The following is a 72,089-nucleotide window of genomic DNA, read 5'->3' as shown; positions in this document are numbered from 1 at the left end:
TCGGTTCCGAATATTCATAGATGGAGTATTTAATGCCATTAAATACTTGATCCGTTTACGTACTATTTGTGTGACCCTACGGGTTCAGTCAAGAGTAAGCTGTGGATTAATATCATTAATTCCACTTGAACTGAAGCGGCCTCTAGCTAGGCATTCAGCTCACTTGATCTCACTGAATTATTAACTTGTTAATTAATACTGAACCGCATTTATTAGACTTAACACAGAATGCATACTTGGACCAAGGGCATTATTTCCTTCACGGGGATGGATTTTAGCTTACACCCGTTGGGGCGGGGATGGGGATGAATTTTGTACCCGCCATGGGTGATGGGGCGGGGATGGGGATGAAAATTTTAGGTGGGGATGGGGATGGAGGGACCTACATCCGCATCCGCCCCACCCCATTGACATCCCTACCATAGACTCACCACAACAACGGCCTGCAAGGTTTCACCCAGCTACCTCTGAATTTCTGAAACATCACCACAAAACTCCACGGAGACGCCGACTAGTATGAAGAGAAGTTCCGGAGACTCGCCACCTTACGCGTCGACGCTCACGGGGAAGAAGTTCAGCCGTTCAACCTTAGGGGTATATACATTTCTTCCAAATTGAATTTTAATTTCTTATCCATGATTGATTATCTACGTGCTTTGAATCTTTAATTGCTTGTTAATTGATGAATTTCCTGTTTATAAATCACGATTTGGTGATACTGTATGTCTATATTAGCTTGACATTTCTTGTCTCGCACCAAATTATGATTAAGCTTCATTTGATCCGGAGTAATTATGCAAGTGGTTTATGTTGAAGATAATGCTATGTCATACTTTGTGTGGATGAGTTTGAGATTGAGCTGTGCAGATACTCGATGAAGTGCTAAATCTGACATAAAAGCATTGGCATATTGAGTTGTCTGTAATATTTACCTGTACAAATGAAAATAAGCTCATGCCACAGGCAACCCAATCAAACAGGATATGACCCATGTATAATGAATTCTTCTTGCAAGATTATCTAACACTATTTTTACCAATTGCCTTTGACAATAACCAATTGCAGAAATCAAACAGCTTCAGATTCCACTTAGAAAAATAGGTATTTGCTTGTTTATAGGAACTACTCTAGCACGTTGCAAATTCTATTTGGCCTTCTCTGATTCTGACTAGTATAGCTGGAAGATGTAGCTCGAGAGTGTGCAATAACAGTAGCTCCAATAAATAAAAATACAAGCAGAAGATCAAAGATAAGATCTTGAAAAGCAAGTAAAAAACCATAAGATTGAGATCCAAAGGAAGGAGTGTTTTATTGGCTAGGTATAAGGCTAATTTTCTTTTTGTGTACTGTAAAAATCATAGTATTTGTGGCATTTTATAAGGTTAGTTTTGTTCTTTTGTGGAACACTTATTTACATCCTTAAATTCCTAGGTCTATTAGTACTTTCCAGTCCTACGTCAGATTTCCTAGAGCTTATCTTGATTCCTGATTGAGTTTAGGTTTCATGTTACTTCATTTTTCTACAACTTTTTTTGTTCTAAAATAAAAATTTCTCAGTTTTCAACATTTAAATCGGCTAACCCTAGTTCTGAACGCAGTCTTCTGATGCCTTCAACTTTTCGGTGATTCAATCTATTTTCTTTATCAATTTCTCTCATCTTCAATTTCAATTTTCTGTATTTTCTTGTTGCAGTTTAAGTTGCTTTTTCATGTCATGCTTTCTTAGTCATTTTTAGTACTTCAATTAACATGGAGGCTGTGTCCCTTGCTTCTTTTAGGATTGGGTTATTGGATTGATATCCTTCTTTCGTGATTAAGAAAACTGAGTTGGGGAGGTAGGCTCAGTAATTTAAGCACAAAGCTAGGATTTCCAATCGACTACAGTCAAATTTGTTTAGTTAAAACCAATTTATAATAACTTAAGTTGATACTAGCTTAATTGAATATTATTAGTAGGTGATGGATTATTCATTGGATCAACAACCTGATTATATTGTTATCTAAAGTTGTGATTTATGATGCTTTAATGTCGTATAATTGAATGAGATTAGCCCAAAATTTTGAGTTATTTGATGTTTTATGCATTCCTTGTTGGATTAGGTATCATTTTGTATAAATTGAGGGTTTTTGCTATCAATTGCATAGTATTGGCTAAATGGGCGTAAATTTAAGAATTCTTGCACCCAAATACTCTGTTGGTCTCTGCAGACATTCGCAAGCCCCGTAGAGATATCATTTGCAAAGAGAGGCATCCACAAAAATATTCAAGGACAAAGAGGGGGTGTGTGTTTGTACTTTGTAGCATGAGTCCAGATGGGACTCTACCATTTCATCTGTTGTTGCATTACCTTAAGATTTAGATCTTTGACTTGATTTGCAAACTACTTCAAAAAGAAGAGACTTATCTTTAACCTGCATGAGAGAAAATTTGTGCTTCTGTAGACAGTACGGGTAACTTTTCTGTTCTTTTCTTTAGCTAAATTTCCAATTATGTGCACTAAGCTTTGAAAATCGAGTAAAGATTCTTGTTTTCTTCATAACTTCTGTGTGGCCTTGTGTTTAAGGTATAAGCCAAGAAATACAGGGTCATGCACTCAAGCAGAAGCAACAGAACTATTAAGCTTCTGATATTTTGTTAAAATTTTGAAGCTTTATAGTTTAATGAAGCTGCCGGAATATCTTATGTTGGTTATTTTTTAAGAATTAGTTTTTTAGGGCTAATTGCAGTATATTATTGATGGCAAGGAATAAAACATTGGAATTCATTGATCCTTGGATTGCTTCTGTTAATATCTCACATTTGTTATTACTTAATGATGAATAATTGATACCAGATCCTAAATTGGCAGGGGAACTGTGAGCATTTAGTTCAATCTGACATCTTATTTTTATAGTCTCACCTGATGGAGATTACTGATTTTCTAAATGATTATTTTCTATATTGGTACTATTGAAAATCTGACATCTCGTCCTCTAGATAGTAGTAACACTATTTGATTATTATAATTTTTCCTTCAGCCTTGAGATTTCTTCTCTCTTTAGTCTGGGTTGGCTCTGAATCACCCCTTCTAGCAGTAGCAACAGCTTTAATCTGAATTTTCCTGTCTACTAGACTGCTATGCTGTAGAACTCTTTCAGCATAATTTCACCTTATACTTTCACGTGACATATTGGACTATAACTTCTCCATACACAGAGAGATTAGTTATTTTGCTTATGGATGGAGTATTTTTTATCTTCTGATTCTATTGTCAACCTCTTTCCTGTTCTTTCATGGAGTGAAAGTGATGTTTTTTTTGGGTATTACTTCAGATGTCATTGAAGATGCAACAAATGAGAAATGTTGTGTGCAAGTGCTACAGTATCTGATAGCTAAAGCAGATGCTGAAATTCACGATCTTGAAGATGAACTGGCTATGCTCCGGTGTCAACTGAAGTGGGCTGAATAAGATGAGCAGAAGGATCCCTACGAAGTCTGCTGTGCCACTTTCCAGTAGAAGATAGATTTGTTGACTAAATCAGTTAACAACGTGAGAAATAGAAATATATTAAACGAGCATGACATCACCACAACAAAAATTCGAGCCCCAGCTGAGAGAATCTATAACATCATTAGTGCTTTAATTGAGCAGAACTTTTCAGCGCCTAATGAACAGGTTGGAGTATTTGTTGTCTTTTTTTCAAATTAAGTCCTTGTTAGTGCCAATATGTCTTTCATATCCACAATTCTCTTACATTTTTTCGTTGAGTATGACAGTGTTCCACTAGTTGAAGTTTTTTATCAGTAAGTTGGAAACACAATTTTTTTTGGAAATAAGTAAATGACAAGTACAAATGCAATTAACTATTTCAGTGATGAAGCCAATAGAATGAAATAAATCTATGTCAGTGAATAACTATACTTATGAAGCCCAGAGATTGAAGCAAACATAGTCCGGTTGTGTGGATGACATCAGATGCGATTGTTTCCTAAAAACTCGGTCTATAACTCCTAATTTCCATAATTTTGTGACATAAAATCCTATAAACTATAACTTACATGGGTCATTACATTATAATAATGTTCCTCTTGGGCTGAGACAGATACCTTTAACATCTCACTTGGGTGTTTGTGCGGAAGTGTTGGGATGGGTTGCTAGATAAGCCACCCTCCCTTATTTTTTGCACTCTTCTGGTCCTTTAAGTATATAGTTGGTCTATTCCACATCAAGTCCGCAGGCTACAGCCATTTTGTCTCTTTGTCTCAGTCGGCCTGAAAGCACACTAACCAGTTTTTTCTTTGTAATGATAGGTGGAAGACATTTTTGATGAAATGAATTTGCTTGTGTATTCTGGCTTAGTAGACATCAGGATGGAGAAAGAAACAACTCCGGAATCATTTGCTGAGTCCAAGGAACTGTTGGAAGACATTGAAAAGCAGAAGAGCTGTCGGAAGATATTGAAAAGCAGTACAAGGTGCTTTAACTTTCTCTATTTCAACAGAGTGTCTATCACATTGTGCATTTATACATGATCCTGATTCTTGACTGTATGTTGAAATGATTGCTAATTTCTACCCCTATATTCAACAGCTCCAAATTATTTTGATTAAATGTTGATATCTGCATGATTCATTGTTTTCTTTGGATGCAGCCTGCAGCCACTGTTTCTGAAGAATCTTGTTCAGACACTGCCAGATATGTAATAAAGGACTCCATTGAGGCTAGAGATATCGACAAGACTGATGTTGAAGCGATATATATATATATATATATATATATATATATATATATATATATATATATATATATATATATAAAAGTCCCTATCCTTTTATCTCCGATATATATATATGATGGAAATTGTGACTCCCTATCTATAGATAACTACTCGCCAACTATCCTTTTATCGCCTGTTTTCTCTCCTATGGAATGTATAACTCTCTTGATAATAATTTTCTTAAAACTACAGGCTTTGGATATTACTGATTTAGGCGCTCTGAATCAAGCAACAAAGATCTTTATTCCAGGTATGGTTCCCCTCCTTTCTTTTCAAAACAGAATGGGGAATAACTAATAAGGTAGCCAAATCATTTTATTAATACATGTCAGACATGCAACTGTTGCTTAATGTTGTTTTGCTGGTTCACAGCTTCCTGATTTGTTTGATGACTTGTTTTAGATTGTTCTTTAGCTTTTGTCTGGGTTGTTAACAAACTATAGTTTCTGTTAGTTAATTTATGATGCTCCTTCTATAACGCGTAAAGAAAACACAATGTTAAATGTCAATCCAAGACAGCAGCGACTCCGACTTACTCTCCTGATAAAACCTCATTCGAACTATGACCATGAGTGAGAGATAAGTCTGAAATCAACTACTATAAAAAGTTTTAGTTGCGCATAGAAATTGCTCATAGTATAAGCTTGTTTTCTGTTTGATTGACTTCTATAGTCTGTTTCATTTTCGGTCTTTTCACTCATAGTACTCATTTTTGGTCTATTTTTGGTCTGTTCAAAGTGTTTTGGAGGATATTTGAGAAGCTTTTCACAGATTTCCGTGACTGTTTGAAAAATTTCGAGTACTATGACCTGTAGGCGAGCGCTAAGTCCAGATTTCAGCCAGTAGGAAGTGCCTTATTAAACAAAATAGTATATAGAGAAAGTCCTTCAACATAGCTTAAATTGACCCTTCAGAGACAAAGACTTCCCAATATATCAATGAATAGGGCACAGCTTAACCAATTCCAATTAGCCAACTTTCAAGGACTTACAGAACCACTTGCAATCTGCTTGGCTTTCTAAACCACTGGTGGTGAAGAGAGTTACTCACCTTATATGCTACAAGTTTGAAGGTTAGGAATCACAATTTCACTCTCCCTTCCTCCATCAGTAAATCATGTTCTGGTCAATGGAGTCTATTCTGCAATTGTTATATGATGTTTGCATGATGATGATGTTGATTACTCCGTACTTCTTCTTTTTTTCACTCGCAGGTAGCTTGTGCATTGCATGTGATGTTCTGTCAAATATGTTATTAGAATAAAAGCTTTTTGTTCATGAATTTTTGTCTTTTTATGTTCTACTTTCCTTTGGTGTAGAAACTTACGTGTCTTGAGATTTTGTGTTCTATGATGGTATGTGGAACATACTAGTCTACAAAACATTTGGTGTTCCTTGTGAAATTTTGAGAATTATCTTTAGGCTGGTAGGATATGACGATATGTACACAAGTAAGTGGCCGTCAGACTCCTATATCAGTTGTCACAAATTACATACAAAGTACTCGTCTTATAGTACTTTTTATTTTGGGGTGCACTTCCTGGTCTTTTCAGATTTAACAAACTCAGTTTGTTCCACATTTTAAGGCACAAATTCTTTAGCTATTGTACTTGTAAGCATCACTTTCTTTGCTTCTCTTCACGCCTGAATATAAGAGTAGACATTTTGAAAATTTGAACTTTATTTACATCTTCTTTTCTGATCTTTGATATGGAAGTAAAACCATCTTTTTGCTAACATGGTATACAACGTATACCCATATCTGAAATCTGATTGGCTGAACAAGTTCAAGATGACAATAATTTAATGAATACTATATCAAAGGAAAAAAGAAAGTTCTTGAGGTCTTAATCTAAATCTATAACTGACAAGAGGAACTAAACTCGAAAGATTAAGAATCTACAGCTTTGATAACATGAGAAGTAGTTGAATCTGCTGCTACTGCTGAGTCCTGCTGTTGTAGCTGTTGCTACTGCTGAGTCCTGGTGTTGCATAGTTTTGCAGGTTTGCAGTCAGTCAGGCATACTGTTCTGCTCAGACTGGCTTGCTGTTGTGCAGTTTCTTTTTCAGCTTGTTGTTGTGCAGTTCTTTTGTGCAAGCGTTGTGCTGTTCAGTCTGGTTCTGCTGTGTAGCTTGTTTGGCTGGTGTCTTGTTTTTTTTTTTGGTTTTCAAATGGGCAAGCATGCTAGTTAAAGAAAGTCACAGTTTAAGCAGCAAGTTAATGAACATCAGAGGCTAAGGATAAGAAAGCCATTATGACTAAGGTAAGACTATATACCTTTTTCCTTCCTAACTTGTCGCCTAACCACCCAAAGAAGAGTTTCCCAGCAAAGGTACCACACAAGGCCACATTCATGGGTATAAACCCTGGGCTAGTTGGATTTGGCTCAGTGTAATAGAGACGACCTAAGATTTTGGTCACCACGGATATGGAGAAAAGATCATAGACATTAGTAAAGAAGCCCACAGCAACAATCATGAAAACTTTCAAGTGGTACCATTGTGTCTTTTCTACGTCAAGTACACTTAGCAATTTTAACTTTTGTCTCTTCGCCATTGATTAGGAAGTAGGAACTAACCTTTAATTCATACAGGGAAAAAACAAGGCAAAAATCAAATGTTAATGTTTACTTATTATAAAAGCATTGCAAATTTGTCAAAAATGACCTTTTATAACTCAAATTTTGCGAGTTTGGCTGGTGTCTTTGTAGAATGTTTTAGTGTTTTTTGTTTTTGCTTGGGTGCGGGCTGTGCTCCCTTAGCTTTTGTTTCCCTTGTTGTTTTGTGTTGGTTGTTGTTTGGGTTTCTATCTTTGGTAATTAAGTTAACTAATTTACCAATATATATATATATATATATATATATATATATATATATATATATATATATATATATATATATATACATATTCATTGTTCATGTCTATATTTCTAATAGTCATGCATTTTTCCCTTGATTAATAGTTGGTATTATTTTGAGAAGACCACTAGTAGTTAGGATCAAGCTGGTTAGGATTACTGTTAATTTTCCCTTGACTTTATGGAATGTTCATCATACTTCATATATATTTGACATTAAATTTTCTTTGCAGATTATTGATGATTCAAGTGGTAATAGTAAAATTTAGATCAAGAGATGAACAAGTTATCTTAAAGCTAAGCTAGCATAAGGATAGGTTTACTTGGTAATTAGTTTGTTCGTAGCCAGGAAGTTGTTTTTATTTAGTTTTGGACTATCTTGTAAAAAAAATGATAATGCTAGTTAGAAAGTTATTTTTGTTTTAAAATATCGCTTTTATTTCAGTTTGACTAGACTCTGCGAATTAATTTAATGTATAGATGATTTTTATCACTTTTTCTAAATTAACTACTTAAGTATATATGAATCATAGCATGACGTTGCTTTAAGATAGTGTACGTACGTAGTAAGTTAATACTTGTATTTGATTAATTATGATTAATTATCTATGGTCGATATATATTTTTATAGATAATTCATGATTTTAGAATAATATATATATATATATATATATATATATATATATATATATATATATATATATATATATATATATATATATATATATATATGATGCAAATTGTGACGCTCCAAAGTGTCAAAATTATTATGTATATATGAAAAATAATATGATGTAAATTGTGACGCTCCAAAGGGTCTAAATTATTTTGGAGGGAATGAGGAGAACTTGCACGAAAGTAAACATACAGAGACACTAATAAGAGTCTATATATTTCGGGTGTCTAAAGCGTCTCTATATGGTTTATAGTGGCGGAGAAATGTGTCTATACGCGTGCAAATAGTGACGTTTTATACAGTCTACATATTGCGACTCCCTATAGAGTCCCTATATCCCAAATAGCGACGAAGAAATACATCGATATTTTGCAAATTGTGACGCTCTAAAGCGTCGGTAAATAGCGGCAATGAAAATAGCGAACCTCTCCCAAAGCGTCGCTATGTGAAATAACGACACTCTATACCATCGCAATTTGTCCCAAAAAGCGTCACAATGTGCCACGTTTTTTGTAGTGAAATCATTCTTCTAATCGAACGTCATTTCTAGCATACAGGAACTAAATCCTATGTGCTGCGGAAAATTTATGCCGCTCCCACAACTCGAAGGGGAAAAACCCCCAAATATGACCTCCCAATATAACATTTTTTGGTAAATACTCCTATGCATTATGGCACGAATATGACGGATAAACGAAGGCTTAACGTCCAAACTCTCTACTACAGTGAGAATTTCAAGTGAGGGGAAATTATACTAATTAATTGACGGATGATCGTCAATTAAATACAGCTTCACTTGAAATTATTAGACCGACACGTTACTCAGTCTGCCCCACGCCCAAGTTCAGCGGCAATCATACTGATTGATTGACTTGCGTCAATCAATCATCGAAAATAAACTTGGGCATGGGAGTCATCCTTAATGACTTGAAAAGCCTCCTCTGGGGAAAAGAGTGGACGGCTATTGGCAACAAAAGCATGCAGATACAAAAAAGGCATTTAAAGTCCTGAAAAGTGAAGTAAACAAAGCGCCCAAAATGCGCCATAATTAAAACTAAAGGTGCCGAAGCACCACTTGTCTCCACCAAACCGGCGCAAAATTCAACAAAAAATAAAAATTATCTTTTACAAACTCCCCCGACGTTATAACAACCAGCACATGAAGGTGCATTAATTAAAAATTATTCATTACAAGCTCTTGCAGCGCTATAAAAACTGGTCTCTTGAAGAAAGGGGGTAGGAGCTAGGGCTGAGTAGCGACAGAGTTGGCAGAGGCTGTCACGTCCACACCATCTGGACCGTCATCGGCAGCAGGATTTGGCGTTGGCTGAGAAGATGTCTCTCCCTCCTAGACTGGTGAGTTTACTTCCTCACTTTCAGCATCAGAGTCCTCAAAGACGGGAGGGGGAAGGCCTAGTCGCTCAGCGGCAATAATGGCACCCTGCTTTTCTATCTTCCGTTCGAACTAGGCAAATAAAAACTCGCCCATGCAAGCATCCCAGGCACGACGGGTCTTCTCCCTTGTTTCAGCTACGGCTTGCTTAGCCTCAGCTTTGGCGTTGGATACCTCGGTCTGAGCGGCAGAAACAAGCTCCTCAGGTTGAGCCATCTGCTGCCTCGGAGATGCCGCCTCCTTGATCTTGGCCTCGACTGCTTGGAGGTAGGATTGGGTAGAGAGGGATTCAACATTCAGAGTTTCAATAATAAGTATTTGCTCATTAATTTTGGTCAAATACTTCTTATTGTCACTCCGCATGATGGCAAGCTCCTTACTCTGAGCTTCAATGGTCTCCTGCATCTCCAGCCGAACCTTCTCCACCGTCACCATTGCATAGTCTCCGACACTGGTCACCTTGTGCAGCTTCCTCTAGAGCTCGCTGGTAATGTCAGCCTCCCAACGCTTGAATCCCTCGGCCTTGATCAACAACTACAAACATGAATGGAAAAATTAGAAATAATAATAAGTTTCAAAATAGGATAGGCATAAATCAATCTACTTATATCCAAGAGAGTCGCCTGCATGGCCCCAAACTGAGCATCTGCCGTGGGAGGAAACTGCTCCACATACTCTTTGGGCACGACCTTGATCACACTCGAAATGATCTTGGCCTAGTCCCTCAAGGAAAAGTTCCTTGAAGGAGGTATGTTGTGAATCACCTCGTCAACCATTGTCTGCCGATCAGGAGCTGAATCAAAAAGTAGGGACCGTAAATTAATTAGACCTGAACAGTGAAATAATACTATAAAACGTAACGGAAGCTTACCGCTGTTCGCATTGGCCCGCTGATGAGACGGCTCCGGAGCCTGAGCCTTGGGCGGTTCGTCCTCTCCATCGAGAATCTCAATGGAAGAAGGCGAAGGGACCCCCTTCTTAGGAGCGGCCTCCCGCCTAGCATCCTCTCTCCTCACCGAACCTTCCGGTGGAGGATGTTGTCTTAAGGGAGTCACCACCATCGGAATCACCTCAACCGAAGATTCAGCTGGCCCCTCAGCATCGTCCTCCTTTTTGGAGCGTTTAATCCCAGCCTTGACTCTGGGACGCTTCCACGCCGTAGGAGCAGGCTTATTGTCGGCCTTGCGTTTAGGGCCGGCCTGACCCTTCTCACCTTTCTACAAACAAAAAAGAAAGAGTGAAAACTAAGGAAATCCACCAACTACTCAAAAAGATTCATAAGGAGAAAGACTCACTTTCGATGGTGGACCTACGACGATCCCCTTCAGCTTCTTCTCTACCATTTGAGTCAGCCATTCCTTAGTGCCGGCTTGACCTTTTTCAGCGGATGGAAGCTTGGACATGGCAATGACTACACAAAAATGGACGATTAGTAGGAATAAAATAAATCATGTTGATTAAGAAAAACTGCCCCAGATACCTTGGTCTAACCCATGGTCTGAGGCCGCTAGGAACACCGAATCTTTGAACTGAGAGCAGGACGAAAGCCAAGAATGTGGAATATTGAGAGTTTTTCCCCTAAAGGCCAATGTCTCAGCTTGGAATGGACCGCAATCTGGTCCCACTCCTGCTTGGTCAGAGCAGACAACTCCTCATTTCCCCTTGTGAAGCGAGGCTCCAGTTGCGATCGGCTAAATTTCAGCTTCATCTCCTGGTCTTCTGTCCACATCACCACCCATCTTAATCTCCAGAGGTTATGTTTGGACGGCTTGTAAAAAGTGGTTGCATGCTCGCCCCTATTCGCCAACTAGAACCACCCTTTGTCTCCTTTATCCTTTTGAAGACGAACCAGCCTGAGGAAAGCGTTGAAAGAAGGCTTCAGACCCATCAACTCGCACGTACTTGGCCACACACCCCAATACGCTCGACCAAGAGTTAGGAGTCATCTGGCATAAGCCGAGGCCAAATCCATCTAAAACCTCCTCCACAAAAGGGTGGACGGGAAAGCGCAGACCACTCCTTAGTGCTCCATTATACACAGGGAACTCGTCGGGGACCACATCATAGATAGTTGAGGCCTCACTAGCTGGCAACCTCATCTCATATTCCGGACCAGTATTCATGCAATCGGTATATCCTTCTCCATGCTTCTCCAACCACTTCATCCATTTGGGATCCACACGGATCTGGTTAGCTAGGATTTCACAATTCTCCCCTCTTATCTCAGTGGCGACCACTTGAGGCTCTTCAGCAGCCTCAAAATCAACCCTACCTTAGGTCTCCTCTGGCTCCGATTCCTCAAGCGAATCGGCAAGGCGAGTAGACGAATCGACACCCTCCGTCTCTTCCATCCAAAACTCGTCAAAATAGGTATTTGCATGACGAGAGCTTTGAGCTTATACTGGAGGAGTATGGCTTAAATCTCCAGCCGACACTCTGATGGATCTCCCTCTTGAGAAATAAGGGTCCATCTGTTGTCCCCTTAGCCGTAAATCAGCTATGTTAACCGTCTTTTTCGTCCTTGCCATCCTATCCTGCATAAGAGGCATCATGGGAGGCCGAACTTAACGACGGGCTAAAAAATGAGGGATATTGGTGCGGCGCAGATCAGACCAGAAGTTCCAACCTTACGGCCCGAGAACCGAAGTACCGTGAATATAACTGACGGCACCAAGTTGATAAAAAAAATGCAAAATGTCGACTAAAGGCTGACAAGAAAAGCATAAATTAAGAAGTAAGTTAAAACATGAGACATAAGGGTTTACCTTGAAAAATGCTGGAGCAGATGACTACAAAACCGGGCGGCAGAAAAATAAACCGAGCGGTAGTGAAAAGGGTCCTCGTCTTCTTTCTTGACTGCGAATTAGGGGAAGTACAAACTTCTCTCTAGAACTCTCTCTCTAGGCAGGGGAGTGAAAACTTATAAAAGAAAAAAAAACGAATTTTACTCTCCCCCACTCTATAAATAAGGGAGGATGAATTGAGAAAGCCGCCACGTGGTATTCCATATCTAGTTCCAGAAAACCATGCATAAAACATCGAACAATCAAGAATGGGTACTAGAAAGACGATTTTACTCTATTACTGTAATACCCCGAAATTTTTAAACTCGATTTATTAAAATTAATAATATTTTATTAACGTAATTTCGTTTTAATTATTAGAAATAATTTAAAAATTTCGTTATTTTAAACGTTTTTACGATTTATTTTAAACGATAAATTTATAAACGAAAATTTATTTATTTTTCGTTAACGATATTTTTATAAAGAATTATTTTAGCTTAACATTTCTATTTTTAGTAGTTTCCAAAAATGGCAACCCAATTTCTGAATTTATTCCAACTGTGTAAAATTACAAAAATGCCCTTAGAAAATCAAAAATTCCATTTTTCCTCTTCTCTTTGCTTTCCACGTACATTGCAAGAATGAAGAAAATTCTTCATTCCTCTCCTTCCCTCAATTCAGTCTTGATTCATGCCTTGCTCCTCAAGGATTTCAGCTTCTCTTTCACTCTTCTTGACTATACAAATCAGTCTTAATTCCAATTGGAATTCAACATCAGAAAATCAAAACCAAGAACCAGTAAACAAAATTGGAAATCACCACCCATAACCAACACCATTGTCGCCTTATTTCTCTTCTTTGTTGCACCCCCTCGCTGCACCACCTTCAGACCACCACCACTGCATCCACCCAGAACCACCGCACCCCACCGTATCTCCCCTCCCTGCTCTTCCCCCTCACGCACACCTCTGCCTCCCTCTTTCTTCGCCTCTGCCGCACCACCCAGCCATGAAACCACCACACCCCGGCCACCGCACCACCTTCTATACTCACCTTCGCCTCACAAAACTCGGCGAGCTGCTGCTGCGCCGCCCAGGCTTGACCAGAAACGCCCCTCCCCTGTTTTTCCCCTGTTTTGTCGACCACCCCTTCCTTTCCTTGCTGTTCCGCCACCACTCAAACACCACCACAGTCGCATCTACGGCTCGTTTCCGTGCAGCGGCGCCGTCCAAACCTTCAGCCACCACCACCCCCCCCCTCTGTCCTCTTCGTTCTCCCCTGTCCCTCGTTGATCCCCTGCGCGCTGCGCTTTCAATTCCAGGAACCAAGTTTCAATTGAAACTTTGGTTTCCAAATTCATTTAAGCTGGCCCAATTTTTATTTGGGCTTCGGGGTAAGTGGCATATGATTTTTATGTTCATATATTTTCACATAATTAATCATACTCATGTTTTTAAATAAATAAAGTTTGATAAATTTAATTATGTACTAATAAATTATTTTATTATTTTTTTTAAGAAGGAAAATTGCATTTAAGTTATTAGCCTTGCCTAATAATAAAAAGAAAAAATAGAATTTAAAATAACATTTCATGGATTTTTGAAATAGAAATATATATACAAATATATTATTTCGAAAGTATCGATTTTTAAATTGTTTATCATTTAATATTAATTCGACTATATAATCCTTTGAAAGAATTTGGACTCGGAGCTCAGGAAGAACGGCCCATCGAACAAGAAGTATAAACTACGGTTGAGGTAACATCTATTGCTAACACCCACAATCCCCTTATGAACTGTGTTTTATGAATTTATGAAATATGTTTATAATGATATGTTTTAATGGATTGTGGGATATGAATTGTGTTTACAAAGTGTGTTTTATGCATGATGATATTCAAATGTGTTTATGAATGATTTTATAAGAATGATGAGTTACGAATAAGATACGAAACATGATAAATAAAAGTGTAACCGGTTCTGGCAGTTAGTGGGGTTACTATTTCTAGGTCGTGCACGTACCGCCGTACCGCGGGACACCCAACAAGGGAGAGTGCTCCTTGAGGGTTACCGCAAGCTAAAAAAAAAAAAAAACTAATTAGGTACGGGCGTATGTCCAACAAGGGAGAGTGCTCCTTGAGGACTATCGCAAGGTGGGAGACGTCCCGCAAGGCTAACTTGTCAGTTACCAAGTAAAAAGAAGGTTTTAAGAAAGATAATGGGAACTATCAAAGTTTCAAGTTATAAATGATGTTTTATTGCATTTATGAAAATGTTTTACTATGTTCTATTCTCCCTGATTGCAAAGTAAATAAAATGAATTGAAATGAGTTTACGCTGTTAGGGTAGTATGTTACTGGGCCTCGGCTCACGATGTTGCTTTTGTTTTAGGTACGAAGAAGATCATGGGATGCCTTAGAGTGAGGTTGCAACCATCAAATTCACGATCGATGTTTAGTAGAGACAATTATGTCATTAGTAATAAAGGGATGTATTAATTAAACTCTAAGTTTGATCTCATGATTTGAGTTAGATTTTAATACTAATATTAACCAAATGCTAGAAGTATTTATTATTAAAGTTTATTTAGTAATTTAAAAAGGTTATGTCGCCTTGTATTTTCCACGAGGGAAATACGGCAAGTGACGCTCCGACTAAATTAGGGTTTCCGCTGCTAATTAAAGATAATTAACCTAATTAATGGTGTTTAGAAGTTGGGGCGTTACAGTTTGGTATTCAGAGCCAAGGTTCTGGATCATAAGTGCTAAACCTTACAGGTTTTGCACGTAATAGAATTCAATAGGCTTTAAGCAAAGAGTTTTAAGGAATAAGTTAAAAAGAATATGTTAAATTCAAGTCAAGCTAAAATGGAATGAGTGTGAGTGTAGGAACGGGATTAAAGGGATTTATTCTTCTGTTATTTATGTTTTCTTGATTGAATATGTTATGCGAAATATCGACTATCGAGGTTACTAACGATGCCATGAACGAAGCTCACAACAAGCGCAACATTCACGATGGCGCCAAGATTGGTATTATTTTATTTTATCTCTCTCGCTTTGGATCCGAACTTCCCATGTTTTCATGTTTATCATGTTATGAGTTTCCTACCCTAGACAGACTAGGCAAAGTTTAAGCATTACTGTTTTCTTGAAAAAAGTTAAGTTAAAGCACGGTGCGAACACAAAGATTTTGTGGATATGAATTGTTTTGAGGAATTTTTATGGTTATGGAATCTTTAAGGATAGTATAAATGTTTAAGTATCAAACGAGCATAAGGTTGTATTTCACGAGTGGTGGATCACTAATTAAGTTAAGGTTATTATAGGTTTATAGTGTTTAAATTATGAATGAAATTGATTCTAGGGTTACCTTCCCGTGTTATCCATGATAAATATTTTGGTGTATAAGTACAAAAGTCTAGTATCTAAAAGATGATTGATATGCCTCTATTAAGGTAGCTAAGAAGTTATACATAAACGTTATGAACCACATGAGTTAGGGTAGAAGACCCGTTTTAGTTGACATATGAATAAGATTTTGAGGATGTTATGAAAAGGAGTTATCAGGAATTAGTATATCAAAAGATTGAATGATAGAGTATCGAAAGAACATGAGTTTGTATTTCGTAAGTGGCGAATCAACAATTAAATCGAGGTTAAAGCATTGAAGTTATGATTGAAATCGATTCTTAGATTACCATTCCGCATAATTTATAAGGATTGTTTTTATGTATTTATCTGAAAGGATGCTTGATAATCTCCATAAAGAAAGCTAAGTGAGATAATTTAAGGTTTGCAAAATGTTATGGGAAAACATGTTTTGTGGTGATCGAAAAGACGAAATTGAGTTTGCATATAAAGTTTTGAGGATTCTACCAAAATGAGTTATCAAGAATTAGTATGTGTATCAGGTTGATGATATCAATGAATGTTATGAAATTCGAAATGAGTTATGAATGATTGAGGAATGCAATGAAATTGAGAATAGGAAATCGACAAAACGACATGTCTATAAAACCAGGTAGTCCGAACTAAGTTTTCTGGAAGATAGATTGTTTCTGATAAAGGCACATTTGATGACTTAGCATTATCCACGAAATACGAGGGTTGTCTACCTGAAATACTAAGAATAAGTAACGATCGAAGTCGTATGTCCAACGATGTATTTTCTATCACGTGATTGACTCGAACCCCTGCAACGAACGTAGTCAACGAAGTTATTCAACGTAGAAGAAAAGATAGGAGATCGAAATCAAAACGAATCGAATAAAGAAAGTCAACGAAAAGATTCCTGCAGCAAAGAAGCTCAAGAACAAACGAAAACGCAATATCTCCAAATAGTCGCCTAAGAATGATATAATGTACGAAACGCGATGTTTTATGTAAACGTGTTATGAATCAACCATGCTTGTGTGTCAGATCAAATGATTATAATATGAATGTTATGCTTATAGTGAAATTTCAATTTTTGAATTATGATATACTTTATGGATTATGTTTATGATGTCATGATTGCATTGGTAATAACTAATCTTTTTACATGGAAGCCGCCTTCGATGGAAGTTCTCCTGAGCTCAGAGTACGAGATTGTTATAATAAATTTTGGCTATTAAAATTGTTAGATAAATATTTATTTTCATTATATATCTTCAAAATTATAATTTTGCATTAAAAATTACTATTTTTAGTGGAAGATATTTTCAAACGGGATCTCACAAAGAAAAATGGGAGCCTAGTCTATGCTAACAATTTTGCCCCTTTTTATGTTCTTTGCTCCTTGATCCTATTTTATGAAGTAAAGTAGAGATACAAAAGACGGCGGCGGAATATAATTGACCTTAATGACGATTAAGATCAACATATAATTTTGCCCCTTTTGTATTCTTTACTCTTCGATTCTAGGTCTCGAGTTGAAGCGGAGTCATTAAAGAAGATGGCGGAATAAAGGCTAGACATTGTCGGAATTGGAATGAAATTGTGAGATCTTGGTTTTTAAATAAAATATCGTACTTTTATTCAAATATTTTCGACTTTCAACAATCAATTCAAGTTTCGAGGACGAAACTTTTTCTAAGGGGGTAAGGATGTAATACCCCGAAATTTTTAAACTCGATTTATTAAAATTAATAATATTTTATTAACGTAATTTCGTTTTAATTATTAGAAATAATTTAAAAATTTCGTTATTTTAAACGTTTTTACGATTTATTTTAAACGATAAATTTATAAACGAAAATTTATTTATTTTTCGTTAACGATATTTTTATAAAGAATTATTTTAGCTTAACATTTCTATTTTTAGTAGTTTCCAAAAATGGCAACCCAATTTCTGAATTTATTCCAACTGTGTAAAATTACAAAAATGCCCTTAGAAAATCAAAAATTCCATTTTTCCTCTTCTCTTTGCTTTCCACGTACATTGCAAGAATGAAGAAAATTCTTCATTCCTCTCCTTCCCTCAATTCAGTCTTGATTCATGCCTTGCTCCTCAAGGATTTCAGCTTCTCTTTCACTCTTCTTGACTATACAAATCAGTCTTAATTCCAATTGGAATTCAACATCAGAAAATCAAAACCAAGAACCAGTAAACAAAATTGGAAATCACCACCCATAACCAACACCATTGTCGCCTTATTTCTCTTCTTTGTTGCACCCCCTCGCTGCACCACCTTCAGACCACCACCACTGCATCCACCCAGAACCACCGCACCCCACCGTATCTCCCATCCCTGCTCTTCCCCCTCACGCACACCTCTGCCTCCCTCTTTCTTCGCCTCTGCCGCACCACCCAGCCATGAAACCACCACACCCCGGCCACCGCACCACCTTCTATACTCACCTTCGCCTCACAAAACTCGGCGAGCTGCTGCTGCGCCGCCCAGGCTTGACCAGAAACGCCCCTCCCCTGTTTTTCCCCTGTTTTGTCGACCACCCCTTCCTTTCCTTGCTGTTCCGCCACCACTCAAACACCACCACAGTCGCATCTACGGCTCGTTTCCGTGCAGCGGCGCCGTCCAAACCTTCAGCCACCACCACCCCCCCCCCTCTGTCCTCTTCGTTCTCCCCTGTCCCTCGTTGATCCCCTGCGCGCTGCGCTTTCAATTCCAGGAACCAAGTTTCAATTGAAACTTTGGTTTCCAAATTCATTTAAGCTGGCCCAATTTTTATTTGGGCTTCGGGGTAAGTGGCATATGATTTTTATGTTCATATATTTTCACATAATTAATCATACTCATGTTTTTAAATAAATAAAGTTTGATAAATTTAATTATGTACTAATAAATTATTTTATTATTTTTTTTAAGAAGAAAAATTGCATTTAAGTTATTAGCCTTGCCTAATAATAAAAAGAAAAAATAGAATTTAAAATAACATTTCATGGATTTTTGAAATAGAAATATATATACAAATATATTATTTCGAAAGTATCGATTTTTAAATTGTTTATCATTTAATATTAATTCGACTATATAATCCTTTGAAAGAATTTGGACTCGGAGCTCAGGAAGAACGGCCCATCGAACAAGAAGTATAAACTACGGTTGAGGTAACATCTATTGCTAACACCCACAATCCCCTTATGAACTGTGTTTTATGAATTTATGAAATATGTTTATAATGATATGTTTTAATGGATTGTGGGATATGAATTGTGTTTACAAAGTGTGTTTTATGCATGATGATATTCAAATGTGTTTATGAATGATTTTATAAGAATGATGAGTTACGAATAAGATACGAAACATGATAAATAAAAGTGTAACCGGTTCTGGCAGTTAGTGGGGTTACTATTTCTAGGTCGTGCACGTACCGCCGTACCGCGGGACACCCAACAAGGGAGAGTGCTCCTTGAGGGTTACCGCAAGCTAAAAAAAAAAAAAAACTAATTAGGTACGGGCGTATGTCCAACAAGGGAGAGTGCTCCTTGAGGACTATCGCAAGGTGGGAGACGTCCCGCAAGGCTAACTTGTCAGTTACCAAGTAAAAAGAAGGTTTTAAGAAAGATAATGGGAACTATCAAAGTTTCAAGTTATAAATGATGTTTTATTGCATTTATGAAAATGTTTTACTATGTTCTATTCTCCCTGATTGCAAAGTAAATAAAATGAATTGAAATGAGTTTACGCTGTTAGGGTAGTATGTTACTGGGCCTCGGCTCACGATGTTGCTTTTGTTTTAGGTACGAAGAAGATCATGGGATGCCTTAGAGTGAGGTTGCAACCATCAAATTCACGATCGATGTTTAGTAGAGACAATTATGTCATTAGTAATAAAGGGATGTATTAATTAAACTCTAAGTTTGATCTCATGATTTGAGTTAGATTTTAATACTAATATTAACCAAATGCTAGAAGTATTTATTATTAAAGTTTATTTAGTAATTTAAAAAGGTTATGTCGCCTTGTATTTTCCACGAGGGAAATACGGCAAGTGACGCTCCGACTAAATTAGGGTTTCCGCTGCTAATTAAAGATAATTAACCTAATTAATGGTGTTTAGAAGTTGGGGCGTTACAATTACCCTTCTGGGGGGCAAATGATGTGGGTAAAAATACCCGGCCTTTATGGCCCAATCAAGACATGCCATGTGGCACTGCTCAGCCACGTAATTAATCCAGATGGTCTGTGTAACTTTCTTTTAATGGCTCATATTTTAGGTAAATGTGTTCTTAATTCTTTCTGGCCCATGATCCAAGAAAGAGATGACTTGACAAGGACACATGTCCTCCCATTATTAATACACCAATCAGGTATTCCTCTTAGGGTTTCCCCTAAAGAGGAATGTAGTATAAATACCCTCAATTCCCAAGAAAAAGGGGCATAAGTTTCTAGACATTGAATACATCACTATTCATGACTTTGATGGCTCTCTCTTCTCTCTCTACATTAAGCATTCCTTCTCTCTCTTGAAACCCTAATCTTACTTAAGCATCGAAGGGAATATTCCTACGAGAATATTCTTGTTTTGCAGGTGACGTTACCAGTTGGAACTCGGACTAGGCGCCACGTGGAACTGGATACCTCCTCGTCATCATCTATTGGAAAAACTCCCACAACAATAAATATGAAAAACTTAAACTAACGTCTAGCAGCGCCTATACTTATTTTTTCTCTCAATATTTATCTTCTCTACATCATCTCAAAAATTAGCAAGCTAGATTTATTCTCTATATATGTACTCTCTACATCAGCAAATAAAATATCGGATTTATGATTATTTCCTAAATAACAATGAAGGAAGACGAGAAGAAAAAGTAAATAATGAGCCCCTTCTCATATGGCATATCACGAGAAAATTTTAATTAAATGGCACATGAGATATATATATGGTAAAGTCAATCCCAAAATTTCGATCCGACGTTTATAATTTAGGAAAAATTAGTGGAAAACTTGTCAGGGAGTTGAAAGGTCATGCTTCAATATAAATCAACACCAGATTTAGAAGGTCATTGACAAGCACACTTAAACAAGGATGTCATAGAGTTTTGATGGCATTGCAGCATGTCTCATTTTCTTGGATAGGACTAAGTGGAGAAACGGTTATCCTGCATGGTATTACCTACACCAGAGTTGTGAAGGTTGTATTTCCATACGTGTGCATGTACTGGCCCTTTCCTACGCCCTTATCACTACCAAAGAACACAAAAGTCGTGTCCTTGGAAAGTGGTAGCGTTGTGATTCAACTAGAGTGAAAAATCCATTCAAGTTTAACGAATAGACGCATATATACCAGGGGATTGAATGATCATGAATCCTCAAATTATATACTCATGCCAATGTGAATCTCCATCCTACCTCACATCACCATTTTGACGCTTTATTCTCCTAAATATACTCTTTATGCTATCACATAAATAATTACTATCCTAGACAGTTTGAAAACCCTGATTGTGTGACTGCAAGTGTCATATTAAGTACAACAAAAATTTTTTTTTGTACTTATTTTCTTATTTGGAAAATTTATCAAATACAACCAAGAAAACTTTACTCTTTACAGGCTACAACCTCAAACTTTCAGTTTTCTCAATTACAACCTTAAACTTTATATCCCACTTTAAATTACAATCTTAAACTTTATATCCCACTTTAAATTACAACACTGACTCACTTTCGGGCGAAAACTATCGAAAAGTGATGTCATTATTACATTTTTCAACAATTTTAATTAATTTCTTAAAATTAAATTAACAATAAAAAAATTAATAAGAAAGTTGACTTTATTTTCCGGCCCAAATCTAATCCCCAACCATTACACCCTAATCGCATAAGCCTCTTCCCATACTTTATTCCATCAAATGTTATTCATTAATGTAACAACGGTGATTCTCTCCTCTGTTTAATTATTTTGCCAAAAAATGTTGTGTTATCTCTCCTCTACGTAATTCCTCTCATCTATAATATTTGTGCAATTCTCAATCCATCATGAATGGAGCTTCAACAAACGACAATCAAAGAGCTTTAATTTGCAAAATCCCAAATCAAAGAACCCCCAATTTGAAGAAAAACCTTATCGAAGAACCCTAATTTTTTAAAATAAAAACCTCAATTTTACAACAATTCGACGTCAATTTTTAATTTTGACACCAAATTCAACGACGACAAGGGAAAAAAATGGAAACTGAGACAAGGATGACCATTCATCGTTGAATCTTCGAACCTTGGACCTTCAATGAAGCTTCCAACCTTGACCGATCGAGATAGCAGAGTGAAAGAGATTGAGGGAGAAGTTGACGATGGAAGAACAATTTATCTATGGGAGTAATTGATGATGGAATTTGGTAGTTCAGAAGGAGCAATGAAAGTTGGGAATCGACAGAGATGTTGGGAAAAGATCTAATTATTAAGAGTAACTAGTTTATTGGCCCGTACGATGTACGGGCTATGCATAACATAAGGTAACGTAAGGCACCAATGAATGATTAAAATGTAATTTTTGATAATTTATTTTATACTTCGTATATATTAGCGGTAGCAATGGTATACAATACGTACATACATTGGCAACCTTTTTATTTTCTAACTTTTCTATCCGCCAAATAGTATTGTACCAAAAGACATTGCTACACATTATAAGTAACACGTTACGTACAATACATTAAATTATGAATATAGGTCACGTGGTTTGTTAAGGGATTAATCGATTTTCGCGTTGAAGTTTAGAGTACAAAATTATCAAATTATGTTTTGCTAAAATCCAAAAGTAATATCGCCCGTTTTAGTCGTGTGTAGCCGCTGCAAGTACTGCATTCCAAATTTATTAAATTTCACAATTCACATGTTTTGCATGTTAACGCAACAATGTCGTAATTTGTCATATTTAAAACAATGCATCTAGATAGTGAACTGAACCACGGAAAAATAGGAAATTAGGAGATCCTTAACAGCATATTAATATGCTTTCTCGCATATTCCCAAATCTTGCAATTTCTACAGCAACATACAATTCTTTGCTAAGACTTCTCAATTGAGTCAAATTCATGTATTGTCAATTTGGCAAAATCCTTTATTATGTAAACAAAGCCAAAGTTTTCCTATAATTAACGGTATTACATTAAAATTAAAACATTGAAATCTTCCCTCAAAAACTAAAGCAACGAACTCAAATATCAAATAAGCAAAAAAATCAAAATGAGAAGTACAAAATTTTAACAATTGACATTGATATTTAGGAAATTAGAAGAGGAATTTTATCACAAGATTGCTAATCCTTTGTTCTAGATATTGGAGTATGATTAAAAAAAAGTAAAAATCTAATGAAATAGGGAAAAAATTCTTTCATTTACATGACCAACAAATAAAAAATAATTTATACCTAGTGGATGACGTGCATAGCTACAATATAGAAATGCTAATAGTTGGGATAATATCTACAAAAAGGATGGGAGTTGAGTAATTCGATGTCAGTTTCTTCCATTTTTTGAATTTTGAAAGTAAACTTTCTTTTTAAATTTTTTTTATTGTTGATTTATATTTTGGAAATTAATTAAAATTGTTGGAAAATGTAATAATGACATCATTCTTCGATAGTTTTCGCCGAAAAGTGAGTCGAGGTTGTAATTTAAAATGACATATAAAGTTTAAGTTTGTAATTGAGAAAATTGAAAATTTAAGGTTGTAACCCGCAAATTATATAGTTTTTTTGGTTGTATTTGGCAAATTTTCCTTCTTATTTCACTACAAGAATTTGTATCTTTAACGACAACCTAATTACGATGGGTCAAAAATTCCGTCACAAAAGCCTTTTGTGACGGGGCTAACAACCAAACAATGACGGGAATAACCGTCGCAAATGTCTTTTACGACGGGTTTACGACGAATTTACGACGGGATTTCTATTAACGACGGCCCCCTTTTATGACGAGTTCGCGACAGGAAATCCCGTCATTAATCAACGATTATTGACCTTTTACGACGGGATTTCCCGTCGTTAATGGTACAATTTCTTGTAGTGTTTGGATGCTCCAAATGAGCAAATGCGCAAAAAAAAAAAAAAAAAAATTAAAGCCTGCGTGCACCTTGAAATGTATAAACAATTGTAACTTTTTATCAAACTCTAAATTCATCATCATGTTTCGATGTTTTGAATTTTCTTTTTATCAATCGTATTTTCTATTACACATACAAATAGGATCAATATTATAAGGAATAAAAAACTAGTTTACTTATTTTATTAAAAAAATATGAACTACCAAATAACAAAAATATATTAAAAGGGTAGTACTAAAACTTTCTAGTGCCCCTCATATTGGAATTTGATAGATTATGGAGAAATATATTTTATCTCGTTATTATTGATAGACAAATGCATGTATTTAGAGCATTGTTGTTAGAATCACGATCCGGATCGTAGGATCGTACGATCCTATGATCAATTTTTTGCAAAACGATCCAAATCGCAAGCGGAATCGCAGGGATGGTGGGATCGTAGCAGGATCGGTCAGGATCGTAGCAGGATCGGTCAGGATCGTAGCATGATCAGTAGGATTGTATATGATCGGAATAGGATCGCAAGATCATACTTTTCACTTATATTGGTGTAGGATCGATCAGGATCGTACAGGATCGGAGCAGGATCGTATAGGATCGTGCAGGATCGTACAGGATCGGTCAATCCTACCTTTTTACTTATTATAATGATCTCTAAAGAAACTAACTTCCTCTTCTTTATGTCTAAAAATTGATAACCCAACTTCGTAAACGAAAATATTTCACTTCTCTAATCTATATAACTATTACGAAGCCATATTGCCTTTAAAGTATCAATATTATGTGAGAAAAAAAAATGTATTTAGCATCCATATTTTTTGAATGATATGTAAATAATTTATTCATTTAGCATCATTTTTCTTACTCCTTTTTACAATTTTGTAGGATCTTATGATCCCACAATCCGATTTTATCGATTCGATCCTACCCCACTCGCTGATCCAAGATGGGATCCCGATCCTAACAACCTTGATTAAAGTACAAAATGTATAACCCACGTAGAACATGTTTTCTAAATCTTATAAACTTTTATATCTATGTATCAACGAAAGAGGATATGTTTATAATGACATTATCCTTAATAAAATTTAACATCAAATTGACATTGCATGAGTCATGAATTACTTGGACCAATCATGCATCTTTACCCAAACAGGCGCCTTACCCTCACACCGACGGTAGAATCCATCTTCTCTAATTTCCCAAAAACAAACATGACCGCTTTTCCGATCAATGCGCTCCGAAAAAAGATCAAAAGTTATTTGGTACGTCGTCCAATAGAAATGGCAAAAAATCAGTTTTTTAAGAAAAAGTTCAGTCTCAAAATTAAAACCAAAGGTTTGTCTTTGTTGAAGAACTTTGGTACCATAATCGAAACCCTTTTCTTGGCAACGAAACGTAACAGGTTGTGCCCCGGGTTTGAGTTCATTGGTGATGTAAATTTCAAAATTTTTACCGCCGGCTACTAACGGCATAAAATTAATTTGTAGCATAACTTGCGTACATATTAAAAATGTAATCAATCGGTTGATAAAACGACCCATTGTTTCTTTTTCTTTTGATGTTGGGAAAGATAGGTAAATTGAGAAAGATAAATTGAGAAAGGCCTAGTTTTTTTTAGTACCTATGATTTAAAGAATCATGTGCCGTGAGAGGATTTTTTGGAGATGAACATAGGATAATAAACTTATTTTATATTTTTCGTGTGGTACTCTATACTATTTTCTTGCCGAAAGAGTATTGTTAGTCAAGTTTAAAATTAGTCATGAACACCTAAAATTAGTGTTTTAATTTAATATTATATTTTTTATTTGGTTCATTACTTTGAGACCTGATTCCCAACTGGCATGAATTGACGGTTATAATCCCACATTACCATGATCTCAGAGTGGTTCTTCAGTATATGCTCATTTAGTTATTTGGGAAAAAGAATTTGTTATTATGCTTTAGATTTGTTTTTGTTCTTATTTAGGAATTTTTTTTGATTTTTGATTTTTGATTGTAGATGTCGTATGTCTTTATTTTAATGAAATTTGCCACGAAAAAATCTTATTTGATTGTAGATGTCGTATATCTTTATTTTGATATGAGATTTGCCACGAAATAATCTCAACCCGCTTATAAATTGGATTATTAGATTTTGATTTGAGATTTGCCTCGGTGTTTTGAATTTTCTTTTTATCAATCGTCCTTTCTATTACACAGACAAATAGGATCAATATTATAAGGAATAAAAAACTAGTTAACTTATTTTATAACAAAAATATGAATTACTCCCTCTGTTCCTTTATGTTCTTCCCATTTGGGAAATGGTGTGGAAATTAAGAAAATGAAATATTGTAATGATTGGGTGTAAGAATAATGATTGAATGTAAGAGAAAGTAATAAAGTAGTAAAGGAAAGTAATAAAGAAATGAAAGAGAGAAAAGATATTTTTATTAAAGTAATAAAAAAATCATAAAAATGGGGTTGGGTGGGTGAATAGGGAAATGTGAATGAATTAAATAAGAGATGGTCGGAAATTATATGGTAAAAAGGTATGTCCAAAAAAGGAAATGGGAAGAACATATAGAAAGCCCGAAATAGAAACGGGAAAAACAAAAAGGAATGGAGGAAGTACTAAATAACAAAAATATGTTAAAAGGGTAGTACTAAAACTTTCTAGTGCCCTCATATTGGAATTTGATAGATTATGGAGAAATATATTTTGTCTCATTATTATTGATAGAAAAATGCATTAAGAGTACAATATGTATAACCCTACGTAGCACATGTTTTCTAAATCTTATAAAATTTTATATCTATATATGAACGAAAGAGGATATGTTTATAATGACATTATCCTTAATAAAATTAAACATCAAATTTGACATTGCACGAGAGATTAATTACTTGGACATTATCCCAAACAGGCGTCTTACCCTCACAACGACATTAGAATCCATCTTCTCTAACTTCCCAATAATCACTTTGCCGATCAATGTCCTCAAAAAAACTTCAAAACTTATTTTGTGTAATGTCATCCAATAGAAATGGAAAAAACCTAGTTTTTTAACAAAAAGTTTAGTCTCAAAATTAATATGAAAGGTTTGTCCTTGTTTAAAAAATGGGTACGAAAATTGTCACCCTTTTCTTGGCAACGAAGCTTAACATGTTGTGTCCCTGGTTTGCGTCCATGCTGATATAAATGTCAAAAGTCTTACCGCCAGCTACTAACGACATAAAATTAATTTATAGCATAACTTGCTTTACATATTAAAATGTAATCAATTGGTTGATAAAACGTCTCATTATTTCTTGTTCTTTTGATGTTGGGAAAGATAGGTACAAATGCCTAGTTAGATTTTCTAAGAGAAGGTTGTTGTATTTAGTAACTACTACGTATGATTTAAAGAATTATGTGTTGTGAGAGGAATAAACTTATTTTTTTGCGGTACTCTATACTATTTTCTTGCAGAAAGAGTATTGTTAGTCAAGTTTAAAATTAGTCATGAACCCTAAAATTAGTGTTTTTATTTATTATATTCTTCATTTGGTTCATTACTTTGAGACTCGATTCTCAATTGGCATTAATTGACGGTTATAATCCCACACAACCATGATTTTGGATTCCTTCTTCAATATTTGATCATTAAGTTATTTAGGAAAAAGATGTTATTATATTTTAGATTTGTTCTTGTTCTTATTTAGAGGAAAATTTTATTGTAGATGTCGTATGTCTTTATTTTAATTAAATTTTCTCTTACCCGTCAAAAGAAAATTGTTTGAAAAGCCTATTTTTATCCGAACAAGGACGGATTTTTTAGTTTCATCATTTTCAAATGAAAAGATACTTAAAGAAAAATTAATTTTCGAAAACAACGATGACTCCATAAAATGAAAAGGCATTTTACATATGAAAACTGGTATTTCTTAGAAATCAAAAATTTAGGTCCAGTATATAATTTAGGAAGATCGAATTTCTGTAACTCGTTTCTCCCGCTGTTCTAAGAACATGCTCCTACTAGTACATTGTTTCTATTATTAAACTAATCGGTTATGATCATTCACAATTTTATCCATTTCATGAATAACGTCACATAATTTTCAAGTATTCAAACACAAGCATATGCAATATGATATAATATACGGGTTTTTCATGAAATACCCATGAGTTTTGGCGTAATTCACCAAATTCGCATCCACTTTAAATAATCCATAAATACCCCTATTTTAATACTTAATACACGAAATACCCTTATGACATCATCAACACGAATATATTAACCCTATTCCCACCATTAACCAATTTTTTCTCAATTAATCCACTAAACTCCTAATTAACCTATATTTTCTTTTTCTTTTATCTCTCCCCATTTCTTCTTCCCGTTTATGCAGTCGATTTCCACCTCCAAAAACAACAACATCATTCCCAAATTAGAGGAAAACTACAGTTCACCAACATACCCAAACACTCAAACCATTGACATTTTCTTTGAGCTAAATGTAGAAATTTCACAAACACATGACATAGTTTCAACGAAACATGAATTCCCAAATCAAGAAATAATTAAAAAAACAGCAAAAATTGAATTCCCGAATCAAGAAATAATTCAAGAACAACAAAAACTGAAGTAATTGAAGCAATGATTAAACTACCTTTCTCACCCCCCAACAATTAAAGAACAACAAAAATTGAAGTAATTGAAGCAATAATTAAGCTTCAAAATAGGGACAACAAGAGCAGCTTAAAGAATCCGACCAATAACAACAAAATCAAGATTCTGATTCTTCTGTTAATCTAAGCAAAACGACGAGTTGAGATTGTAGCAGCAGGGAGCAATATCAATACGAATGAGCTGTCTTAACATTACCTGTACACAATCACAAAGCTTAACAAGTAGTTTTCAAATAGAGGGTCGTCTATGGAATCTAAACATCGGAGTAAATTCCCAAAATCAACAACAACAAATCAACTAAAAGCAGCATACCATCTGTCTGGCTCAAATTAAGATAGCATCACTAACTACCCAGATTCATTACGGAGGAGTACATTCTAATTACATAAGTTAGCAAACATTTTCCGTGTATAAATGGGGAAACGAAATCTGGGCAGGGGAATTTTTTTCCCCAAATAATCAACAAATCAGCCAAACATAGAACTCCATTTTTCCCATTTTAACAATTTAAATAGCACCACTAACATTTAAGCAGAAATATCCACAACATTATCAAATCTCAGAATGAAATAAACTAAACCAATTGAAACGGCAAATTGCAAAGAGAAAACATGATGAAACTTCATATAATTTATATATTTGATTCAGAATTGCAATTACATCAGAGAGTAATTAAAATCATCTGCATCCTACAATTAGATCTAAAGAGAAACCCTAAAAACAAAACCTAACCGCCAAAACCGTAAAGAGTACGGCCCTGCCTCTTGAGAGCATAGACAACATCCATGGCAGTGACTGTCTTACGGCGAGCGTGCTCAGTGTAGGTAACAGCATCTCTAATAACATTCTCCAAAAAGATCTTGAGAACACCGCGAGTCTCCTCGTATATCAGGCCGCTGATCCTCTTAACACCACCTCGACGAGCAAGACGACGAATGGCAGGCTTAGTAATGCCCTGGATATTGTCCCTGAGCACCTTCCTGTGCCTCTTGGCTCCTCCCTTTCCCAACCCCTTTCCTCCCTTTCCTCTTCCTGACATTTTCAATTTAGAAATTCAAATTGACATTTTCATGTGTGTTTATATAGGGGGGTGTTCAAAGAATTTGAAGTTTTGGTTTTGGAGGGGTTTATTCCGCGTCCGTTAGATGTGTTAATCTGACGGTGTTTATTGTCGATCCGTGCTTACTGTAAAAAGTAGTTTAGAACCGTCCATTACTTTCATCTAACGGTGCATAGAAGTGACTTTGCTGATTTGCGTTAAGCAGGACCATTTGTTTTTTTCTCTTCCCTGACAAGGCAGTTAAAACTTCAATAAGTCGGTCTTACGGACTCTTACCTGTAAGACAAACTCTTACTTACACACGAGCTGGATAAGTTTATTTGGGCCTGGTTTGTTTGGGTCACATATTTTAAGGCCTGATGGGCTGATGGTACCCCAGAATTAGATGCGGGTTAAAAGGCGGTGCGGGTTCGGGCTGGGCCGCGACCATAAAAATCTATTCATTGTGTCGGGCCGGTACGGGCCATGTTTGTGTGCCCAATACCCGCTATTTCGGGGCAACACTGGCGGGTTTTTTGGGTCAGTCTGGGGCGGGACATGTTGGGCCGGAAAATCGGGCTGAATATTCTGCCCAAAACCCATTATCTTTTGGGCCATGCCCATGTTGATCAGCTATACTATGCATGTAGAAGTTGTTGCACATAAGCTAAAACGGCCTCATAAAACAGTTGAAATTGAGTATGTTGACAACAAAAATGAACATGAGAATAAACAGTGGAAATACATCTTCTTATACATACGTCTCTTTTGTGAAATAATAATTTACATTAACTATGTAATACTTCCTCTGTCCCAGAATCTTGCACCGGTTCGAGTCGACACGCTTGCCAATGCACAACTTTGACTACCAATATCTTTAACTACATATTATAAAAACTTATGAAATATTAATATTTTGAAAATATATGTTAAGATGAAGCTAACAATATATTATATGCTAACTTTTGTTTTCATATACTAGAAATAAAATAGGGTCAAAGTGAATTATGTGAATAGTGCAAAAAGTCAAACCGGTGCGTGTATTCCAAGACGGAGGGAGTATTAATTAATATATTTCGTATAAAAAACTCTAGTACACACAAGTTTCATCAGGCCCGGTCCTGATATTTTATGGGCCCTAGGCGAAACATGAAGAAAATGAACCTTATATTTAATACTACAGTAGAATTTGCAAAATTCATTGTCACCAAAGAGAATTTCATTAAAATTTATTTTCCAATCAAAATATCTCATACTACATATGTTTAACTACGTTAATCAACCAAAACAGGAAGTACGATGCCCCTCAAAAGACATTAGTAGGAAGGAACTACTAATTACAAAAAAAAAAAAGTAAGCTACAAAATTATATATATTTTTAGAACCAATTACTCTTATATTATTTGAGTATCTTATATTAACACAATCCTACCAAGGTCAAAGAGTATAAACAACTAATTTAGTCATAATATTTTATTCAATAAAAATATTTACTACTAGTATATATTTTGATTTTTTGCTATTTTTGTAATGTTGAAATCAACACATCTCCTAAGAAAGAAACCCAAAGAAACAACCATAAAAAAAACTAAAGTAAAAATACAAAAAAGTTAAAGTAACAAAGATACAAATGAAAAATCTTCAACAGCGGAGCTCGAACCTAGGTTGCACGTGAAAGAAAATACAAAACCAACCACCACACCACATGCAATACTCTTAACATTAGTAAATGTGCACTTAACAGTATACTTGAACTATTAGTAGACCAATCAGCAATTTTGGGGGCCCTTTCAGCCTTGGGTCCTAAGCGGTCGCACTTCTCGCCTATGACAAGAGTTGGACATGAGTTTCATCAATGATTAGTGCGCTATATTTCGATAGAAATTTTGTCATTCAAAAAATAAAGAAGTAAAAAAATATATGAATATTAAGATATTTTTCTTCTTCTCTATGTTTCTTTCTCTCTCCTCTACAACTGATATCCATCTTAATAGTTTTCTTGTGTCCCTCCTGTTCTTCGACATTTTTATACCACAAAATGCAAAAAGATTGCACTCACCAACTTCTCCTCTGCTTCTTCTAGATCCAACTTCATTTTTACCTCCTCCTTGTTGAATTATGAAAATTGAACACTAGACTTTTTAAATGAAAATTGAACTTTTGAATAGACAACATGATATGAACATTGAACTTTTCAAACTAAACATAACCAATATTAATACTTCGTAGGTGATTTTTTATAAAGTAATTCTTGAAATATATTCATGAAATAAACTTGTATGAATACCTTTTTTTCACAAGTGATTTAAACATATAGGTTTTAAATATCTTTAACAATAATTTTAATTTACAAAACCAAAATCGAACATATATATCCTTATTTATTAATCTCTTCGTTCTTGAATGTTAGTCCCTTTTGAAATCTAAGATAATCTAATAAAAGTACAACTGTTACCTGAATTTCAATAGAATATACCACACGTGGGTAGGAGAGAGAAATAATTGAGGGGTTTAATGGGGATAAAAATTTATTTGTGAGTAAACAAGTGGACGTTTGGAGTATTTATAAGGGTATAAATAGGATAAATGTTAGACAAATAAGAAAAGATTCAAAATGAGACTAATAAAAAAGATAAACTCAATTAAGAAAGGGGACTAACATTCAAGACCAGAGTGATTATATATTATGAACATTATGACTACTTAAAATGAACATTTTACCGATTTCAAATTATGAAATTTAATTTTTTATTCAGTACCGTATAAAAATGTACACTAGTTTTTAAATTATGAACATAAACTATTTTGATAGTGAACATAAATCAAACAACGTACAACATATTCTTGTAATGAACATTGAACTTTTAAATAGGATATCAAATTTGATATGAACATTGAACTTCTAAAACTGGACATTGAGTTATTAAAATTAAATATACCAAGAATAATATATAGTCATATACGGAGTACTACGTAGGTGACTAATTTTCTATGCACGTGATGCGTACTTGCAAATTTATTACTATATACTAAAAGAGACACCAGGAATGACACGTGTCAATTCCTGGTGCGACTTTTTCCCGCCAAAAACCACTTTCCCAAAAAAGTGTATCTATTTTTTTTTTCTCTACCTTTTTTTATTAACTATTTAAGTTTATAAATTATGGCAATAATAGCTACGACGTAATAATACTTATTCTAAATTAATAATATTTTAGTCAAATCGCTATTTTAATAATAGAAAAGTATCACTCAATATTTTGATCAAATTACCATATTAGCATTTTAAATATGCATATTAGATGAATAAATTTAAACGAGTATATTAAAAATGTTATAAGTATGCAGTAGTTTAGGAAATATTCAATTAAATATTTTGTAAAAAAATTGTTAAAATTCGTGCATGCACGGATCTAATCTAGTTCTAATTTAAAATGCACACTTAAAAATGTTGGGAATATACAAGTAAAATCTTGTAATGCGTGTAGTTTTTTACAAGTCCATCTTATTCGTATAAGTATTTTGTGTACAAAAAAGTCAAGGAAATAGATCAAGACCCTAAAGTCAACAAACCCCTCCCGCCGAAACATTATTAATACTCCGCGCTAAACCCAACATTCAAAACCTCTTGGCAGGGAAGGATCTGTTTTCTTTCTTCAGCTGCACATTTTATCAAACACCTCATGTGCATCTAGCCCTTCTTACAGTGAAGTTTAAGGATGCCTTATTATCTGAGTATGAAATATTAGTGAAGTTCTTGCAATATCATATAACTAAGCCTGGTTGTGCTTTCTATGGTGTTGGGTCTCAAGGTGGTTTTTTGACCGTGGTTTACCAGTTTTTCGTTCCTGGGTTGAGGCAGGCTGTTAAGCTCTCAGTTTCCATTGTAGGATTCCAGTTCTTGATCCTGGCGCTTGAGTTCTGGTTGTTATGTAAGTCTGCTTAATTTGACTCGTTGTGCTTATGTCTAATCCTTCAATATACAGACTTTAGAATGATGCAATTTATAATTGAAAAGCAGTGCACCACTTTTGATTGTTAGTTTCTTCTCAAGTACTCCCTCCGTCCCAGATTAGTTGTTACACTTATCTTTGCACAAAGTTTTAGGTGATAAGTGTTTGTTTGGTCATCCATTGTTATTTTATTGAAAAAGTAGGTGTGATAGGAGTTAGTGGTGTATTTTTTTAATTGAATGAGTGAGGGTGTGGGGAAAAAAAATAATTTAGTGGGAAGAGAAAGACAATATAATGATTGTGGGGTCATTCCTTATTTAGAAGTGTAACAACTAATCTGGGACGGCCGAAAAAGGAAAGTGTAACAACTAATCTGGGACGGAGGGAGTAGCAAACTACCACAGTGAGTAACAATGTGTTTTCTTTGTTATCCTGTCCTTCTATTGTGAGTCCTTGACGGATAGTGATTTTTGAGTAGTTCAACTGCAATGAATTGAGAGTATAGAGCTTAAAGGGAGAAACCTATAAACCACAAATCATTCTCTCTAAGCACCTTGGAGTTATCCTTCTACCATCCATCTGTATTTGCATGTTTGGGTTGACGTAGCCTTTCATGGTCTCATTCTGTTTTTCAACCCATGACATCTGAAATGATGTTTATGGTTGAAAAGGAATTAGCATTGGTCATTGAAGATTGAACTAATACAAAGTATTAAAGGAAATTGTAACCAATGTATACAAAATAATACTAATTCTCCGTATATTAATGATTAAGAGAAAAGGTACCATACTCATTAATTATAAACAGTAAAGTTTGACAACAAGTAAAACCCTAATGAGTAAACTAATTACATGCAGAACTTAAGGGATATATGTCGATAACTCTAATACACATTGCATATTTGCACTACTCTTGACTGTTAACATACTTATTCACATTCTTTCACAGGGAAATCTTTAACAACATTTTGGAAAGTAGAGATTATTAGAACTAATGGAAAATGAAGGAAATCTTTAATATTCATCGCCAAGATCGACTAGGCGCTCCAATTAGAGCTTCAAAATCTTTCATAACTTGAAAGTTGTCTTCAAAATTGACCGACTGTTCCACCTTTCTAATAGCCATCCTGGCTTCCTCCCTCGCTTCTTGTCTTTTCCTTTTAATTTCAGATTCTTCATTTAATATTGCAGCTGACTCTTTATCTTCTTGCCCAATTGTTTTATCACCCTGAACATATTCAGAAATTAAGTTATGTAAGTAAACTTGAATTAAAATTGAGACTAAAAGATCGAATACCTAAATAGATCGAAATTTGGAAGTGATTAGATCGAGATTAAGATTAGACAATTAATTACCTGTTGCAACGAAGTGTAACGTTGGGCTTTGAGTATGGTTTCTGCAAACCTACTCTTCAATTGTGCCACACGTAACATTTTTGATGGGGAGAGTTCAATTGCAATATCTTTGTGATGATCCCTTTCCAAATTCATTTCAACAGGCTTCCAATGTAGTATTGCACCACTGTCCATCTTCGACCTCTTCGGTTTAGGACCACCTTCTTCTTCTTCTTCTTCTAATACTTCCTCAGGTCTACGCTTCAATCCAGTAATAGAGACAGGCGTTTTTTGGTTTGATTTTTGGAAGCCATAATTTACTTTAGTTCCTACACGCTTATTGTAGCCATCAACTACTGATGGATCCTTCACTTGAGGTATTTGTGTGGATTTGATTGCAGGCTTCCTTATAACAAGTTTTAACGACCTCGATTTCTGTCTTGTCACATCACATTTAGCATAAGTTGTTGCTACTTCAGCCATCTTCGTCCTCCACTTGCAACACGTACAATCTGCAAGATCACCAGACATAAATATATATATTATTAGAAATCTATCCAAATACAAATTCAATTTCTAAACAAAATAACTGAACCAATTAGAGTTGCTACACTTAAAAACAGAGGTCTCAATTATTCAAATTAAAACAACCATGAAACCTAGAACATTCCCAAACTTTAAATCTTTGTATTATGATTTTCATGTAAAATTATGAAGTCATCAAATATACTACCGTACGACTAATTAGACCTAAAAACAACACCAAAACAAAACCAACAAAAAATTCAAACAGAATAATTTCTAAAATAATCCATACAAAACAGAAAAGTGAAGATATTGCGCGCTTAAGGAACTTCGTATTAAACACGAATGTGCGAACTTCAAGTAGAATTTCTCACAATAAACACTAAAACAAAATATATTGAACAATTTGAAATCAGAAAATTGAAACTTATAAAAAAAGCATAATGCACCAAAACAAACATAACAAAAAAAGCGTTAAACAATTACATATTTGAATCAATAAAAACACAAATAAAATAAACAGAAAAATCGAGACAAAATACTTACCGATCGATCGAGAACGGAAGGAGGAGAGGTTGGTAGAGCCGAGTATCTGCTTTTGTTGTTAGGGTTTTAAGAGAAGGAGAATGCGGGAGATGAAGGAAGAAGATGATGAATGTAGAGATCAAAGAAGTTGGTTAGGGCTGACTTATTTCTCCTGAAATTTGTTGATTTATATTTCCGAAGATAACTAAATAGAATTTGTAAAACACTTCCACTAAGATTGTATCCAATCAATGAAGTTAATTTTATGGAAAGTTTCCTTAAATCAATCAAGTGAAGATATAATATAATCAGGGCTAGCTAGCTAGCTAGTTACCTTAACTAATGTAGTACAACTATAATCCTTGCACCTTTTTCCGCGTCTCAACTCCCAACGGCTACTAATTTCCTTAAATCAATCTTGTGAAGATATAATTACTAATTAGGGCTAGCTAGCTAGTTACCTTAACCAATTACTACAACTGTAATCCTTACACCTTTTTCCGCGTCTCGATCAATTTTATGTGAATTTTCCTAATTCAACTTCATATCGAGTTCCCTGGACCAATTACAACTAAACATGTAACTAGACTTACAACTAGATCGGTCAAACGGGTCAGTCTGATCGGTTCTAAAAAATTATTTTCAAGTTCGGGTTAATTCGGGTTCGGCTCAACCCAATGCGTAGAGAGATTTAAAAAAACGTATTATATTTTCATTAATTTAGGTAATAAATATTCTAAATATGGGCACAAATTAACAAATTTTCCCACACAAGTTTATATTTAGTCAAATTCAACAATAAAATGGTGTGTAATTCAAATTAAAATCTTATTACACCTAACCACTGTAACAAGAACGTTTTTACCATGCTTAAGATTCCTCATAATCTCATTTATTATTATAAATACAATTATTTTCAATCGATCGGGTTAAAAACGAGTTCGGTCCGATTTTGACCCTTTACTTTTCCGGTTGCTCAGGTTCGGATAAAATCGGATAACGGGTCACAAAATCTTATTATATTCAAGACCTAATATTTTCTAGTCGGATTCGATTCGGTATTCGGCCGGAGTCGATTTTTGACAGGTCTACTTACATCTGTATCACTCTACTTATGGTCATTCTTTATGCTTTTTCTTTGTTTAATGAATGGATCCTTGTCTAGATGGAAATATACTTGTCTAGTACGTTCAATAATAAAATGTTATATTATAATTATGTGATGATTTCCTAAACATACCATAACTCTAAGTCTCTAATAATTAACCAACATGAAATAAAAGTGTTACAACTAGAAAAATGTAGGAGTTGAAGTATATATTTCCCATTTAATCATTCGTTCTTAATCCAATTGTTAGAGCATTAACATTGGTGGGAAATTACCATTACCATTTCCATTTGAGAAAAAATACCATCCCAGTTAGAAAAAGAGAAAGTTGGTTAAAGCTACACTTTAAAAAGAAAAAGTTTGTTAAAGCGACACTTATTTAGGAAACGCTGGGGGAGTTGTTTCCTTTTGTAACACAAAATCTTTCAATCTTAATTAAATAAAGCACGTACTAGTAGAACTTTGAAGCAAACATTGTGATAGTTTCCTAATTATACTACTCTTTGGAATTCATGTGAACACAGATTGATTCCTATATATACCACCAACTCTTTCATTAACTTCCAACAAAACTTGCGTAGATAATCGCTAATAAACTTCAACAATAACGTACGTTCAACCTCTTTTTCCTCGATGCCTTCAACCATGATCAACAAAATTCATGAGAAGAAAGCCCTTACCGACAATCATGGGGAGCGTTTTTTCGCATATCTGATATGTGTGGAAATACACATATCAACTAAAAGACAAATAGCTAAAAGACAAAAAAGGAAGTACCATTCATGTAAAAAAAGTACCATTCTGTATAAAAAAATACCATTCTGTAAAAAAAAGTACCATTTGTGTTTAGAAAAGTACCATTAATTTTTTTTTTGTCTTTTTTCCTATTTTGTCTTTTGTTCTGATATGTGTTTGCCCATACATATCAGATATGTATTTGTACTTCCTCACAATCAGATAAATCAGAAAGGCCTCCTACTCCTACGCCTTTGAATGTTGTTGTCCACTCTAGGAAAAAACCATTGACTTTAATGTCAGTTTTCACCTCTTTAGGATGAAAACTTCTTGAGAGAATTAGAGAGAAAATTCTTAAGAAGAATGAAGATATTATTTCATTGAATATGAATTCGAATAATTACAGCAGGAACTATATTTATACAATCTGTATGCTAACTTCTATGAGGTGTTTCCACCAATCAAAACATTCTAAATGTACAGCTCATCATTGTCAGTTTATTGCATAAATAGATCATCAACTAACAGCTCTAACAACCTTCCTTAAATCTAGGGAATCAGTTAGCCACTGCTTCTAGAAGTTGTTGAGCTGGTCATTGTGTGCACAAGGTTGCTGCTGCTTGCTTTGCTTTGCTTTGATATGTTGGTTGCTCGTGTGGTGCAAGGCTGAATACCATGCTGAATACCAACACCCCCCCTCAAACTAGGCATGGGAGAGACATTGATCATGCCAAGTTTGGTAGATAATTGCCTGTGTTGAGCACTTGGTAAGATCTTTGTGAATATATCAGCCAGTTGATTCTTAGTAGGCAAATAACTTAACTGAAGTAGACCCTCTAGGATCTTGTCCCTGGTGAAATGGCAATCCACCTCAATATGTTTAGTTCGTTCATGAAAGATTGGGTTGGTTGCAATATGAATTGCTGATTGGTTGTCACAGTGAAGCTCAACTGGTTTGAGATTGTGAACACCAAGCTCCTCTAGTAATCTGACAACCCATGTAACTTCTCCTGCAGCCTGTGACATGGCTCTATATTCTGCTTCAAAAGAGCTCTTGGAGATAGTAGATTGCTTTTTAGACTTCCAACTTATAGGTGAATTGCCCAACAGAAGAATGTAACCGGTTACAGATCTTCTTGTAGTTGGACAAGAAACCCAATCAGAGTCAGAATATGCCTGAAGAGTGAGCTGATCTGTAGCTCTCAACAAAATTCCTTGGCCAGCAGTCCCTTTGATATATCTTAGAGTATGAATGAGTGCATCAACATGCTGCAAAGTGGGAGAATGCATGAACTGGCTTAGGGATTGAACAGCAAAAGATATGTCAGGTCTAGTGTGAGTAAGAAAGTTCAACTTTCCCACATAGCATCTATACAATTCTGCATTGAAATATTGTTCACCATCTGTTGTCAGCTTCATGTTAAGAGGAAAAGGAGTGACAGTAGGTTTAGACAAATCCCATTCACAATATGGAGAAGGTCTTTTGTATACTTCTTCTGTGTTAAAATGTATCCATCAGATGTCTGACTAACTTCAATTCCAAGGAAGAAATTTAGGATCCCTAGATCTTTAATACTGAAAGTATTATGTAGATGCTGTTTAAGAGCCTTTATTGTAGCTTCATTAGAGCCTGTGATGATAATATCATCAACATAGACAGCCACCACTGTAATGTCTGCAGAATCATGTTTGATGAAAAGAGAATAATCACTCTTTGATTGTATGTACCCTTAGGACTTGAGCTCACAGTGAAGCCTAGCAAACCATTGCCTTGAAGCTTGTTTAAGGCCATAAAGAGATTTATTTAGCTTACAGACATAACCATTGGGAGCTGAAACACCTTCAGGAACCTTCATGTATACTTCTTCCTCAAGAGTGCCATGAAGAAAGGCATTGTTAATGTCTAACTGGAAAAGTTTCCATTGTTTGTTGGCAGCTAAGGTAATTAGACACCTCACAATGGGCATTTTGCCAACAGGAGAGAATGTTTTATGGTAGTCAATACCATATTTTTGTGTGAACCCCTTTGCAACCAATCTGGCTTTGTATCTTTCAACTGAGCCATCTGCATTCTTTTTGATCCCGTAGACCCATTTACATCCAATGGCCTTCTTTCCTTTAGGCAATAGGACATAATCCCAGGTTTTGTTATGTTACAATGCACTGATTTCTTTATCCATTGCATCTATCCACTTGGAATCTGTAGCAGCTTCAGAATATGTAGTAGGTTCAACCAGTTCCATATGTGCAGCAATGAGAAGCTTATGGTGATCTGGCAATTTGTCATAAGCCACAAGATTGCACCAGTGTTTTGGAGGTTTGTGACAAACATAATCATTGAAATGAGAGGGTGGTTTGATAGTTCTGGTAGATTTTCTAGGTGCTGGTGGAGAAGGTGGAGAAGATGGTGGAGTGAAAGAGATGTCAGATGTGGGGGAATTAACAACAGAAATAGACAAGGGAGTTGTGGTTGTAGAATTAGAAGAATCAAGATCTTGAGATGAAATATCAGGTAAATCTGAAGAGTAAGGAGTAGTATTTGGTAAAAAGAATTGAGTGGAATAAGCAACTGATGGATCAGGTGAGAAATGGAAAGGAAAATGGTGTTCATGGAACACAACATCCCTGGAAACCACTGATTTCTTTGTGTTGAGATTGAGAACTTTGTAAGCTTTCTGATTTGGAGGGTATCCAAGTAGAACACATGGATCTGCTCTTGGGTCAAACTTGGATCTGTTGACCTTAGAGGTAGTAATGTAGCATAGACATCCAAAGACTTTCAAGTGAGATAAGTCAGGTGGTTGTTTGAATAGCTTCTCATATGGTGTACTGAACTGGATACTTTTTAAAGGCGTTCTGTTGATCAGAAAAGTAGCAGTTAATATACAATCACTCCAATACTTATCAGGTAGTTTGGACTGAAAAAACAAAGCTCTTGCAGTTTCAAGAAGATGTTTATGCTTTCTTTCAACCACACCATTTTGCTGAGGTGTGTGCCTACAACTTTTCTGTTGAAGAATTCCCTTGCTAAGAAACAATTCCTTCATTGCACCTTCTGTCAAATCAGGTGCATTATCTGATCTAACTGATTTAACTGTAAAACCAAAATGATTCTCAACATACAGTAAGAAATCAGTCATAATTTTGACAGAATCTGTTTTATTTCTCATTAAATGAGTCCAAGTCATCCTAGTGTAATCATCCACAATTGTTAAGAACTGATTACATCTAGAAGAATCGAGTACAGAGTAGGGCCCCCATACATCTACATGTAACAAGTCAAAGGGTTGTACTGACTTAATAGTGCTAGTGGGGAAAGGGAACCTTGTTTGCTTAGCTAATGGACAAATCTGACAAAAACATTCAGCTAGGCAACCTTTGACATTAATGTTCTTAATATTCTTTATTTTGCCAAAAGAAATATGTCCTAGTCTAAGATGCCAAAGTTTAGCTTCTTCAACTCCAGATGTCATGCTGGAAAGAGCATAATTGTGTGACATTGTACTGCTATCAGATGCCAACAACTCTTCATTCAAACAATACAGGCCTTTGTCCAATCTACCAAGCAGAGTATGCTTGTTCTTGGAAAGGTCCTGTGCAAAACATTCATTATGTGTGAATAAAACTGAACACTGGATATCATTGCAGAGTTGAGAAATACTTATCAGGTTGAACTGGAAACCTGGTACATACAACACATTCCTAAGTGTTATATTATTTCCTAGGTCAATTATACCTTTGTGTGTTACCTGTAATTCTGTTCCATCAGGAATTGTGATGGTGTGTTGTTTATCATCAACAGATTCTAACTTAAATTACTGAACATGTTTTCTCTGAACACATGTGATCACTTGCACCACTATCTAGAATCCACTTAGCTTTAAATTTAGAAAGGAGACAGAATGTACCTCTCAATTGAGTAGTAGTTGCTAAACCAAGAGAACCAGAACTAGAACATTCAGCTTGGTTAGCAACTTTCTGAGTGTTAAGCAGGCTCAAAATCTTGTTGTATTGTTCTTTTGTAAATGTGGCATGAACCATTCCTGTATCTCCCTCAGTTGGACTTTCCTTTTCAGTAAACTCTTCTAACTGAGCAGCTGCTGCTACTCTTTTGCCTCTGCCTTTGAAATCCTTAGGATAGCCATGTAGCTTTCAACATTTATCAACAGTGTGATTCTTGATTTTGCAATGTTCACAGTATAAATTGTTTCTACTGTAAGTAAAGTTTCTTGGTTGATTTCCACCTGTGTTTTACATGCCAGAACTGGAACCATAGTTAGACTTATATGGCCTATTATCAGTGAACTTTCTTGCAGTGAACACAGTAGATTCCAAGTTGTGATTTCTGTTGCTATTAACTTCTTTCTGCTGTTCTTCTTGAAGCAATAATCCATATGCTTTAGAGATTGTTGGAAGTGGACTCATCATGAGAATAGTGCTTTTAGAGTGATCATACTTCTCATTCAATTTCATCAAAAACTGAATCAACCTTTGATTCTGTTGAGACTTCAGAAGTTTCTGTGTGAGAGTGCAATTACAGCCAGTGCATATACAAGATGGTAAAGGATCCAAGCCATATAGTTGATCCCAAAGAAGTTTGATCTTAGTGAAAAATCCTGAGATTTGCTCATCATCATCTTGATTCAAATCACATAGTTTCTGCTGAACTGAGAATAACTGTGGACCAGATGATTGACAAAATCTCTCTTCAAGATCTAACCAGATATCTCTTGCTGTTTTGAGGTACAAAACACTTCTTGCAATTGAAACTTCAAGAGATCCTAACATCCAAGAGATTACCAAATCGTTGCACCTATTCCAGATTCTAAAATTTTCTGAGTTTGCTGTTGGTTGATCCAAAGTTCCATCAACAAAACACAATTTGTTTCTAGCAGACAAAGCTATCATCATAGATCTTTTCCAGTCATTAAAGCACTTGCCATCAAGACTATATTGACCAATTTTGAAGTATTAAGATCATTATTGCTGAGATAGTAAGCTGAATTTGGATTGAGTGAAGAATCATTATCAGTAGGCATTCTGAAGAGAACAAAGATGAAATTCTACAGAATTTCAGCTGCTGAAAATCAGAATCAAGGATTCTAAATTGAGAATAACTTGATCAATTGATCAAGCAATATAGAAGAAGTAGAAATTTGCGGAAACAATTCAGGCAGGATCTAATGATCTTGCTCTGATACCATGTCAGTTTTCACCTCTTTAGGATGAAAACTTCTTGAGAGAATTAGAGAGAAAATGCTTAAGAAGAATGAAGATATTATTTCATTGAATATGAATTCGAATAATTATAGCAGGAACTATATTTATACAATCTGTATGCTAACTTCTATGAGGTGTTTCCACCAATCAAAACATTCTAAATGTACAGCTCATCATTGTCAGTTTATTGCATAAATAGATCATCAACTAACAGCTCTAACAGCTCTAACAACCTTCCTTAAATCTAGGGAATCAGTTAGCCACTGCTTCTAGAAGTTGTTGAGCTGGTCATTGTGTGCACAAGGTTGCTGCTGCTTGCTTTGCTTTGCTTTGATATGTTGGTTGCTCGTGTGGTGCAAGGCTGAATACCATGCTGAATACCAACATTTAAAGATGAGCAAACCCAAGAAACGTTGTCCTAAAGGTGGTGAATCAGTTGGACTGTTAGCATTATTGTGTCACCAGATTGAAAGCAATAATATGGTTTTTAAAGATGTCAGTCAAGCCAGAATACTGTTAGAGAAGAAGCTTACAGAATCTGATATGAATGATGGTCAAGCGCGATTGACATTGCAGAGTCTAGCCCCTTTTCTAACTCGGGATGAGTATCATTTTTTGAAAAAGGAAGTTAGTCCAAACAAAATGAATAAGATGGGTGTGAAGGTGATTATGAGATCTTCTGAGTATCGTATGCATCTAAGTTTATGGAACGACAATGAAAATAACAATTCTGGATGCAAATTTGTTTTGGAAAACGAGTGGAATAAACTCAAGACCGACAACAAGCTGCAGAAAGGGGATTTCATACAAATTTTGTCATTTCGGTCTAAGAAGTGCCTGAATTTTGCATTTCTTGGTCCTAAACGTAGCTTCAAGTTGTTAGGGACTACAATTGAGAGTTACCCCTGGTAGTATTATTTAATATAATGTATAAGTTATAGATTGATTAATTGTAGTCTTGTAGATGCAGAACCATTAAATAACTTGCGTTGTTAAACTGACTCATTAGGATGTTACATTTTTACTTGATATCTTTACAATTTATACAAAGAAACTTGTGCATATATACTCAAAATTTCCTCTGTTTGCATTGAACATCAGTTGAACATCAATTTTACTTGATATCTTCAAAAAAAGGCCAATCTTGAACTAATGGCGTATATCCCTAATGCGTAGTACTCCGTATAAACTAAAGCAAGAAAAGTATTCATGAACTTTCTCAAATATATCGTTAAGACAAAGCAGAAGTGACAGAATTTAGAGAGGGAAAGGCATTCTGGATCATAGAGCAAAAGGGAACGAATTAGTATCTTCTGATATTTTTTTTCTTCTGAAATCACAATTGGTTTATTACATCAGTCACCGTACATTTCTGTTCCTTTTCTCTAGGTTGCGTTGCTGGATCAAACTCGACCACAAGGCACAATTTCACGTCAATCACCAAAAGAACTCAATGATCATATCACTACATAAATCAAAAAGTTGATGATTAGAAATTTGAGTAATTTATATCCACATACATATTTTTTTAACATACAAACTGAGCTTATATCACATTAAAAGCCAAACGAGGCAGAGACAAAGCGCATAGGCCGACACGTACTCTACAACAGGAAGTCACAACAAGCAGAGAACAAGTTAACTCAAGCATTCAAGTAACCTAATGGCCCGTTTGGAAACAAGGATTTCATTTCAAATGATGGAATTGGGCTAAATGATCTGTTTGGGAAACTAAAGTATTTGGATTTGTATTTGGGCCAAATCCAAGACTTTAAAAAATAAGGCCATTGTAAAGAATTTGAAATACAAGGTAAATAGTTGTCATTTGAAATTCTTTTTTTTACTCTCCTTCTCCTCCTGTTGACCTAATTGTTCCAGTAGAAGAAAAAAAAGTCGTTCTTTTTTTTCTTTGCCCTTTCTCTCTCCTCAGCCACCATTGATGGCTTTCTTCCATCATCTCTCCTCCTCTCAACCTCCATTGATTCTCTCTCCTCTTCACCCTTGTTCTTTCTCCATCATCACTTCCGACCTTGATGTCGCCGCCTCGTCGCAGCCTCCATAATGTCGCCGCCTCCTTGATGTCGTCGCCGCTTCTTCGCAGCCACCATCGACAATCTATATTGGCGTTGATCCTTCCATCTCCTTTCTCGGTTTCATGCGCCACTTTGATGAGATTGAAGATGAGATAATAAAATTTGAAAAGTTAGGGTTTATTTTCCCCAAATTCGAATGGTACTCCATTGTTAATTAACAACAAGATGATTTGAGTTTATAGAGGGAAGAAATGGTGGTTTGATCGGGATCACATTGATCGAGTTTTCCCCCAAATTTGATGAAAATCTTAATTTTTATATTTTCTGTAATGACTGTAATTTTTTTTGTTGATTAATTAATCAATTTCATGATTTATGTCTCATTGATTGCTATTTTATTTTTTAATTTTGACTTCATATGGTTTTGGTGTTTGACTAATTTGAGGAATTTGTATTGATTTGAAATACTCCCAGTATTTTTTTTGTTTACTGTTTGGAATTGAAATTCAGAATTGAAATTACTAGTGATTGCCAAACACTTGATTTTGGAATTCAATTTCTACATTTCAAATTCTAGATTTCAATTCAACATATTCAAATCAATTCCATGTATCCAAACACTACCTAAGAGCATTATTCTGTTTTAGCGATTTTAAGCAATTATTGTATTCATTTCCATTCTCGCAAAGTACACTTTTTTACTTTGATTATTAGGTTATCCAGTGGATTGGTAGCCTCATTGCTCCCCGCGGTTTTTCCCTATTCCTGTGTTTTCCGCGTCAACATCTCCTTGTGTCGCCTCTCCTTACCGCTTTTCGTATTTGTTTGCTTAGTTAGTGTCGACCTAAGACAAGTGTCACCCCTAGACAAAATTTGGCATAAGGTTTCTCACTTCCTTCCTCATACACCCTTCATCGTCATACAGTAAATGAAACTCCAATCATAAAGCAACCTTTTCTTTCCCAACTACATATCATAACACACTAAAGTGTTAAGTAGTAGCCCAACTTACAATTCCATTCATTTTGCTATCGTACGTGCTACAAATTAAACACACACTAATCATATAGATCTTGCCCATATATATGATATTGTGCTCTATTTTTAGTGCTTCTTTCATGTTTTCAAAGACTGAAACCTAGTTGGCCTCCATACATTACTTAGCCATTTGGATATGCTGTCAAAACTTATCTTACAGATTATCAACATTGCCTTGAGCTCCTTATCGATCGATCCATCTTCAGTTATAATCATCCTTGATGAATAAACCCAGACGTTCCAATGGTGTCCTGATTATACGACGGTCTACATGACTCCATATAGTAGCAAGGGACCTACGATCATCGCACTTTACTACTAAATTTGAGGTTCCCATCAGACCCTCAAGATCTTTCATAACTTTATAGTTGTCTTCAACATTTATCACTGATCGTTCCATCTTTCTAATTGCCATCCTGGCTTCCTCCCTCGCTTCTTGTCTTTTCCTTTTCATTTCAGATTCTTCATTTAATCTTGCAGCCGACTCCTTTTCTACTTGCCCAATTGTTTTATCACCCTGAACATATTCAGAAATTAAGTTATGTAAGTAAACTTGAATTAAAATTGAGACTAAAAGAATACATAAATAGATCGAAATTTGGAAGTGATTAGAGATTAAGATTAGATAATTACCTGTTGCAACAAAGTGTAACGTTGGGCATTGAGTATGGTTTCAGCAAACCTAGTCTTCAATTGTGCCACACGTAACGCCTTTGACGGGGAGAGTTGAATATCTTTGTGATGCTCCTTTTCCAGATTCATTTCAACAGGCTTCCAATGATTATCAAACACCTCGACAAGTGCCTTGGCACATTTATGGACCCAATGGAAAGGAGGATTGAATAACATTGCATTTGAAAATGTGAGCCTGACATCAGCTTCAAACTCCTCAACACAAATATATTTGAGCTGCTGCAATTTCTGTTTAATGGTCCGAAGATCCATTGGTCTTTTTATGATGTCATAATAGTAGACACCAGGATTAACAGGGGCAAAGAACGCGTTACCCAACTTATGATTCATTAACTTTCCAAGAATGGTCTGACAATATGGTATTGCAGCACTGTCCATCTTCGACCTCTTTGGTTTAGGACCACCTTCTTCTTCTTCTAACACTTCCTCAGCTCTACGCTTCAATCCAGTAATAGAGTTACAGTTGAGTTTAGGCACTTGTTTTGAGAATTGACATATGCGCTTATTGTAGGCATCAACTGCTGATGGATTCTTGACTTGAGGTATTTGTGAGGATTTGATACCAGGCTTCCTTGCAGCAAGCTTTAACAACCTCAACTTTTGTCTTGTCACGTCACTTTCAGCAAAACTTGTTGCTACTTCCGCCATCTTCGTCTTCGACTTGCAACACGTACAATCTGCAAGATCACCATACATTAATATATATTATTAGAAATCTATCCAAATACAAATTCAATTACTAAACAAAAGAGCAAAAAAATTGAACCAATATAGAGTTGCTACATTATAAACAGAGGTCTCAATCATTCAAATTAAAACAACCATGTAACCTAGAACATTCCCAAACTTTAAATCTTTGTATTATGATTTTCATGTCAAATTATGAAGTCATCGAGTATACTACCGTAGGACTAATTAGACCTAACGCTATAAGAAATTGTACCATTAACAACGAGAAATTTCGTCGCTAAAGGCCAATAATCGTTGATTGGATTTCCTGTCGTGGACTCGTCGGTCGTCGTTAATGGAACATCCCGCCGTTAACCCGTCGTAAAAGACATTTGCGATGGTTGGATTTTTGACCCGTCGTTATTAGGTTGTCACTAAAGATACAAATTATTGTAGTGTAAAAACAAAACAAACCAAAACCAACAAAAAAATTCAAACAGAATAATTTCTAAAAGTGAAGATATTGCATAAGGATCGAACTGAAAGGAATATACGAACTTCAAGTAGAATTTCTCACGATAAACACCAAAACAAAATATATTTAACAATTTGAAATCAGAACAATTGAAACTTATCAAAATAGCATAATGCACCAGAACAAACATACCAAAAAATGTTTAACAATTACATCTTTGAATCAATAAAAACACAAAAAAAATAAACAAAAAAAATCGAGACAAAATACTTACCGATGGATCTAGATTTGAAGGAGAGTTGGTTGGTAGAGGCTGGCGCCGAGTATCTGGTTTTGTTGTAAGGGTTTTAAGGGTTTAGTATATCCGGGAGGAGGAGGAGGATCGAGGAAAGAGATGCAGAGATGAAGGAGATGATGAATGTAGAGAATAATGAAGTTGGTTAGGGCTGACTTATTTGTTGATTTCTCCTGAAAATTGTTGAATTATATATATTTCCGAAGAGAATTAAGTAGAATTTGTAAAACACTTCTACTAAGATTGTATCCAATCAATGAAGTTAATTTTATGGAAAGTTTCCTTAAATCAATCAAGTGAAGATATTCCCTTCAAAAAAAAATAAAAAAAAAATCAAGTGAAGATATAATTAGGGCTAGCTAGGTAGTTAGTTACCTTAACCAATTACAACTGAAATTCTTGCACCTTTTTCCGCGTCTCAACTCTCAATTTCAGTTGATTGGTGACCAAGTTTTCAATTTTATGTAAATTTTCCTAAATCAACCCCGTTTGTAATTAGATCCAGTTCCTAACTTGGACCAATTACAATTAAGCATGTAACTAGAATTACAACTGGACCTATCAAACGGGTCGGTCGGGTTGGCTTTAAAAAAAATTATTTTCGGGTTCGGGTTAATTTGGGTCGGTCACCTCGGGTTCGGTTTAAAAATGTCTTATGTCCTGTTGTTTTTCTTCTGGTCTTGACAAGTTTGTTAGGATATTAATTTCCTTGTGTTTGTATTGCATAGTATTTCTGTTATATAGTACAGCATTGCCTACGAGCTTCTAGGTCTAAATTATTCACAAGCTAAACCTACAAAGCCCATTATACAAGATATTAAATACATAGGCCTTAATGAATAAGCCCTAATAAGCCCTAATACCCTCCCTCAAGTTGGAGCATGTCGATCACAAATGCCCAACTTGCGAAGTAAATACAAGAATTTTCGCTTGCCTAATGCTTTTGTGAAAATGTTAGCAAGTTGATAATCTGTAGAAACGTGGCTAGTGGTAATAATGCCCTCCGGAATAGCATCCCGGACATAGTGGCAATCAATCTCTATATGCTTCGTGCGTTCGTGAAAGACGGGATTTTGAGCAATGTGTAGAGCGGACTTACTGTCACAGAACAAAGCCATGGCATGGGGGTGATCAACTACTCCAAGGCTAAGAAGTAATGCTTTAAGCCACTTCAACTCAGAAGTAATGGTTGACATGGTACGATACTCGGCTTCCGCAGACGAGCGAGAAACAGTATGTTGCTTTTTGGTTTTCCAAGATACTGGGGAACCACCAAGGAATACAAGCCAACCTGTGAGAGATCGCCGAGTCAAGGGGCAGCTTGCCCAATCAGAATCACACCAACCCGAAAAAGTAAGATCGAAGTCAGTCCGGAGAAGAATCCCTTGGCCAGGGCACCCTTTCAAGTAACGCACGACCCGAATAGCGGCATCCCAATGGTCTTGACGTGGTGCTTGCATAAACTGCGCTAATATGTGAACTGTATAAGCCAAATCAGGACGAGTAAATGACAGATAAATGAGACGGCCCACGAGGCGCCGGCATGGTTCCGGATCATCGAGAAGAGCACCACTTGCAAGAGCGAGATTATGATTTTGTTCAATTGGAAATCCTGCTGGTTTCGAACCTAATAATCCCGCTTCCGCAATAATATCCATAGTATATTTCCGTCGGCAAAGAAAAATTCCCTCTGGGCTACGGGCCACTTCAATTCCAAGGAAATACTTCAACACGCCCAAATCTTTCATATGAAAACATTCACCCAAATAGTGTTTGAAAGAAGCAATAGCGGAAGAGTAATTACCAGATATAATTAGATCATCAACGTACACAAGCACATTAAGTTGAACCTTGCCCTCTTTGAAAGTGAAGAGCGAATAGTCTGAGTAGGACTGAAGGAAACCATAATTCCGTAATGATGCAGCTAACTTTGCAAAACAACATCTAGGTGCTTGTTTCAGACCATAAAGCGATTTCTTCAAGCGACAAACCATTCCGGGTTTGCCGACGTTAAAACCTGGTGGCAGTTTCATGTATACCTCCTCATCCAAGTCACCATGCAAAAATGCATTATGAACGTCCATCTGATGCAATTCCCAATTCTTTGCAGCTGCGACCGCAATAAAAGCACGCATAGTAACCATCTTTGCCACCGGAGCAAACGTCTCATTATAATCAATTCCTTTAACCTGATGATTCCCAAAAATGACCAAACGTGCTTTCAGACGCTCAATTGTACCATTCGCATGAAACTTGATTTTATACACCCATTTGAATCCAAGAGCTTTCTTTCCGGGCGGTAATTCTTCCATGTCCCAAGTCTCATTTTCCTCGAGCGCCCCAATTTCTTTTTGCATTGCTTCCCTCCAACCGGCATCTTTCATAGGCTCATTAAAAGTTTTAGGCTCAAGTGCTGCAAGTACATATGCAAGAAATATATGGTGTTATATTGAAAATTTATCACAATTCACAAAATGTGCTATAGGATAGGGATTACCTGAGGAACTTGTGGAGGGAGATGAACAAGAGGATGGACTCGTTGCTTGTATAGTGTGTGCGACATAATCCATGAGCCGAACAGAAGGGCGTTTCAGACGGAAACCTTTACCCAAACCGAGGGGAGCTTCACTTGGAAAAGATGCAGCACCCAACTCGTGAGAGGTGGGTTGGGCCTGCTGTCCAAGTAATGTAGGTGGCACGGACTCCTGAGCAGAATGTTTGTCCAAAGGGAAACCATGTGAAGCTTCATTTAAAGGAGGACGTGGCAGCATGGTGGGCCAAAGTGGAATCATGTGGCCCAGCAGAAAAAGACAAAGAAACAAGAGGAGTTGATGTAGTTGGGCCTTCACCGTGGGCTAGTATAGGAGAGGTGCTTTCTGTTGAGGCAGAGTGATCCACAGTCCCACCGTGGACATGATCAACTACCCACGGCTCACCTGCGGCCCCAACTGGTTCACCCTCAGTTTCCAACATATTTTCCAAATCATCCAAAGAAACAATATCAACACCAATATTTTCATTGTTAAGTCCCATGTCATCCCCAATTATTCCAGCATTTATAGTAGCAAAAGGGAACTCATTTTCGTGAAATTTAACGTCACGAGATACAAAAATTTCGGCGGTTTCCATATCGTACATTTTCCACCCCTTCTTGCCATTTGGATAGCCAACAAAAGCACATGCATTTTCTACTCCGAGAAGCAAATTTTTGACCCTTAGATTTATGATTATATGCATAGCTCAAGCAACCAAAAATATGAAGGTGATCAAGGTCAGGTTCTTTGCCAAATAAGACTTCAAATGGAGTTTTGTTTTGTAACAAGCCAGACGGGGTACGATTAATTAAATAAACCGCACCTAAAATGCATTCACCCCAAAGAGAAATAGGGAGATTACCCTCAAACATCAAAGCTCTACCAACATTCAGAATATGTTGGTGTTTTCGTTCAACCCGACCGTTTTGTTGTGGAGTACCAACACAAGAAGTTTGAAAAATAATCCCATTCTCATCAAAATAATCAAGCATACATTTAAATTCAGTACCATTGTCGCTCCTAACGAATTTGACATTAGTTTCCAATTGACGTTCAATCATGGCAAAGAAAGAACGAAAAGCTTTATAAACTTCTGTTTTTGAATGTAACAGATACACCCAAACCGCTCTAGAAAAATCATCTACCAATGTCAAAAAATAATGTGCACCGCTTGTAGAGGGAATAGAATTTCGCCCCCATAAATCACAATGAATTAATTCAAACATTCGACTAGCCTTGCTATCACTAACAGGAAAACTATCACGATGTTTCTTAGCTTGAGGACAAATTCCACCCTTTGGAAATTATACCTCCCTTTGGAAAGAATATCATGTTAACCGGCCATTGCACAAAGTAACCCTTAGCTATATCCAATTTAGTCTATCATCCGGAATCGGTACCGGAAGGTCAAGGAGGGAATGTTCAAGTGTTAGGGGAGCTTAGCTGAGATTCTTCTGTAGTCAGTTGGTCTAAACTAGTTATATAGGTTGTTAGCAAAGTTAGTTTAGTTTGGTTGTTGTATAAATAAGTTGGATATCAGATTGTAATATTCATTCAAGAATTAATCAAATACAGAAATCTCCTTCTCTCTCTCTTATTCTCTTATTCTCTTATTTTCTCCTTCTATCTTTCTACTCAAGTCTTCTTCCCCCAATCTATTTCTGAAACTGTCATCCATTGTTGGTGAGCTTGAGAGCTCCCATATATTGTTGGCCGGTGAGCTTGAGAGCTCCCATGTCATTGGTATCAGAGCCGTTCTTTCCTCAGACCATTTTCCGTTCTTGAGAAATTCTGCTTGCACACAACTTGTTCTTGAGAAATTCTGCTTGCACACAATCTGTTCGAGTAAATTCCCAGCCAAGAAGCTTTGAGTTCTTGACGTTTGTCCAATCATATTTGAACCAGAATCTTGTTCTAGCACATTGCAAAATGGGGCTTGATGATTTTTACAACAACCTTCAACCAGAAGAACCAATTATTCCACAACTTGAAGTTGCTCAACAGAAAAAGGTAATAAAATCATTCAAAAAGCTTTTGAAGAGTGAATGTTTTGATAGTTGGAATAAAGGATTTTGTGAATGGTGTGATGAACCATTACTTCCAGTACATGAGTGCAGCCATAGTGGTGATAATTGGGATTTTGTTGTGGTATATGATGAAGAAGGTGATTATGTGATTGCATTGGAGTTCAATAATAGGGATGCACCAAAGGTGTTTGATAAAATGTCAAGCAGAACTACCGTTCAAGAAGAAGTAAGTTCTGCAGTAGCCAAGAACAAGGTTCTTGATGCAGAAGAACCATTGAAATATTCAATGGTTAGTACTCAATATTCTGTGTCAATTCCTTCTCCAGAATTAGTACAAGCTGATACTTGCCTTCCTAATTCTAAGCAATTCTTTCAGCCTACACCATTATATGTTAATCAACAAGCAATCGTGGCCAAATGTGAACCAAGTTGTCTTGGAAAAGTGGCTAATGTTTCATTATGTCTTCAAACTAAAATAGGGTTGCATTACTATGATGGTCAACAAGGTGATTTGGGTCATAAGTTTAGTCATGAGGAACGGGATCAATGTATCATACTCTCTGTGGCAGTACTAATCACCATGAGGGCACAAACTAGGCTGAAACAACGTAACAAGCTGATCAACATAGATCAGATAGGCCTCTTCCTTGGCCTCCTCCTCCACATCCTCTTTAATGGCAAACTATATGTCAGCAGAAGCAATCAAAGAAAAAATATGCTAGCCTAATTAGTTTAAATGTCAGTTGTTTGGTGCATTCAGTAGAGAAAATAAGGAGGTGGGTCCAGAATTTCGATGGATTTCCTAGTTACCTTGATGACATCAATCCATCATGAGTGAGTTTCATCAGTCGGTTTTGCCGGCTCCTTACAACAAGTTCTACTGTATACTGTCATTTTGATGCAAACTTGAGGACAAGTCTCTCATAAGGAGGGAGGAATGTTAGGGGAGCTTAGCTGAGATTCTTCTGTAGTCAGTTAGTCTAAACTAGTTATATAGGTTGTTAGCAAAGTTAGTTTAGTTTGGTTGTTGTATAAATAAGTTGGATATCAAATTGTAATATTCATTCAAGAATTAATCAAATACAGAAATCTCCTTCTCTCTCTCTTATTCTCTTATTCTCTCCTTCTATCTTTCTACTCAAGTCTTCTTCCCCCAATCTATTTCTGAAACTGTCAGCCATTGTTGGTGAGCTTGAGAGCTCCCATATCATCAAGTTAAGGATTGTTCATGTTGAACCTACAATTTTCGGGCTTCATATTAAGGTTGTGAATAACTCTACGGTAGCACGAGTGTGTTGTTCCATCTGCCACAACCACGTTCTAAGTTCTCGTTGTACTAATGAACACTACAAGAAATTGTACTATTAACGACGGGAAATCCCGTCGCGAAAGGCCAATAATCATTGATTAACGACGGGATTTCCTGTCGCTAACCCGTCATAAAAGGGTGCCGTCGTTAATAGAAATCCCGTCGTAAATCCATCGTAAACCCGTCGTAAAAGACATTTGCGACGGTTATTCCCGTCATTGTTTGGTTGTTTGCCCCGTCGCAAAAGGCTTTTGCGACGGGATTTTTGACCCGTCGTAATTAGGTTGTCGTTAAAGATACAAATTCTTGTAGTGGAAATTTAGTCGGGACTTACGTTAGCAAGTTAGAGTGACTCAGCAGTAGTGAAAACATTAAAGCTGGATGTGTATAGAGGGTAACTAAAAGAAAAGAACAGGTGCAGATAATCTTACTTTTTTAACCATCACACAATAAATTGTCGTAAATCGGCCTTTTTAAAAAGTTTGTATATGGAGATAGTCCTTCATTTTACAAAAACATATTGCCCCAAAAGACACGTGCAAGATCAGCTCATGCCAAAGAGTGAGAGAAAACAATCACTGAGAAGATACGGTTATCCACTAAACAATTTCACTTTATTAATTGGCAGTGGCGGAGCGAGGAATTTTTTTTTGGGGTGTCGGCTGTGTCGGGTGATCCTCCGCAACACACAATATATTAATAAAAAAAATATATCGTCCTAAAATTAATCAATATTCATATTACAATCGTACAAAATTATTACAATTATTCTCTACGATTTTCATGTGTGGTGAAAACTGAAAATAATAACTTAATTTTAGTTAAATTCAAAACTCTAAGAGACCAGTTGTTTCTAAAGAATGCTCTCTTAAGATAATCCCCTATAGTAATTCAAAATCCTAAGAGAACGGTTTTATCTAACGACTGTTCTCTTAGGATTATCTCTATAGTATACTGATCTCTTACGTGTGAAGCTGGTGTAAACCTAAGAGATCGGTTCATATTGATACCAGGTCTCTTAGATCTCAGCTATAAGTTTTTTTTTCCCAGTTTTTTTTGGGGGATCGGTGGACCCCCCATGCACCTACCTAACCCCGCCACTATTAATTGGAGTAACTTTTAACAATCATACGAACCGACATTAAATCAAGAAAATACAGTTATCCTTCAAGAAGGTTGGTTAAATAATTAAAAACAAAAATTTATATTAGATTAATTTTATCATTTAATAGTGGAATCTCCAGAAAAATAAATAAAAATACTCGAACTCCTACGTCCTAACAAGAAAATATATCTGCGAATTTAGTAGCCTAGCTGTGTACGTTGATGGAGAAAGCTGTAATGGGGGATAACTTCTCGCGCCCAACCGTCCTAAAGACCATGGTGATTGAGCCACCGTATCCCTGGGCGACAGACCAGAGAGCAAGGGTCCATTCTTTGACACAATTGAAAGGGATTAGAGTCGTCTCTGGCAAAGCTAAATGCTCGGATCACGGCCACTTCACGGTGTCCTATAATGTTAAAGAAAAGTTTCGCGAAATAACGGAGTTCATTCGAAACGGGAAAGAAGGATGGAACGGATGGGCCCCGCAGCCATGGACAATTCCAAAGCCTCCGGTGTGTAACCGTAAGCATTGCCGCGGTTACTGCACGGTGATAATATCGGAGAAGAAGAGGGCAATAGATTGGCTTTTCTTGGTTTTGGGACAGCACGTTGGGTTATGTAGTCCGGCACAACTTCGATATTTTTGCAAACATAATCACCTCCCTTATAATGGCAGCAGATTGGAAGGACTGTATAAGGTATATTTGACGTTATGTAAACAGCTTCATCCTCAAGAAACACTATTTGACATTGATCCAATTTTTCTTGCTTCACCCTCCTCGTCTTCTGAAAGCAAAACATGACCGGTAATAAACCCTAGAAAAATGGGGAACTTTGAGTTTCTAAATTCTAACACTACGTACTACTGTAGATTGGATTGGGTAGAAAGTTTTTTGTCTCTTTCTTGAATTTATTTTTGTCACATCCAAATAGTTTTGGAATTCATTTCTGATTTCTTTTTCATGATGCTCATGTATAAATTGGATTGTTACAGTTTAGGAGTTTTGGTCCTATTTACGACAATTCATACTTTTCTCAGAATAGTTTTTTACGTTTAATTTTTAGGTCACCTGCTTAAATTGTATTTTTGTTTCTTTTTTGTAGTCAGTCAAATAGTTTTTTGACAAGGGTTTTTTGTATGGCAATTAATTGATTGAAATCGACTAATAGGGTATGCCTGCATGAGTGTATTGAAATCGAAGGTAGGATACTATTCTTTATACAACGTCCTCCCCCATTTTTTTTAACATTGATAAATAAAACATTGGTTTATAAAATTTGCTATCCTAATTCAGGACATATGCAATAAGCTTAACTTTTTAGAACATGGTCTGAATAGAGGATTTCAACTTGTCTAAATTTTTAGAACATAGGCCTTAAGGGGAACAGTATGAGTTTATTCTAAATATCATCTTCTAAACTTTTGATATATATATATATATATATATATATATATATATATATATATATATATATATATATATATATATATATATATATATAACAAAGGTGAATTGACCTTTGGTGTTTAGAACATGAACAATGTTTAGAACGTGTGACAAAATAGAACAGCATTCTTAACATTTAGAACATGATATAAAAAAAGGCGTAGAACATGTTTAAAGTTATTAAAACATGTGCCATAAAATGAATAATATGAGTGTATTCTAAATATTGTCTTCTAAACTTAATGTTTCCTACAATAATTGTTTTTTTTTAAGTAATAGGATACTATTCTTCGTACTTTTTCCTTTCACTACAAAATAATCATTTTATTATAGACGTGTAATTCCGTCTCTAAATAGTCCAAATTCGTCTCCATCAAAATCTTAACTAAAACAACGGAAATCATAACTAAAACTCGGAAAATTTTAGCTAAAACTTTCAAAATCTTAACTACAACTTAGAAATGTGCAACTAATTAAACTCAAAAAAACTTAACTAAAACTTAGGAAATCATAATTAAAACCCATAAAATCTTAACTAAAGCCCTGAAATTCTTTGTCTGAAACACATAAATACGTGACTAAAACTAAAAAAATCTTAACTAAAACCAAGAAAATCGTTACTAAAATTAAAAAAATCTTAACTAAAACTCAGAAAATCTTAACTAAAACTGAAAAAAATCTAGAAGTAAAAAACACTCGACTAAAAAAAATTATTTTTAAACTAAAACGAATTCAATCATAACTAAAACGAAATAATTTTTAATTAAAATAAAATTATTCTTAATTTAAACTAAATAAATTTTAACTAATTAGTTTCAATACTTAACTAATTGGTTAATTACATTTCTTAACTAATTAGTTCCAATGACTAACTTGTTGAGTTTTAGGCTTAACTAATTGAATTTCAGGTATAACAAATACTCTCTTTATATTTGTTAACTTATTAGTTCCATTGATTAACTACTTGGTTATGGTGCTAAACATTAACTAGAAATTATGAAACCATAACTAAATCTCAAAAAATCATAATTTATCCTCAGAAATATATTTTTAACTAAAAAAAACTACTCTTAACTAAAACATAAAAACTTTTAACTAAAACAAATGTAACTTTAACTAAAACAAAAGAGGACTTTATTGAAAAAAGTGTAACTAAAGCATTTTATTTTCATATCCAATAAGCCAAAAATATAACTAATAAAGTATAATTATTTACTAAAACCAATTTAATCATTACTAAAAGAAATAAAACAAAATTGAATTACATTTACAATACGGATCGAAAATTATATTAGAAGTGAGTAAAAAATGGATTGGAGCTGCCACCATCGACTGCCGGCCGCAACTGCGTTCTTCCTTCGCTTGCATCCACCGCTACCAACGCAGCCATGGGCCACCACTGTTCCTTCTAGTGGAGCACGATCTCCTTCTCTGTTTTCTTGTGCAAACATATGACATACAGCGACAAACACACACAATACAAAAACGATAACATCAATCTCCTTCAACCGGAATTTCTGGTTGTCCGACAAAGAGAAGGTGGTGGTGTCGGCGGTTGAGGATGATTTAATTATGGTTTGTGCAGCACGGTGGAGGTGAATCACCGATCATATCTTTTGATTTGAAAAGCAGGTAATAGATGATCATCACTTCGATCGCCGCCTATGTTCCTTCGTGTCTCCTCAACGATCTCGCCGGAGACGTTAGAAATCCAACAGTCAACCAAAAAAATTAAAATCGACAAATTAATCAAAAACCAAAAAGAACTGAAGAAGAATGGAGAAGTGAGATGTAAGATTTGCCACATTTCTTGCGATGACGAGAACAAGGCATGACAACGGCGGCGGTGATGAAACATTACGATGCGATGAAGCATGTGACGAACGATAATAGCATCTTTGATTTCACATTGCAGCTAGCCACGGCCATAGCTACCAGAGTACCAGGCCACCAGCACAACCACCACAAGATTTGTTCTTCGCACGTTGTCCAGCACAGAAGCAGGAGCTACAACAAAGCACCGACGTCTTCTCACCAACAACAACGCATAACAGACAACAATTTATGGTGCCGCCACCACTGCAAGTCCAACACAACCAGCACCGCACCAAAACCTAATCGAAAACAAAAACAAAATCGCGAAGAAATGGACGAATCAACAAAACAAAGAGAAATAAGAAAGCGCTTACAGAAATTTGGCAAAAATTGAAGAAGATTGGGCGACGGAATGGTTTCTCTCTCCTCAAATGGAAACCTCTTTCTCTCTGTTCAAGTGAACAGTGAATTCCAAAATGAGGAAAATGACCTGAAATATACCCGACCCGTGACACAACCCACAGACTACTTACGACCCGCGAAAAAAAATTGACCTGCGATACAATCTTGGTGGATAGTGGTCTTTCTTATTAGACCGTCTTTTCTAAAAGTTTATAAAAAATTAAAAAAAATAATCAACAGCCTTATTTTAATTTAGAGTTCAAACCTAATAAAATTCATATAAAATCCTCTACCAAACAATTTGTGTACCAGATTTATTTTTATTTAGAGTTTCAAATCTAATCAAATTCATTTAAAATCCTCTATGAGACAATTTGTGTACCAAATCTATGTTAATTTAGAGTTCCAAACCTAATGAAATGCATATAAAATATATCCTCGCCGAATACGCATTGAATTCCCTAACGCCTGACGGTAAATTCCGGATAATTTTGGTTATTTGTATATATATATATATGAGTAGCAGAAATCACAGTCGATCTTAAAAATAAAAAAGATGGGTTTCCCTAAGAGAAAGAGGGAGGAGGAACAACATAGAGATTGGAAAAATCTTCCTAGAGATATCTTGTTCGAGATTTACCAACGCATTGACGGTTGTTTGAAGCTTCGAAGGCTTCGTTCCGTTTGCAGTTGTTGGCGCTCTTCTCTATTACCTCTAACATCATCATCAACTAGTCTTAAATTCCCTCTTAAACTTCCACCCCCCTCTTTCTTAAAACCAGAATCAAAATTAATCGAGTACAATGAAGCATATCTTTCACAAAGTGATCTTTTCATATTCCCATCTCCACCGGGACACAAAGGTGGATGTGGTTGGATTGTCAGGGTAGAACAACTGGTTGAATCGAATAGATGGCACCTCCAAAACCCTTATACTACGACACCTGCATCATTCGAGCACCCTAGATTGTTTAAAGGATCCTTTGATATATTTGAGTGTAATATCAAGGAAATCACTAGGTGTTATTCACTCGAATATAGCACACGTCATCACAGCGGCAATAGGCCAAAAGAAGCTAAAGCCGTCGTATACCGGAATAATAATAATAATAATGATGATGATTTTACCGTTTTGGTGTTGTTTAAGGTCGAAGGAAAGTTGGGTTTGTGGAGGCCAGGAGAGACTTGTTGGAGTGTTATAACAGATCCCTTAATCAAGAATAACTTTTTCTGTGATATTATCACTTTTTCGGGTAAATTTTATGCAACAACAAAACTGGCAGCGAGGTTAATAATGATTGATCCAACAACTTACGAGGTAAGTGATTTGATGAGAGAAAACCAGTTAGAGTTGAAACATGATTTCCCAGTTCCGGCTTTAGTCGAATCAAATGGACGGTTGTATCTTGTTAATACAAAATCTAAGAATTATATATTGGAGGCTGGAAGCTGGAAGGTTGTTAAGAACCTAGATGATTGTGTGTTTTTCACTACCAACTATGTCAACTTCTCGGTCACCGCGGAAGATTTGGGGTGGTCCAAAGGTAACTATGTGCTTTTACCTTTTTTTAACTACTACGGTATATGCGCTCTTCGCTTCCTTACTGTAGATGTAGATGAAGATGAAGATGAAGATGAAGATGAAGATGTAGATTTAATACAAGAATTAATAGATGGCAAGGTGGAACTGGGTATTGACACTTGGCCCTGGGCACAATATTCTGAAAATTGCTTGTCATTTTACAGTTTACAAGATTCTGATTTTAGTAGGAAACAGCTTCATCGATTCACCAACCTTTTTTGGCCTCCGCCTCATTGGCTTCTGCAACTGCATTTTAAATATTCTCCACATTCCACCTCTGTGTCTTCTGTAAACACTGCTTCTGTCAAAACCATACTTCAGCAATTCTGCTATTTCTTTAGTTTTTTTTTTTGACAGGGCTATTTCTTTAGTTAGTAGTACTTCTTCTGCTTCCAAATAGTTGCAACACTTTATATTTTTTCCTATTCACATAATCTACTTTTTTTTTTTTTTTAATGATATGTACTTAATGAGAAACATATTCATTGGAATCTTGTTAGATTCGTATTAAAATCAATATTTTATAATTTTAATTAAATATATTAATTATTTAAGATATGCATTGTGTTAGAATCCAACCTTCCTTGCATTGTACTTTTCTTAATTTCCCTTGTATTGATCTTATCTAAACTTTCTAGGACTTTTCTTTGAAGTTTCTAGGCTTTAGATAAGATTATTATGTTACTGTCATTCCAGTGTTCACTGGGTTCTTTTAGCTAATTCAAAATAAACCTCTATGAGGGGTATGACTCAGTACCTCTCACCAGAAGTTGCCTTTGCTTAATCACTTGCGTTGTTGTGTGCCTTTATTGATATTGCGCTGTCGCTCGTTTTTAAGCTTACTTGCCTCAACAAAGTCCCTCAAACAGATACACTCGCGTCGTCGGTCCCACTTGTGACTGCTGTGCGCACACAAGTGCCCGATCGGCGTCCACGTCCCTTCTTGTCGTCAAAAGACAAGAGCGTTCATTCTCAGAAACCTTGGTTGCTCGTGCTTCACGAGCCCCGTTGAACTCGTTCCGCACAAGGCTTGCGTCCCTACCGCCCTCTAGGTAGGAGCGCGCCGCACGGCCCGGTGCCCAAAACATTCGGACCGTGACAGTTGGTATCAGAGCCAAGGCTCAAATCTAGACCCGAGAGACCCGAGGGAGCACCTCAAGATGGAAGCAATACTAGAGAGACTAGCCTGGCTGGAGGGCAAGTCTGAATCATGGACCCAGACCGAAGAGATCGTCATCAAGCAGGATAAGCGGATAGACGATCTTGAGGCCGACGTCGAAGAACTGAAAATTGAAAGAGACTCATTGCGCGAGCATCTCAACTATCTACAAGGGATGGTGGATGACTCGCAGGACAAGTGCGCTACTCTGATGCGTGCTAACAGAGACACTAGTGGGGGCGGTACAAGCCGAATCAAGCCACCCAAGCCTCGTACCTTCTGTGGTGCGAGGGACTCCAAAGAGGTCGACAACTTCATCTTCGACATGGAGCAATACTTCAGGATATGCCAACTGAAGGACAATCTGATGGTGGACACTGCAACAATGTATTTGGCGGATGATGCTAAACTCTGGTGGCGGTGTAAATACGCCGACATCCAAGCCAAGAAGGTGGTGATTGATACATGGGAAGAGTTCAAGGCAGAGCTCATATCCCAATTTTACCCTGAAAACACAGAATTCATTGCTCGGACGAAGCTAACAACCTTGCAACATAAGGGATCCATCCGAGAGTACGTGAAGGAGTACTCCGCGTGCATGCTCGACATTAAAGACATGACCGAGAAGGATCGGTTATTCAACTTCGTCAAGGGATTGAAGGAGTGGGCTCAGCGTGAAATCTGGCGCTCAAAAGTTGACACCTTATCAGGGGCCATTGCGGCAGCAGAAAGGTTGATGGATTACTCGTCCGATAGAGCACCCGCTCAGAAGAAGGGGAACAACAACTCTGCAGCGAGCACTCCTAAGATTTCTGGGAATGGCTCCCAAGCTAGTTCCAACAGTGTGGGGAACAAGTACCGAGGTGGGGGAGAAGAATCACGGAGGAGTGGCGGTCCCTCCTCTTCCAATAAAGGGGGAGCTCAGTCCGGATCTTCGTCGTGGAACAAAACCCTCACTTGCATATTGTGTCGTGGACCACACAAATGGTTTGAATGCAAGCACAAAGGAGAAATTGACAGTTTCACTACTACAAAATGAGTTAAATGTCGACGCCATGGGCTCGACGCTAGGGGTAAGGCGTTGGTGAAATTCGTGGTCCGCGAGTTTTCTCGACGCGTACTGGCGTCTTCTATTATTCTCGTCTGCAAAAGGTGTCCACCAAGCACATGCTCGGCACGTGGTAACTAGTCGTGTGCTTCAAAAACAATTTTGGTAAAAACATCCACCTTTCCCAATACTCCGTATAATTCTCTCATAACTGAACCCTAGCCTCCCAATACTCAAACTCTATCTCACTCATCCATGCTCTTACAAAATCTCACAGATCCATGAACTAGTGTCATCGAAAGATCAAGGCTTTTAGGTTCGATTTGCGGTTTTCCTATGCTTGACGCGGTATTTCAATCTGAAAAGAGGTGAATTGATCTGTCCAGATTCCAGAAGCTGGTGGAATTTCCCAAAACAACCCGAATTGTCCATCGACTCAACAACCCGAATTGTCCATCGAATTGTTCATTGACTGTTCCTTTTTATGGTGAATTATTTTTGTTGGCTAGAGATGCGTTGAGTTTGAGGGCGATAACATTCCTGGGTTAGCATTTTCTCTCTCTATATTTCTTGCTTAATATTGCGTATTTGTTGCTTCTAACAAATCTGATTGTTTTTCTTTCGAATTTTTAGTTTTCTTCTAATTTGATTAATTGGGTTTATATTTAACAATTAGGTTTGGTTTATTTGTTGCAAATTGCTGTGAATATGGCATCAAATGAGCATTTCCATTCAAAATTTTGCTTAATTTCATGGTTGATTGTGCGGGGTTTTTGTACTTTTTCTGTTTAGGTCTCGGTTTTTAACTTTTTATGTTGCTAATATGCATGATCACATTGGTTTTCCCTTTTTTCTTTGGTAGTTTAACGTATGATCGCTGACATTGCCCCTTTGGTATTTAATTGGGAGTTTGATTGGTTTCTCATCAGCAGAGTTGTTTATTGTTTGAAGAGAATTCAAAATTTTAAATTTCTGAACAATGGACTACTTTTACTTTTGGAGGATCAAAATTGGACTATTGAGGTACAAGAAGAGAATTAAGTAATTAAAAGAAGGAGTAATAGGAGATATACTATGATAGGTAAACAAAAGGGATAAGATGAACCGTTAGTCCAGCTAACTTATGCGCTTTCAGCTCTAGATTCGGGGGCGATTTCGAAGTTGTAGAGAACCCACCCCTAGGTCGCCTACCAGGTTGTATACTTACTTGTACTTGGAGTTTTGAAATCTCCTTTACATGAACAAATTCCTTGAAGGGTAGTGACTTGTGACCTTAGTGTCAAAGTTCAATCATGATGAATAAGGATGCAATGACAAGGGCCGTTTTGTTCTTTTGCAAGAGCAGTGTAAGATATTGTAAACTCCTTAGTCCTTATAGTACCACCAATATTAGGTAATTCGCTTTTATTTGATATTTCTTCTTCTTAAGAAAGACTTGTACTCCGTATATCAGAAAGTGGCATTATTCCAAAGTCATGTTTAGGAGATATCCTTAAAAAGCATTTCTTGCTAGCAAAATATAATTAGTAGATTGTTGTTTGAGTTTATATGTGGATTTTCCTTGAAAGACTTTGTGTTATTATGTTATTCTTAGCCTTGTAAGAAGATTTTAGGTTAATACTTCTATTTTAGGATCTCAGTCATATTAGTAACCAAACCATTAATACAGTAGAGTGATAGCTTGATCACGGGTTGTATTTACAATCGTCCTGTTCTCCAGAACTAGTGTTTTGAGCTTTTAGTTCCACTTGCAAAGATGTTTTTTTTTCAAAAAAATTATGGATAGATGCTATGCGGTAGTACTATGTACCATATATATTTTTTTGCATTTTAAGCGACTGTTTAACTTAGACTTTTGCAAACAATCATGTAATACAATCAAGTACCTAAGGGTATCCGGTAGAGCTGAACACGAGGCACTCATTTTCATGTTTGCAGGTTCTGGATAATTCTATTGTTGTAGTTCATAGTTCCGATCATTCAAGTTTCTGCTTTGAAATGGAGTTGGCAGCTTATGTTCTGTTACTTTGGTAAGATTTTGATATTTGAACCAGGTCAGGCTCTATTGTTCTCAAGATATGTGGATCGATTGTATGTTTCAAGTTTATTGCTCTAGCAAGTAGCCAGAACTTAACTGGGGAAAGACTGTAAATCTGGTATGAGAGCTGTGTTTCATGAGAACTGAAGGGTATAATTGTTTGATAAGACCACATATTTACCCAAAACTGATTTAAGGTTGGTCTAGAGAAATTGTTCAATTAAGAGTTTAGCAATCACTGCCACATTTTTGTGAAAAATTAGGCTTCAAAATTGAATCTCCAAGGCTGTTCTTATAAACTGATCGGAACTTCCTTTGATGGAGCTTCTGTAATATATTCTTCTGTTTTTCTGAAATTTCATATATGTGTCTGTTTATTTCTCCTGATCAGTTTTATGGGGGTTCTATTAACTATTGTACTTGATTAACCTCCGAAAACAAAGCAATCTAATATTTTGAGACCATTTTCAAACCTGAGATGTCGTCTTGGCATTTATTGTTTCATGGTCGTTTAGATTTCTATGACGGTTGATTTTGATTTCTTACTCATACTAAGAACATTAACTAGTTAAGAACCTTTCCGTCATATTAAGAACATAAGATAGAATATCCTAAAAGTAGCAGCATATTTTAGGTAGTTAAATGCATGATTTTGATTTTAACTACTTAACTAGTTAAGAACCTTTCTGTCATATTAAGAAAATAAGATAGAATATTCTAAAAGTAGCAGCATATTTTAGGTAGTTAAATGCATGTTTAAGAAGAGTTTAGTGGCAGCTTCAAGTCATCCTGGGTACCTCCACTCTCAGTCAGCAGGCTGATCTAAAATTTTATTTGGTATCGTTTCTCTCTTTCATGTCTTTATACTAGGTAATTTGCTTCTTGTATTTTTGGTGATAACTCTGTGATAATATAGTTTTTAATTATATAGCTTGACCATGATACTTGGGGAGATTAACATTTATATATGTCAAATGCATCTGCTTGTTGCATTATTTTTTGCAGAAACATGTAGTGATGTTCCCTTGGAATGAATGCATTGAAATTTCGAGTAGCATAAATGAATAACCAAGTCAAGACCTCTGTTTGCATTTGGATCTTGCACAGTTTATTTTTATCTATCGCTGCGGGTATGTTGCATTATAAGTTTTATGTCCTGTCTCTTTAATTTTATATTCCACTACTTTTCAATGTGATTGTACTCTGGTTTCCACTTTGCGTTCTATCATGTGCAATGCTGTTTTAGTTTTATTATGGTACTATGCTTTATTAGAAATTTGTTTGAGTTGTAGTTTGTACAACATATTTAATGAAATCATACACTGCTAGCTTAAAAGTCTATTTTCCTCTTTTTTAACCTCTTGTTTGTTTTTATCCGTACTAATTACCTTCCTATTTCTATTGAAGGTAATGGAGCTCACAGGAGAACAAAAGGCATTTGAACTTCAAATTAGTGACTATCATCATCTAAGTAGATTGTAATATTTAATTGCCTCAACTGTTAAGAAGTTGTATTAGCTTTTTAGAAATATAATGTATATGGTTGATATGGAGAAAGTCTACACTTAATAGTTTTTCTTTTATGACTTACTCTACTGTACAATTAATATTAATTGAAGTAATACAATATGGATTTTGTTTAGTAACAGGTAGGTACTAGATTTCAAGTACTTGAGTTAATTTTAATGTTGATTGAAGACTAGTTATTCAAAAGGTTTCATTGATATTGTTGCTTTAATTTTAGTTTTATAATCATGATGAATAGTGTAGGTTTATGCATATTTGTGCATGTAAATATAGGTGGGAGAAAAGCTTATACAAACAAATTTGGATTGCTTTTTGATGTTATATTGTGCTCATTAGATTGAAATTTCCCGCCAAGTTCTTTAAGTCGACTTCCAAAAGCGTCGAGAAAATAAAATAGAATAAATTTGAGCATGGCGGCGTACTGAGTATATTCCACACGGTAGGAAAATATCGACGCCAAGAGGCGTCGAGAATCTCGACGGCAGGTAAAATCTCGCGTCGGGTAAAAGCGTCGAAAGTTTGGACGCCAAAGAGCGTCGAGGAATCTCGACTCACTTTTTGACGACGCTTTTTAAAAGCGTCGAGGCCGATTTTCTCGACGCTTTTTGGCGTCGAAAAAAGGCTGAAAAAGCGTCTCCAAACCACGCGTTTTGTAGTAGTGTTTGCAGAAGAAGTTGTCCGCCATGACCACTTCAGAGTCGACTCCACAGGATGATAGAGAAGAGTCGGAGTATGATGAAGAGGAGCCATCAAAGCTGGGGCCGTCCACATGATGTATGCCATGGGAAAAGAATCTCAAGGAGAAAAACCCCACAGTACTGAATTGATGTATGTAGAAGTCCAGGTGAATGGGAAGAGAGCCCGAGCTATGGTAGATACAGGTGCCACTCACAACTTCGTTACTGAAAGCGAAGCAAAAAGACTCGGGTTAAAGTTGATGCGTGAAGGGGGGAAAATGAAAACTGTCAACTCGGCAGCGAGGCCCATTCACGGCATTGCAAAGAATGTTCCCACCCAGCTGGGAGACTGGAGTGGACATCTCAACTTCACAGTGGCGACTATGGACGACTTCAATCTGGTGTTGGGCATGGATTTCCTCCGTGCCAGCAAAGCCGTCCCGATGCCGCACCTGGGTTCCTTACTAGTGGCAGGGCAACAACCTTGCCTCCTCAAGACATGTGCCCCTGGCAAAGAGACGAAGAAACAAAAGGGGCCTCTTTTATCAGCCATGCAGTTAAAGAAAGGGCTCAAGAGGAATGAACCTACATTCCTCGCTACCCTGTCGATGAAAGACGATGAAACACAAGGAGATACACCACCAGATCTCATGGACTTACTTAGAGAGTTTGCTGATATCCTTCCGGAGGAACTTCCGAAAGTTCTCCCGCCGAGGAGGGCCATTGATCACGAAATTGAGCTAGTGCACGGAGCCAAGCCTCCGGCACGAGGTCCGTATCGAATGGCTCCTCCAGAGCTTGCCGAACTGCGAAGACAGCTAGATGATTTGCTGAGAGGTGGATTTGTCCGCCCTTCTAAGGCACCCTATGGTGCTCCGGTCCTATTCCAGAAGAAACAAGACGGTAGTCTCCGCTTGTGCATCGATTATAGGGCGCTGAACAAGGTGACTGTGAGGAACCACTATCCAATTCCACTAGTGGCAGACTTGTTCGACCAGTTGGGGGATGCAGTCTACTTCACTAAGTTAGACTTGAGGTCGGGGTACCATCAAGTTCGGATCGCTCAAGGCGACGAACCAAAGACAGCATGTGTTACGAGATACGGAGCGTTCGAATGGCTCGTCATGCCCTTCGGGCTAACCAATGCTCCAGCCACATTCTGCACACTCATGAATCAAGTCTTCCATGAATACCTCGACAAGTTTGTAGTGGTATACTTGGACGACATTGTGATCTACAGCAAGACACTTGAAGAACACATTGAGCATCTGAGGAAGGTGTTCGAGAAACTAAGAGAACATCACTTGTTTGTGAAGCGGGAGAAGTGCGCGTTCGCGCAGGCAGAGATTGGCTTCCTTGGTCACTTTGTAGGAGCTGGCCGTATCAGAATGGATCCGAAGAAAATTCAAGCTATACGTGATTGGCAAGCCCCAAAGAACGCCTCTGAACTACGGTCGTTCTTGGGACTAGCTAATTACTATCGAAGATTCATAAAGGGTTACTCGGAGATAGCTAGTTCTCTCACAGACTTGTTGCGAAAAGACAACTCCTGGCAATGGGCGGAGACCCATCAAGTGGCATTTCGCAAGTTGAAAGAAGCAGTGATGAAAGAACCAGTATTGGCTCTCCCCGACATCAACAAACCCTTTGTGGTAGAAACAGACGCATCCGATTTTGCTCTCGGGGGAGTGCTCTTGCAAGAAGGGCATCCAGTTGCGTTCGAGAGTCGAAAGTTGAATGGGGCTGAGAGAAAGTATGCTGCACAAGAGAAGGAACTTCTTGCCATCGTTCATTGTTTGAGAGGATGGAGACATTACTTGTTGGGCTCGAAGTTCATCGTCCGCACGGACAACACAGCTGCAAGCCACTTCCTCACCCAGCCCAAACTGACAGGTAGACAGGCTCGATGGCAGGAGTTACTTGCAGAGTTCGATGTAGAATTTACATATCGAACTGGAGTGAGCAACAAAGTTGCAGATGCCCTAAGTCGGCGTGCCGACCTAGCTCCTTTGCGAAGACTTGCTCCGTTGTCCGCAAGCAACGTGGCCACATCTGTCAAAGATCAAGTCAAGCAGCATCTTGCGGGGGATCCTATGACGGACACCATAAAGAAGATGATAGAAGAGGGGAAGACCAGACGCTTTTGGATAGAAGATGATCTTATATACACCAAAGGCTACAAGCTGTTCATCCCGAAATCTGGAGGCCTTCGCCGAATGCTCTTGAAAGAATGTCACGATACCTTGTGGGCAGGTCACCCCGGTTGGCAGAGAACCCTCAGCTTGCTCTCCTTGGGCTATTACTGGCCTGGAATGAAAGAAGATGTGATGGGCTATACGAAGACTTGTCTCGTGTGCCAACAAGATAAGATTGATAAACAGAAACCTGGAGGCCTACTGGAGCCACTCCCCGTCCCCACTCGGCCATGGGAGAGTGTCTCGATGGACTTCATGAGTGGATTACCGAAAGTGGACCAGTTTTGCTCTGCAATGGTAGTAGTTGATCGGTTTTCCAAGTATGCCACATTTGTACCGATACATAAGACATGTGGTGCTGAAGAAACTGCTGCTCTATTCTTCAAGCATATAGTGAAGTATTGGGGTTTGCCGAAGAACATTGTCAGTGACAGAGATCCTAGATTCACAAGTATCTTTTGGTCAGAATTGTTCCAAATGATGGGGTCGGCGCTGAATATGTCATCAAGTCACCATCCCCAGTCGGACGGGCAAACTGAGAGATTCAACGGACTACTGGAGGAATATCTGCGTCACTTTGTGAGTGCCAACCAGAAAGATTGGGTCAGGCTCCTTGATGTGGCACAACTCTGCTTCAATGCTCAGAAAAGCTCTGCGTCGAATACAAGCCCTTTTGAGTTGGTAACTGGCCAACAACCCCTCCTATCACACACGGTAGCGGGAACCGAAGATGGGAGAAGCCGTCAAGCTCGAGAGTTCACAAAAGAATGGGAACAGAATACTGAAATTGCTCGTGCCTATCTAGAACGAGCATCGAAGCGCATGAAGAAATGGGCCGATCAAAACAGAAGGCCAGTCGAGTTTGATGTGGGAGATATGGTAATGGTGAAGGTATTGCCGGAACAACTAAGGTTCCTTCGAGGCAGAGACCGCAGGCTCATCAGAAAATATGAAGGCCCCATCCGCATCACTAAACGGATTGGGAAGAGTGCTTACAAGGTTGACCCTCCTACATGGATGAAGATACATCCGGTGTTCCATGTTAGTAGGCTCAAACCCTACCACCCAGATGAAGAAGATTCTAACCGCAACATCAGCACCCGCGCCAACCTCAGGCTCCGCCAGCGCGGAACCACCTCAACTGAAGACTGAAGCAGCTTCTCTATTTATTGCTTTCTTTAGTTCTTTTGTAATCTTGTAAGTCGTCGAGGACGTCGACATCTTTAGTGGGGGAGGATGTTAGAATCCAACCTTCCTTGCATTGTACTTTTCTTAATTTCCCTTGTATTGATCTTATCTAAACTTTCTAGGACTTTTCTTTGAAGTTTCTAGGCTTTAGATAAGATTATTATGTTACTGTCATTCCAGTGTTCACTGGGTTCTTTTAGCTAATTCAAAATAAACCTCTATGAGGGGTATGACTCAGTACCTCTCACCAGAAGTTGCCTTTGCTTAATCACTTGCGTTGTTGTGTGCCTTTATTGATATTGCGCTGTCGCTCGTTTTTAAGCTTACTTGCCTCAACAAAGTCCCTCAAACAGATACACTCGCGTCGTCGGTCCCACTTGTGACTGCTGTGCGCACACAAGTGCCCGATCGGCGTCCACGTCCCTTCTTGTCGTCAAAAGACAAGAGCGTTCATTCTCAGAAACCTTGGTTGCTCGTGCTTCACGAGCCCCGTTGAACTCGTTCCGCACAAGGCTTGCGTCCCTACCGCCCTCTAGGTAGGAGCGCGCCGCACGGCCCGGTGCCCAAAACATTCGGACCGTGACACATTGACAGGAGTGAAAATTAAAGTGTTGCAACTAAAAAGAATCGAAGTATAATATAATGACAATTTTTTTTTTGGTTGAATTGTATTCATCTCAAGTTTTGAATATATAGTACTCTCTGTTCCTTAATGTTCTTCCACTTTGCCTTCACATTTGCCAATGCACATTTTACATCGTTAATATCTCTAATTACGTTATTATAAAATTTTCATATTGTTCAATTATTCATTATTATTTGCACGAAGCCGGTGCAATACACTAGTGGAAAAAGGCTTATTTGCATCCCCGCATTTGCCACGCCATTCTGAACATGTGACGCAAATGACAAATTTTAGCATAAAATTTAGTCATTTGCGTCGCAGCTTTGTTAAACTGCGACGCAAATGACTCTAGGATGCCCCCCAGAGTCATTTGCGTCGCAGATTAGTAAAACTGCGACGCAATTAACTCAATCAAGTGCGTCGCAGATTTACTAATCTGCGACGCAAATGACTCTGGGGGGCATCCTAGAGTCATTTGCGTCGCAGTTTAACAAAGCTGCGACGCAATATGTTTTGATTTTTTTTTTTCGAATTCGCGCTCACGCTTAATTGCTTTCAAGCTTCATTCTGACTTAGGTTTTGCTCGACAAACAACCAACACTGCTTCACTCCCAAACGAAACCAACACCAACACTGCTTTGCTCTTACCGGCGGCTTCACCCTGTTCACTGCCGTCGTTGCTTCACTGCCGCCTTCCGTGCCTTCCGCCGTTTCTTCACTGCGCTGCCCCTTCACTGCGCTGCACTTCACTGCTTCACTCCTTCTTGCTCTACTCCCTTTTTAGAGCCGCCGCCCACGGCCAAGGAAGTCGTCCACGCTGCCGCCCACTCACTCCTTCACGCCGCCGCCCACTCAGCCGCCCTTGTTCATTGTAGTCTCTCCTCTCTTAGGTATTGAATTTTAATTTTGATATTTATTGAATTTTAATTGTGCATTTTAATTTTAATTGTGGACATTATAATTGAATTTTAATTATGCATTATAATTGAATTTTAATGGTTGATATTATTTGTTGAATTTTAATTGGGTACATTTTAGGATTTAGGTTTTGTTGAATTTTAGTTGTAGGTTTTGTTGAATTTTAGTTGTTAGGTTTTGTTGAATTAAAAGTTATGAAATGAAGTTTTGGGTATGAAATGAATTTAGGTG

At 36.8% G+C, this 72,089-nt stretch overlaps 6 protein-coding genes and 1 long non-coding RNA gene across 7 annotated transcripts; 4 read left to right on the top strand and 3 right to left on the bottom strand.

The window, feature by feature from the left end:
• Positions 1-29,230: 29,230 nt before the first annotated feature.
• On the bottom strand, positions 29,231-29,673 carry LOC110785310 (histone H4). Its single transcript, XM_021989746.2, has one exon. The coding sequence runs from the start codon at positions 29,655-29,657 to the stop codon at positions 29,346-29,348; it is 312 nt and encodes a 103-aa protein (XP_021845438.1). The 5' UTR covers positions 29,658-29,673; the 3' UTR covers positions 29,231-29,345.
• Positions 29,674-34,372: 4,699 nt separating this feature from the next.
• Positions 34,373-36,253, bottom strand: LOC130464207 (uncharacterized). The gene is made up of 3 exons (XM_056833670.1): positions 36,017-36,253; positions 34,967-35,457; positions 34,373-34,838 (listed from the first exon to the last, which is right to left on the bottom strand). Exons 2-3 carry the CDS (start codon positions 35,426-35,428, stop codon positions 34,632-34,634), a joined length of 669 nt encoding a protein of 222 aa, XP_056689648.1. The 5' UTR covers positions 35,429-35,457; positions 36,017-36,253; the 3' UTR covers positions 34,373-34,631.
• Positions 36,254-43,155: 6,902 nt separating this feature from the next.
• Positions 43,156-44,020, top strand: LOC130462458 (B3 domain-containing protein At2g31720-like). Its single transcript, XM_056830692.1, has one exon. It carries the CDS (start codon positions 43,452-43,454, stop codon positions 43,968-43,970), a length of 519 nt encoding a protein of 172 aa, XP_056686670.1. The 5' UTR covers positions 43,156-43,451; the 3' UTR covers positions 43,971-44,020.
• A 1,849-nt stretch (positions 44,021-45,869) lies between these two features.
• LOC110785301 (transcription factor GTE9-like) lies at positions 45,870-48,561 on the bottom strand. The gene is made up of 3 exons (XM_021989737.2): positions 48,241-48,561; positions 46,763-47,499; positions 45,870-46,646 (listed from the first exon to the last, which is right to left on the bottom strand). The coding sequence occupies exons 2-3, from the start codon at positions 47,468-47,470 to the stop codon at positions 46,332-46,334; spliced, it is 1,023 nt and encodes a 340-aa protein (XP_021845429.2). The 5' UTR covers positions 47,471-47,499; positions 48,241-48,561; the 3' UTR covers positions 45,870-46,331.
• Positions 48,562-55,285: 6,724 nt separating this feature from the next.
• Positions 55,286-56,444, top strand: LOC130463976 (uncharacterized). The gene has a single exon (XM_056833300.1). It carries the CDS (start codon positions 55,458-55,460, stop codon positions 56,037-56,039), a length of 582 nt encoding a protein of 193 aa, XP_056689278.1. The 5' UTR covers positions 55,286-55,457; the 3' UTR covers positions 56,040-56,444.
• Positions 56,445-59,457: 3,013 nt separating this feature from the next.
• LOC110785300 (F-box protein SKIP23-like) lies at positions 59,458-61,025 on the top strand. The gene has a single exon (XM_021989736.2). It carries the CDS (start codon positions 59,458-59,460, stop codon positions 60,835-60,837), a length of 1,380 nt encoding a protein of 459 aa, XP_021845428.2. The 3' UTR covers positions 60,838-61,025.
• A 1,866-nt stretch (positions 61,026-62,891) lies between these two features.
• On the top strand, positions 62,892-66,374 carry LOC130463747 (uncharacterized). Its single transcript, XR_008923883.1, has 4 exons — positions 62,892-63,234; positions 64,629-64,720; positions 65,734-65,858; positions 66,136-66,374. It is a non-coding gene; the product is annotated as an uncharacterized lncRNA (long non-coding RNA).
• Positions 66,375-72,089: the final 5,715 nt, after the last annotated feature.

Source organism: Spinacia oleracea, chromosome 6, assembly GCF_020520425.1.
Source record: "Spinacia oleracea cultivar Varoflay chromosome 6, BTI_SOV_V1, whole genome shotgun sequence".
In the NCBI taxonomy this organism is placed as follows: Eukaryota; Viridiplantae; Streptophyta; class Magnoliopsida; order Caryophyllales; family Amaranthaceae; genus Spinacia; species Spinacia oleracea.
The sequence above is the reverse complement of the archived record's forward strand: the minus strand, read 5'-3'. Positions and strand labels throughout refer to the sequence as shown.

Excerpts from the sequence above, each read along its gene's own strand:
- LOC110785301 (XM_021989737.2), bottom strand. The coding sequence starts at position 47,470 with ATGGCGGAAGTAGCAACAAGTTTTGCTGAAAGTGACGTGACAAGACAA. Across the intron at positions 46,647-46,762 it reads GTTACACTTTGTTGCAACAG|GGTGATAAAACAATTGGGCA; the intron begins GTAATTATCTAA and ends GAATATGTTCAG.
- LOC130462458 (XM_056830692.1), top strand. The coding sequence starts at position 43,452 with ATGAGCAAACCCAAGAAACGTTGTCCTAAAGGTGGTGAATCAGTTGGA.
- LOC110785310 (XM_021989746.2), bottom strand. The coding sequence starts at position 29,657 with ATGTCAGGAAGAGGAAAGGGAGGAAAGGGGTTGGGAAAGGGAGGAGCC.
- LOC110785300 (XM_021989736.2), top strand. The coding sequence starts at position 59,458 with ATGGGTTTCCCTAAGAGAAAGAGGGAGGAGGAACAACATAGAGATTGG.
- LOC130463976 (XM_056833300.1), top strand. The coding sequence starts at position 55,458 with ATGGAGAAAGCTGTAATGGGGGATAACTTCTCGCGCCCAACCGTCCTA.
- LOC130464207 (XM_056833670.1), bottom strand. The coding sequence starts at position 35,428 with ATGGCTGAAGTAGCAACAACTTATGCTAAATGTGATGTGACAAGACAG. Across the intron at positions 34,839-34,966 it reads GTTACACTTCGTTGCAACAG|GGTGATAAAACAATTGGGCA; the intron begins GTAATTAATTGT and ends GAATATGTTCAG.